Raw genomic sequence first — 60,948 nt, 5'->3', positions numbered from 1 at the left:
CCGTAGAAAAAGGGTTATTGTTGTCACTTAGGCAAGGGCATTTCAGGTATTTCGAATTTCACTAAGTAAAAGCTAGCTCTAAACAAACAAGGCTGTCAGTCTGCTTGTCAGGCCCGGCCCTGGGGGGGCGAGCGGGGCGGCTGCCCAAGGCCTCCAAATCTCAGGAGCCTATTACTCTATTAGGGTTTTTTTAATCTATATTTTTTATTTTTTTTCCTTTAGCCACTCGCCTTGCGTAGTTGCGTGTGCCCTTCCCCTTGTCGCTGCGCCTGCGCGCCTGCCGCTGCCGCCTGCAACGCGCCCGCGCTGATCCGCTCGCCCGCTCCGCTGACGCGCACGGGCCCACGCCTCGCCGACTCGCCCGACAGCACCGCGTGACCGCGACCGCGAGTGGCGAGCCACCTGTATCTACGAGACTGTGAGTCTGCGACTGGCCGACTGCGACAGTGTCTGCGCCTGTATCTGCGACTGCGACAGACTGTCTGCAGAGCATCGTGTCTGCGTGTGCTCTCATGATCTCGTCGAATCGTTGATCGACGTTGTTTGCTTGTTGTTTGTGCTCTCGGCCTCTCGTCGATCGAGCCCTGCAGCCCCTGTCACGCACGGCACAGAGTCGTCGTCCGCCGACCGACGCCAGACACTGAGAGCCTGAGACGTGGACGCCCAGACCGAGAACGCCAGATGCCAATCGCCACTGTACAAATTACAATCACATATTCACATCATCTAGTTTCTGTTTTGAGATGAATTTGTTTTGGGTGTTTGTAAATTGTGAATCCAATAGTTCGTTTGTCCGTGATCAATTTTCAAAGTATGCATATCAATTGTTAATTTGTTTTAATTTTCAGCGGGAAGATGTCGAGACGGTGGCTCGTCTAGTTGTCTTAGTCGACGAATTGGTGATTGGGGACAACGGTGAGATGGCAACTTGGCCTAATCGTTGAGATAATAACTCGTCTTAATCGTCTAGTTGGTGATCCTTGTAGTATTTCAACCACTAATGTATTTTCTTTTTAATTTTCAGCATGTTCTTGAATTATGTCTTCTAGAAAGTATGCATCTGGCAGCGAAAAAAGGAAAAAAAAAAAAAGAAACGAGTAGATGAGTTGGTGGAATCACAAAAAAGAGCCATTGACAAATTTTTTAAGAGTAATACGAGCAGTTCAAAGAACCTAGATGAGTTGGCGATAGCTGTTATGGAGGAACAACCTAATAAGAATTCAGAAGATCAATGCCCTACAGAAGAAAATATTGATACCAATGGGGATGATAACAATGTGAGTGATCATGAGCATATATTTAATTCATCTGCTAGTGTTGATGAACAACCGTTTTTTTCTATGGATATCTATGATCCACGAATTTGGAGTACTCTTGATAATAAAGCTAGGGACGTATTAGTTGAGAAGGGACCTATAAGAGAAGAAAATCTTAAATTCTTTTTAGATGGTAACTCAAGGTATTTTTCGTATACTAATTATTCTAGAATAATGAGCAATGGAGAGGTACATGACAGAAAATGGTTGGTTTATTCTAAGCATGTTGACAAAGTGTTTTGCTTCTGTTGTAAGATTTTCAAATCTAACAATAGCAAGAGTTCATTAGGAGATAATGGATTTAGAGATTGGAGGCATCTCAGTGAAAGGCTCAAAGAACATGAAACTAGTGTCGAGCATATTACTAGCATGAGGTCTTAGAATGAATTAAGTACTAGATTGAGCAAAAATGAAACAATTGACAAAGATTTGCAACAGGAAATCACAAAGAAGAAAGAATGGTTGAAGCAAGTTTCGTTTCGAATAGTTGCCATTGTTAAATATCTTGGTAAACGAAATTTGGCTTTTAGAGGATCTAGTGAGCAGCTTTACAATGATAACAATGGTAATTTCTTAGCTTGTGTTGAGATAATTGTAGAATTTGATTTGGTAATGCAAGACAACCTTAGGTGCATTCAAAATAATGAAATTCATTATCATTATCTCAATCACAAAATTCAGAATGAGTTGATTTCTCTTTTGGCTTCCAATGTTACAAATACTATTTTAAAGATTGTCAAAGAGGCCAAATATTTCTCCATTATCCTTGACTGTACCCCTGATGTGAGTCATGAAGAACAAATGACTTTGATAGTTCGATGTGTTAATATGTCTAAGAGGAAAACAAAAATTGAAGAGTACTTTCTTGGGTTTTTGAAGGTAGATGACATATCTAGTTTGGGGTTTTTTAATGTATTGTTTGAGTCTATGAAGTCATTTGGTCTTAATATTGCTGATATAAGGGGTCAAGGTTATGACAACGATTTAAATATGAAAGGAAAACACCAGGGGGTAAAAAAAGGTTGCTTGATATCAATCCAAGAGCTTTGTATATGCCATATGCTTGCCACAGTCTTAATCTCACTCTTTGTGACATGGCAAATCATGTGTTAAAGCTATTTCATTTTTCGGTATTGTGCAACGAATATATGTATTATTTTCTAGTTCTACCAAAAGATGGAAAATATTACTTGACCATGTTCCAAGTTTGACTGTGAAATCATTGAGCAATACCCGTTGGGAGAGTAGAATCAACAGTGTTAAAGCAATTAGATATCAAGCTTCTCATCTAAGGTCAGCTTTGTCCGAGTTACATCAAGCTTGTGATACCGAACCCAAGGACAAGAGTGATGCAAAAAATTTATTCGATGTTCTTGGTAGCTTTGAGTTTATACTTGGTATGGTTATTTGGTATGATATTTTATTTGCTGTAAATACTGTGAGCAAGAAGTTGCAATCATCATCCATATGCATCGACTCTGCCTTGCACCAAATTGAATGTATGGTTCAATACTTTGACAAGTATGGAAATGATGGGTATGCATCTAGTTTGAACATTGCCAAAGACCTTGCATCTGAAATGGGTGTTGAGCCATCGTTTCCAGTAAAATGTCAGGCTCTTAGAAAGAAATAATTTGATGAAATTGATTGCAATGAAGAAATACTGCAAGCCGAGAAGGCATTTGAAGTTAATTACTTTTTGGTCATGGTTCATATGGCAACAACTTTATTGAAAAATAGATTTGAAGAACTCCAAGTGTTTCAAGGTATATTCGGGTTTTTACTGAGTTCAAACGCCTTGAAGTCACTGAATAATATTGAACTAATAGATTATTGCACTAAATTTGCAAAAACTTTCTATCTGCATGGTTCATCTGATGTGGAGTTAAATGATCTAATATCTGAATTAAGGGTTATGCAATTGACTTTGCCGGATAGAACAATGTCTGCTATGGAAAAGTGGACTGGTATCCTAATGTTTCTATTACTTATCGAATCTTATTTACTGTACCTGTGACTGTGGCATCGGCTGAAAAAAGCTTTTCAAAGTTAAAGTGATTGAAGAACTATTTGAGGTCAGTAATGTCTCAAGAAAGGCTAACTGGTTTGGCGACCTTATGCATTGAGAAAAATTTACTAGATGAGATTGATATTGATACTATCATTAGTGACTTCATTTCTGTAAATGTTAGAAGAAATTGTTTCGGATGATCTCCATAGGTAAAGTTACAATCATATGTAATTTTACTTTGTAAGCTTAGCTACATTCATTGTGTCTAACATGTATAATCATATTCTTATATTTGTTTTAGATTTATGATAAGCTGGTTTCTGTTTTCAAGTTGAGTGATAGAGTCGTGATTGCTAATCTTGGTGCTGATATATACAGAGACTTGATTGAGAAGTATGTCTTTATTTTTCCCTATCATATAGTCATATGTCTCGTATACATCTTGTTTTCTCTGTTTATATTATTGTGTACTGGGGTATGCTATTTTTTTTTCATATAATACATACAACTGCTATTTATTTAATATAATAAATAACACTATTGCTTTGAGTTACTGTAATATGTAAATATTTCAAAATTTATATTTAATAGGATCCCTTTTTAATCCCATCTTAAATCACCAAAATATTAGAACAGGCCCTGCTGCTCGTTTAGCTTCGGAGACCGCACGGGGGCCTAATGTTAACACTTAACAGCTTACATCGAAAGCGTAATCTCAATCTTCGAAGTGCTAGATTTTCTCTCTCCTTGCCTCTTTGACACACATTCTCACTCCACGCCCTACCGGGTACCAGCTTGTCTAGCTCGCCAAACACCTGAACAGTTGAGCTAGCTTTCCTGCCGCCAAACAATGCCTAGCCTCCACCACTACGCCACAGTGACAGTGCTGCTCGCCATCACCACCCGCCTCCTGCTGCTCACCGCGGCGTCGACGGCAATGCCGGACCCGGCGTCGCTCGGGCCGTCGCTGCTCTTCCCGTCGGCAGGCGCCTCGCCTGCGCAGCCCGCCGCCGTGGCGTCCACCATCCCGGCATTCCCGGAGCAGTCCGAGGCCGCCGCCACCTCCGTCTGCCAGCTTTCCCCCTCGCCTCCGCTCCTCCCCGCCATCCTCGCATCTTGCAACGCCGGCGGGGGCGCGCTCCCGCCGCGGCTGCAATGCTGCCCAGCGCTCGCCGCTTGGCTGTACGCGGCGTACGCGCCCACGGTGCTCTCGGGCCGCGGCGTCGGAGGCGCGGGTCATTCGGTGGCCTCGGCGGCGGAGGCCGCCGCCGTGGTTGACCTGCCGGTGCTCCCGGACGACGCGGAGGAGTGCGCGGGGGCGGCGGACCGCGCGCTACGTGCGGCGGGGGCGTCGCTTCCGCAGCCTCAAGGCAACAGTGGCACCAGCGCGAGCAACGGGACGGCGGCGTGTGACGTGGCGTTCTGCTACTGCGGGGTGAGGCTGCGGCAGCCGGCGTGCGCGGAGCCCGCGGGCAGGGCGGCTAGGAGGCTGGAGAGGGACTGCGCGCAGCCGGGGCTCGCCGGCTGCTCCAGGTGCCTCCGGGCGCTCAACAAGGTGAAACTCGAGATTTCTCTTTCCTTGGATGCTTGTCTGCTGCATTGGACTAGGTAGGTGTACGTGCCCTTGACAAAACTAGCTGCATTTTCTAATGGTAAGGTCGTGCTAGTGTTCACGCGACCGAAAACAGAATACCGCTCAGTTGATGTTTCCAGCGAATCGGACAGATCTGCTGCTTTCTCCTGCATCAGCGTGACGAGACGCCCTACACCTCACCTCCCCTGTCTCCGACCACTCCCCGCTGTCAGATATGCTCTCCCAACCTCCACCACGCTAACTCCGTGATGCCCCGCCTCGACCTAGCCCATCGGCTATCCTCAGCCTCCTATGGCCGGCCGCATCCCATATCCACCTACCCCACTTAGCATGTCTACGTCTTTAAGCCCGACAACCATGGAACACATCTTCAACCCCTGAAACCCCTCCTCCCTAACAATGGTAGCCGGATGTGAGCGTCGATTCTAATATTTCACGATTTTAATTGCCTGAAGTTTAGGGGGCTGGCATTCTCAACCCTGATTGCTTAATATGCATGAATCATTTCATGGCACTCCTTTTCTCTTAAAAAAAGAGAAGCTGTTCTTTTTCATTTTTAGATGTCAAAGTGTGATATTTAGCATTTCGAAATGATTCAGATGGCATTTAATAGAAAGCTTATTTAGTATCATGACCTAGAAATCTCTACTGATTGATCTAAAGCGTAGCTAGTTGAGAAACAAGACAAACTTGAGCTGTCAAATTCTACTGAACAAAAACCTGGAACGTATATCCATGAGAATGGACAAATAGGCGGTCCCTGCATTCATTGATACCAAACAAAGGATGGGGAAAACATCACGGAGAGTTCACAAGATCCCTACTCCCTAGTATGCAACTAGTAGAATGCTAACAAATAACACGCATGAGTACCGGTACCCCACGTAAAGAAACAAGTAAATTGCTGTCGTAGTGACATGTACTGCAACTCTCTGGGAGAACTTGTTTCTGCAGGTCTGGAAGAGTTTATTTCGTGTTTTTGAACGAAGTATAGGGTGATGACATGAAAAATGTGAAGAAGTACGTATTCTGTGCAGCATAATGCTACTCATGGAGTAGTGATATGCTCTACTCTACAAAAGTTACCTCCATTATTTTGTTCCTTATTTTTCAGAGTAAAAATTCTAGTCCTGAACCCTGACCTGTCGTAGGCTCAGTAATTCTCCCGGGAAGTTCTACTGATGGGTACTGCAAGCAATTCCTGAATACTTTCAATGATTTTGATATGTATGAATGGGCTTGTTGACAGATGCTTGTTAATTTGGTACTAAACTCTGAAACTTGCACGGTGTGAAAATAGATGAAGAGTAACTGGATGGTAATTAACTAAGTTAACACTGTACAGTAGTAGTATTAGTCCAAAAGACTTGGTGGTGCACGTGAACTGCTTTCGCTGATTCGTCTGAAACGCCCTGGGATGCTGAGATTTCTAGCGAGAAATCCGGGCCTGATGGATGTGTAGGACCTGGAGCATGATTTGCTCCAGAGCACCATGCCTCTCTCCCCTTCACCACTTTCACTTTGGTCGTTCGCTTTACCATTTGGGCTCAGGACTCGATATCGAGCCCTTGCTTGCCTTTCCTTCCGTCTCATCCTCCTCTTTTCTTCACCTAAAAAGCCTTACAATCACAGGTCGCCACTAACCCTTCGGTACAGGACCGAATCATCAAATGCTTTCCTAGTAATATTTTTTTAGGTATGCTTTGCTAGTAATCTGTGAGCTCGAAGACCGGGAAGAAAAAAGATGCCAAGCTCATCTCATTATCTCAAGGGAAGGACGCTTTGTTATGTTCTTGAGGCAGTGTTGCACCATGCGTCACATGAGCTTTGAAAGTTTCGAGAAATGTGATGTGAGTGACATCATGTCGCGTGAGTCCGCGTGCGCCAATTGTTGCGAGAGTGAGGGCACGAGGATGGCCATGGCCCCTCGTCTCGTCCTTTTTCTCCACCGGAATCTCTGTCATGTTCTAAACAAATCGCTGTGAATTTCTTACTGAAATCACTGTACTTTTCTTGCGTTGCAGCTGGGCGCCAACGCCGGCGGGAAGAACAACGCCACGTCGCCGGCGAAGGCGAAGCAGCAGGGGCGTGACTGCCAGCTCATGGGGCTCACGTGGCTGCTGCAGCGGAACGCCACGCGGAACCGCGCCGCGGCCACGGCGGTGATCCAGGCACTGATGGCGGCCGACGAGGCCGGCGCAGGCCACCCCGCCACCTGCTCGCTCCCCGTCGACGAACTTCCTGTTGCCGTCCGCTCGACGCAGATCAATGGCGCCGCCTCCTACCCCGCCGTTGGCTGGCTCCTTCTCGTCCTGCTTGGCGCTTCAGTTGGCTTCTTGTCGCAATGCTTCTGATGACGCGAAATTAATGTGTCGCATGGTCTCTTTGTTATTTAGATATTTGCGCTGTTGGTGTTAGTTCAGCAAAGATTGAGAATTAAAGATGTTGCTTTGATGGTAGAGTGGTGGACTTTATTGTTGTAATTATGTGTTTCATCCTTCATCTAATTTCCATGGTTAGTGATAAGTGACAGAGCTAGAACCAAATTCTAAAATTATTAACTTCTTTTTTCTCCTCCGCTATCTCTCTCTTCCCCACCCCTCTTCCTTCCAACTCTACCCCTTCATTTTAGTGGAGCTGTAGCCAGTTGGAGGGTTGGAGCCCCCGTGCTGGATCTGCCGCTGGCCATAGTCGTTGTTTCAGTGGCGTGCATGCATCTCCATTAGGACCATTACGTTATAGTACATCTAAAACAATATGAATTATCCAATTTCTCCTATCCGATGATTTAGATTGACTAATACTCTTCCTCCAACTATTATTATGAGTATACTTGAGAGTACTATGAGTATTATAAGGATAGTACCGGAAAAAAATCATAATTGACTATGCATCTAATAGATCAAAGCATTAGTTTGGTAGGAACCGTTTATTTTTTTCCACGACCATTTCTTCTTCTTACCATTTCTCTAGGGTTTGGAGTGTAGCGGCAGGAGAGGTGGCGGAGCTAGAACCAAATTCTAAAATTATTAACTTCTTTTTTCTCCTCCGCTACCTCTCCCTCTTCTTCCCCACCCCCTCTTCCTTCCACCTCTACCCCTTCATTTTAGTGGAGCTGCAGCCAGTTGGAGGGTTGGAGCCCACGTGCTGGATCTGCCGTTGTCCATAGTCGTTGTTTTAGTGGCGTGCATGCATCTCCATTAGGACCATTAAGTTATAGTACATCCAAAACAATATGTATTATCCAATTTCTCCTATCCGATGATTTAGATTGACTAATACTCTTCCTCCAACTATTATGAGTATACTTGAGAGTACTATGAGTATTATAAAGATAGTATTGAGAAAAAAAATCATAGTTGACTATGCATCTAATAGGTCAAAGCATTAGTTTGGTAGGAACTGTTTATTTTTTTTCCACGACCGTTTCTTCTCCTTGCCATTTCTCTAGGGTTTAGAGTATAGCGAAAGAAGAGGTAGCGGTGGGTTGTTGTGCCTCGGCAGATCAAGGTGGGGGTGTCAAGATAGGTCTAAGGAAAGCCCGATCCTTTATTATATATTGAGTCAGAAATAAATCCTAACATATTAAGACTTATGTTAGCACAACAAAATATCATCAACTTAACGTAAGAGTTTGTTATTACAAGAAAGACATTTGAGGGTCAAAAATCAATAAAACTCTGTACCTAGTGTGATCTTTTATTCCAAGCATCTCCACGTGTAGTCAACGAAGAGCATCATCTTAGAACGCACCATCTTCAGGATAATCTTCAAATTGTTTTTCGATTGAGTATTATGGTTATACTAAGTGTGAGTATGTCTCGTACTCTGCAAGTTATGATAAAATTATAAATAAAGGCATTCAACAAAAATAAAGCTAACAGGGATTTATTTACATAAAGGCATAATTTGAATAAAATCAATTAATGAAAATGAGTAATTAAATTAATGAACTATAATAAATAAACCACCTCAAGAATTTCTCCTCTTCACTTAACCAATTTTCCAACCACCTCAACCATAGTTCCCACTACCAAGGTTCACCATCTTAAACATGATTTTCGCAACCATGAACGACCAGCAAAAAATAATTAGTGTAACCATTCTAATCATGTGTGGTATTCCTTATCGCTCATAACCATATGTACGGCTGATTAATTAGTTTTACACTCTAGAGAGGTTGTATATTTTATCCACAAGTCCTGATTTTCTATTTTGCCCGTATTAGCTATACACTTACACACTTCCGAGATGTGCGGCTAGGAATCACTACAAGGCTGTTGCAAACACTACTACATAAAATGTTATCACTACCGGTTCAAAATTGATATCACTGTTGGTTTTTGAACCGACAGTGAATTAGCGGCAGTGATAATCTATGATTATCACTGTCAGCTTATGAATCAGATGTGACAACCCTACTATCACTGTCGGTTCAAGACATGAACTGGTAGTGATAATAATATGCTCTACCGTAACTTTTTAGCATAGGGACCTGTCTTAAGTTTGATGTCAAACTTAAGACATACACCCTATGTTGAAATGTTTGAAGTATAATATTTTATACCTAAATCTAAAAATAGAAATAGATGTTGCGAAGCTGCTATACCAATAGCTCTTTAGACGTTCCACGTCAAAGAACTCCTGATACAATAGCTCCTTATCTATTACATCGACAGTAACCCCCAAGATCCATTACGGATGGGGCAGACTGAGTGGTTTGTTGTAGTACATCGTGGTCACTGCGTGACAAGTGGTCGTGGTCGAGTCTGGTTGCGCCACTTGGATCCCAGGTGAACACATGTTTTCTATAGGGAGTGGTCGTTGATGTAGCATGCTTTTGCGGTCAACTCGGCAAACTGCATCCCAATGGGAGGTTAAATGACCAGAGAGAGAGATAGAGAGAGAATGTGGGAGAGAGAACATTAATTGCAACCGGACCCGAGGGAATTTTGTTTACCCACGTGTGACCTTTCGAATTTTGAGCGGACAGGACCCCACAGTAGTTGAGATACCGCGACAACCCTTTAAATTGGAGCGCCTATGGTTCCCCATGAACCTTTCGTCACCCCCCTAACCTTTGTCTCTATCTCTGTTCTTGCCCTCATAGCATCTTCAACGTCGTCCGATGGCACGCACCGGCTGCGAGCCTACCTTCCCAAAGTCCAAGTGCTATGTGGTAAGGTTGCGGCAGATGCATGATGCTGGCCTGCTCACCCATCGCTTGACCTCGGGGTACCGCTCCAGGGAGAGCGTGCTTGCTCCCCGCCTGGGGGAGACCATCATGTTCATCTCGTTCTTCTTGGCCAACCTCATGCCGCCCTTCTCCAAGTTCTTCACTACTATCATATCCTTCTACGACATCTACCACCTTCACCTCAACCCTAACTCCATTCTTATGTTGAGCATATTCGCTCATTTTTGTGGGAACTTCATCGAGGTCGAGCCATGCCTCGACCTCTTCCTGTTCTTCTACACTTGCCGGTCGGTGATCGGGCCGGCCACCAGAAGTTGCGGGTTCCACCTCCACAAACTCCTATATTGAGGTTGGCCTCAAGTCTTTGTGATCAAGGTTGAGGGAGGAGTGGTTCTACTTTGCGGCAGATAACTCCTTTGGAAACCTCCGAGTGCCAAGTGCACTGGCTTAGGTCATGGACAACTTGGGTAGTTCGCCCATGACTACCCCAGAGCTACTGACCCTAGTCAAGAGGGTTGGCCAGCTTCGATAGGCTAGGCTGATAGGGTCGGACGTCATTCGTGACTTCATCAAGCACCGGTTGTGCCCCCTACGGAGGCGAGAACACCTAGCGTTTCTGTATTCTGGGTTGAATGATATCACCTGTGAGAGCTTCACAAGTAACACGGTCGTTGTTTCCTTGGTGTCACCTCTTTAGATAGGAGTGTGACTTTTTGGGATGGGATGGTTTTGGTCCTGGTACAAGGAGTGCCAGATGGTGTGGTTTTCGTCATAGTACAGGGAGTACTGGACGGTTGTAGTATGCAGGGTGGGGAACCTTGTATGCTAGATGATGGATTGTTTGGGTTACATTCATTTAATACCTGTTTAATGCTTTTGAGTCCAAATGTGTTTTCATTACTCGCATTTACGCAAATATTACCTTGTGTCAGCCTATTCTTGATATAAGCCTGCATGTCATTATTTTCCCACACTTGCTGAGTACTTTATGTGCTCACCCTTGCTTTCTCCTACAAAAACATATGTTGCTTAGTGGAAGACTTTGAGGATTTCCAAGACGACGACCTGGTGTTCTAAGGAGCATGTCTTCCAGTCGGTGCCTATGGAGTATTGGTCGCCAATATTTTCATCCCGCTGCCGTCGTTTAGATACTATCGTTTAGGTTAATTTTGAGGTTGCTTAGGTGAAGTCTTTTATTGTAAGAAGTGAACATTTAATTAAATAAAGTATTGCTTTTGTTACTTCACCTATGACGTCCTTATGCGTGTTAAACTTTCTGGGCACACATAAGCCGCACTGGTAGTGGCAATGTCCAGGCTACTCCGGGCTAAACATCAACCACGAGCGGAGGTCTTGCGTGCAATGCCAATCAGCAGAGAAGCAATGAGCCTCACCCTAAACCAGCCAGAGGTGACTAGACTACTCACAATCGATTTGCCCTAAGCTAGCCAGGGGCGACTAGATCGCTGCTCACCGTGCCTCCACGCAATGGGAGAAGAGACCAATGGAGGATTCGACTTTCGCAGGATCATTCAAACGCGCCCGTGGGACATCGACCACCCACGTCTCTACAGATATGACCTACTCACCAGGTCAACTCAGTGGCTTCTCTAGGATGAGAGTTGTGCTCACCACTCTGACCACATGGTAAGTCCTTTCTGGTTAGGCATAGATAATTCGAGTTCTTTCATGACTCCGCCATTTGTTTTCACTATAAGTTGTAACACCCTAATTTTTTTTCCATTTTTAAAAATTCTCAAAAATTTGCTAAAGTTTGAAATGAGTTTAAATAATTTAAAAGAGAGAAAATCCTATTTCATATGAAAGAATGTATAATTGACATAGGATATAAATGATTATTTTGCATTCATGCTGAATTAGGCAAATAGGATTTTTATTTGGTTTTTGATGAAATTTATTTGAAGAGTTTTTGCCTTGATTTTGAATTTGAAGTTGGATTTGAATTTAGAGAGAAAAGAAAAAGATTAAAATCTTTCGCGGGCTGCTTTTCCTTTTTCCCGGCCCGGCTCCTCTTCGGCCTCAGCCCAGCAGCCGCCTTGGCCTCCTCTCCCACCTGGGCCGCATCCCTGCCTCGGCCCATTCGCACGCGCCAGCCCACGCGCCGAAGACGCTGCGCCGAGCCGCCCTCACCTGAGCGGCTGACATGCGGGCCCCGCATGTCAGGCCCTTCTTCCTCCTTCGGTCGGATTCTGACTCGAACACAAACACGCGCTGGCCGCCGCCTCCCGATTCGAATCTGAGCCGTCCCGAGCCCTAAAGCTTCTAGATTTTCGCCAAATCAAAGCCCGGGATCTCCTCTATCTCTAACCGGCCTTATCCCTAAAGATTTCATGTTTAAACGAGGAAACCGAGCTCGGATTTAGCCCCTCCGCCGTCGTGTCCTAGTCGAACGCGCTGCGCCGACGCCCTGGATGTCCCGAGCGGCCTATATAAGTAGAACCCCCTCCCCGAACTCATCTCATCCGAAATCGTCGAGACCCGAGCCCTAGTCATCGAGTTCGAAGCTTGCCGAGCCGCCATTGCTGCCGCTTCAACCGAGCTCGCCGCCGCGCCGTTCCAGAGCAACACAGAGCAGCCGAGGCCACCATCACGCGCGCCTGCCCCTATTGAAGCTTTCCCCACCGTTGCCTTGGTCCCTGCGCCGCCGGAGAGCCCTTCCCAACGAGATCCCGAGGCCTCCGCCGCCCCTTCCGTCGCCGCCCGCCTTCCCGTGCCGTGTCGCTTCCGGTAAGCCTCAAAACGGACTCCCTGCGCTTCCCCGAACCTTTTCCACTGCTCGTCATCGACGATTGAAGCCGGCGATGACCTTTTTCCCTTGCTCCGATGAGTTGCCGCCATGCCCGAGCTCGGCTCCGCCGAGAACCACCCTGCCGACCGTCCCCTTTAAGCTCAGCCGTCGGATCCGAAACCCATGGCCCAGATTAGATCCATCTATACCCCTTCGCTAACCAACCCGAGGCTGCCACGTGTTGCCACTTAACCCAGTCAGCCGCCATGCCATGTCATCCAGCCCCCTCAGCCGCCACCTAGCCATCTCTGCTGATGTGTCGCCCTGTCACCATGCCACGTCAGCCAGAACAGCCCAGTGAGTAATTCAAGCCTTTTTCAGTATAAAAATAAATCTGATAATTCCTTTAATTGGTAATTTTGCAATTTAGCCCCTGAAATTTTCTAAAATAACAAAAAGAGCCTTGTCTTTTTGTTGTTAGGTCCCTATATTTTTCATAATTACATTTAGGCCCCTCTATTTTTACAAAAAGGTCCCTGAACTTTCTGTTTAATTCAATATAAGCCATTTCCTTTTTCCAGATTTAACCCTAGACTTGTTTTAGCCCTAACTTTTTCATCGTAGCTTCGATTTAAGCGATTCTTGCGCCGATGGATTCGTTTTTCAGTGCTCTTTCTTTTTAACTAGTTTTTATCTTGTTGTTCTTTTGTTTTGTGCTCTGTTCTTAGTGTATCTTGTTTGTTTGTTTGTCGATTATTGTGCGATTAGCCGACAACGTCCTGGATCAATTTGAGGAACATCAAGACCAGAAGCAAGAATACACTGAGCAGCAGCAAGGAGAAGGCAAGTGTCCTTGATCATATTGAACCTATGTTTTAAATGTTTTGTTTTACAAAATTGCATGCAATATCTGTCAACATGATGGGTAGTCACCTATATTAGGTTTTTCCCTAGATTTTCCCTTATCATCCCTTGGAATCTAGATGGTTTATGGTTAGGTGTCTTGTATGAGTAGATTGCTTAGCCATGCTTTTGGGATGTTGAAAAGTGTCATAATCTTGACTAATAAAAATATGCAATAATGATGGTTAATATGTCGATGGTCTAGCAATATGGAACCTTAGGCCTTGAGCAAAGTAGTTTTGATGGTGGCCATGGTTATGATGTTGGTTTATCGTTTGCTCAAGTAACCTAAGTAAGGACCGGTTCATGGAGCGACAACCCAAGAAGTAACGTACCAACCACGAGGCTGATAGGGGTAAGGCGTGACATACTGATTAGAGTCTGTCCAGTGTGTGTTGGGTCAGCATAAAAAGGGGCTTCTAGGTAGGAGCTTAGCTTGCGTAAAGCCTGACGGTGAAACCTAGTGGGCAGACACATACTAGATTAGTCTCTGGTTAGTGGAAAGTGTCATACAATGATTCTTGGTGGCACACAACTGGCGTGTGTTAAGTGTTTCGATAACACGGCAACATGGAATTCACTAACTCTTGGGGAAAGCTGGACAACTTCTGCAAAGTGTAAAACTGTTATAACAGCCGTGCTCACGAATATGAGAGACTTGGATCCTCACATGATTAGATGGGATGGTTTTGGTCCTGGTACAAAGAGTGCCAGATGGTGTGGTTTTCGTCATAGTACAGGGAGTACTGGACGGTTGTAGTATGCAGGGTGGGGAACCTTGTATGCTAGATGATGGATTGTTTGGGTTACATTCATTTAATACTTGTTTAATGCTTTTGAGTCCAAATGTGTTTTCATTACTCGCATTTACGCAAATATTACCTTGTGTCAGCCTATTCTTGATATAAGCCTGCATGTCATTATTTTCCCACACTTGCTGAGTACTTTATGTGCTCACCCTTGCTTTCTCCTACAAAAACATATGCTACTCAGTGGAAGACTTTAAGGATTTCCAAGATGATGACCTGGTGTTCTAAGGAGCGTGTCTTCCAGTCGGTGCCTGTGGAGTATTGGTCGCCAATATTTTCGTTCCGCTGCTGTCGTTTAGATGTTGTCATTTAGGTTAATTTTGATGTTGCTTAGGTGAAGTCTTTTATTATAAGAAGTGAACATTTAATTAAATAAAGTATTACTTTTGTTACTTCACCTATGACGTCCTTGTGTGTGTTAAACTTCCTAGGCACATATAAGCCACACTTGGTTTTGGCTGTTAAAACCAGGTGTGACAGAGGTGGTATCAGAGCCATACTGACTGTAGGATCGCAAGCCTAGCTAGAATGGTCGTCCTAAGGAATTACCTAGTCGTCTAATCCCATCCATGCCTTTCCATAGTTCTCAAACTTGTCTCTTGCTATCCATAAGACTATTTCTTATATCCTATCTCTTCCTTTTTAGATGGTTCGCCAGCTACTTACTGCCCGTAAGTCAACCAGACGACGTCCACCCATTCTACCACGTGTGCCAACTGAAGAGGAGATTGATGACCCCACCTTCCGGAATATGGATCCCGTTCCTGACGTTTATGAAAGTGATGGCCTTCATGCAGGACACCTTCCGCACCTTCTTTGGGGGATACTTTCTGGACTTGGACATACTCAGAAGCCAGTATACAGGGGAGTGAAGAGACAATACCCTGGATATGTGGAATGGAAGGTTGAAGTCACTATTTATGATTACGAGCGAAGTCAAGATGAGGGTATGGAAGTTCGAAGAGTGGTGGGCATTCACTCAGCAATGGTCCCAAGAGCAACCTTCACCGCTGGTGTTCAAGATGCAGCTCGTCAAGCGATATCCCGTGTTCATGATCAATACAATAGCAAGATGGACAACTCTCCTTATGCATACTGTCCCCGCAGAACTCGTGGAAGTAACGAACCGTTCATAAAGAGCTCCTTTGGAGAAAACCCCAAGCTACGAGAGCAAGTTGCCCTTACTATGGCCTTGGAGGATGAGCTCAACTGTGCTTTATGGGAGTTGGGAGAAGTTCGCCAACACCTTGCCTTCGTCTCCGCTTCTCTTGAGGATGAACAAGATGCCAACCTAGAAGGATCTGAAGATGACGAAGAAGACTTGTCTATCCACTCGCCCCCGTGCAAGAGGATCTGCTTCAACACCCTCGCCACCTTTGAGGATGGATCAGTTGATTCATCCCCCTCAGGGTCTCGCACTAGAGAGGAGTCCCAGTAGTGTGATCTTTACATAGGTAGTCTTATCTTTGTTAGAACCTAGCGTCGATGTAATCGTTAAGAGTAATAATAATGTTAGTGTGAGCTTTGTTATGGTGCTAAGTGTGCAAGTTGGAGTTTTTGCTTGAGTGCTGATGTGAGCTGTTGAATGCTTTGGCACCTTGTCCACAGACGCATCTTTATTTCTATATAATATAATATAGAAGGGTTTCTCTAGTTAAACTATTCCAGACTTGCTCATCTACTTCTGTTCCCTTCTTCAACCCTAACCAGATGGTTAACACAAGGAGGAGCATTAACACTCAAGAGGAGAACAACAACAACCAGAATCCACCCTCGCCCCCTCCATCAACCTTGGAGCAATAGATGGCTATGCAGACTTAAATCTTGCAAGCTTTAGCTCAAACTATGGTGCATATGCAACAACAACAGCCAAACCATGTTCCTCAACTGCATCAACCGTCAAGACTTGGAGAATTCAAACGAACTCAACCCCCAGTCTTCAATCATGTAGTGGAACCAATGGACGCAGATGATTGGCTGAAGGATATAGAGAGGAAGCTACATGTTGCTCAGTGCAACGATAGGGAGATGGTTCTCTATGCCTCACATCAACTCACTGGTCAAGCCCTAGACTGGTGGGAAGCATACTGCACTGCACATGAAAACCCTGCATCTATCACATGGATGGAGTTTAAATTTAGTTTCCGCACCCATCACCTGTCCTCTGGAGATGTTCGTCTGAAGAAGGAGTTCATGAACTTGAAGCAAGGACCAATGACTGTGAGGGAGTACCTAACCAAGTTTACTCAGCTGTCCAGATATGCACCCAATGAAGTGGGCACAGAGGAGAAGAAACATGAACATTTTCTGGAAGGCCTGAATGACGCCATAGAATATGCATTGCTTCCCCAAGAGTTTCCCCATTTCCAAGCATTGGTAAACAAAGCCCTAATGATTGAGCACAAGCGCTGCTAGCTGGAGGAGAAGAAGAGGAAGATGTCATTCCAGGAACAAGGAAGCAACGCACGATCCCGTGGAGCAACACAGATGTCTCCGCAAGGCCTTATGTTTCATTCCAACGTTTAGTACTAGACTCAGTCGCAAACCCCCGTTTAGCGCTCCAACTATCAGACGCCCCGATCAACCCCACCAGCTACCCCTCAAACCAAGGACAGTCCAGCAACTCCAGGCCCGAACAAATGATGTTTCTATTGTGAAGAGGAAGGGCACTATGTGAATAAATGCCCTAAAAAGATGCAGGATCTGGCCCGAACCAACAACACACCAAGGACAACTCCAGTTCCAGCCCAATCACGCAATGGAAGTCAGAACCCCAGTCAGAATAATCGTGGACAACAGAACTATGTTCATGGGAAAGTCAACCATGTCACAGCAGAAGAGGCTATTGATGCTCAAGATGTGGTGTACGGTATGTTCCTCGTTAACTCCCGACCTGCATCTGTTTTGTTTGATTCTGGAGCTTCGCATTCTTTTATGACCATTCAGTATGTTGCAAAACATGGATTGCCTATGGTTATGATGAAGAATAATATGTTTATTAGCTCGCCTGGAGGGAATTTGAAGGCAAAATATATATGTCTTAGGATGAGGCTTAGCATAAGGGGGGTAGAATTCCCCGTGAATCTTATAGTCTTGGAAACCAATGGCATAGATGTAATCCTTGGAATGGATTGGTTAGCCAAGTTCAACGGAATTATAGAATGTGCCAGAAGGGCAGTTCACCTAACCAATAGAGAAGGTATCAAGGTTGAGTTCGTAGCCACTGTACCAGCAGCAGAGGATCGGTCTCTCAATTCGCTTGAAGGAACAACCATTGAGCAGATCAAGATAGTTTGTGAGTTTCCCGATGTCTTCCCCAACGAATTGCCAGGTATGCCATCTGATCGAGAAGTCGAGTTTGTCATTGAGTTGGTACCTGGTACGACCCCTATAGCAAAAAGGCCATATAGGATGTCGGCTAACGACCTAGTCGAGTTAAAGAAGCAAATTCAAGAGCAGTTAAGCAAAGGTTTTATTAGACCAAGTGCATCACCTTGGGGAGCCCCAGTTCTTTTCGTGGATAAGAAGGATGGTAGCCGAAGAATGTGTGTAGATTACAGAGCACTTAATGAGGTAACCATTAAGAACAAGTACCCGTTGCCCCGAATTGAGGATTTGTTTGATCAGATGAGAGGAGCCCGAGTGTTCTCCAAGATTGATCTAAGACCAGGATACTATCAGATGAAGATTCGACCGTCAGATGTACCAAATACTGCTTTTAGTACCCGATATGGGCTATACGTGTATACTGTTATGTTATTTGGATTAACCAATGCCCCAGCCTATTTCATGAATCTCATGAACAAGGTATTCATGGATTATTTGGACAAGTTTGTGGTGGTGTTCATTGATGATATTCTAATTTTCTCTAGAAGCAAAGAAGAACACGAAGGACATTTGAGAATTGTGCTACGGACACTCAGAGAACATCAGCTGTATGCCAAGCTTAGCAAGTGTGATTTTTGGTTAGACCAAGTCGCGTTCCTTGGCCATATCTTAACCGCTGGAGGTGTAGCGGTAGATCCCAGTAAAGTAAAGGATGTATTGAATTGGTTACCACCGACCAACGTGTCAGAAATCAGGAGTTTTCTTGGATTAGCAGGGTACTATCGCTGCTTTATAGAAGGGTTCTCTAGGATAGCTCGACCTCTTACCTCTTTGCTTCAGAAGAATGTGATGTTTAAATGGAGTCCTGCTTGTTAGGCAAGTTTTGAAGAATTGAACAAGAGATTGACTATGGCCCCAGTACTAGTTTTACCTAATATTAGCAAGAATTTTGACATCTACTGTGATGCTTCGCGACAAGGACTTGGATGTGTTCTTATGCAAGAAGGTCGAGTCGTGGCCTATGCGTCAAGACAATTAAGGAAGAATGAGGAGCACTACCCTACACATGATTTAGAATTAGCAGCTGTGGTTCATGCCTTGAAGATTTGGAGGCATTACCTCATTGGAAAACGATGTGAAATATACACGGATCATAAGAGTTTGAAGTATATTTTCACTCAACCAGATCTAAACCTTCGTCAGCGCAGATGGTTGGAGTTAGTTAACGATTACGATGTGGGGATTCACTATCACCCAGGAAAAGCAAATGTTGTGACCGACGCCTTGAGACGGAAAGGTTACAGCAATTCGATGATGGTTCAAGATAGTCAACCTGGGTTATGGAAAGAGTTTGAAAAGCTCAACCTTGGATTTGTGGCAGACATGGAAACAACCACCATGGAATTAGATTGTACCCTTGAACAAGAAATTCGGAAAAGTCAACTAGAGGACGAGAAGCTCAAAGAAATTAGACAGCTTATTAAGGAGGATAGAGCTCCAGGTTTCATGGAGGACAGTCAAGGTACAATATGGTTCAAAAAGAGAGTTTGCGTACCTAACCGAGAGGATATTAAAAAGATGATTCTGAGAGAAGCTCACGAATCAGCATATTTCATTCATCCTGGGAGTACCAAGATGTATCATGATCTTAAGGATCGTTACTGGTGGTATGGAATGAAAAGAGAAGTTGCAGAATACGTAGCTCTATGTGATACCTGTCAAAAAGTCAAAGCAGAACATCAGAGACCAGCAGGTTTATTGCAACCCTTGAAGATACCTGAGTGGAAATGGGAAGAGATTGGTATGGATTTCATTGTTGGATTGCCCCGTACCCAGAATGGATATGATTCTATTTGGGTGGTAATTGATCGTTTGACAAAGGTCGCCCATTTTATTCCAGTAAAGACTACATATAGTGGAGCTAAACTAGCAGAGTTGTATATGTCAAGAATAGTATGTTTGCATGGAGTACCAAAGAAGATTGTTTCGGATAGAGGAACTTAGTTTATCTCTAAGTTTTGGCAGAAGCTACATGAGTCTATGGACACAAAGTTGAATTTTAGTTCTGCCTATCATCCTCAAACAGATGGTCAAACAGAAAGGATAAATCAAATATTGGAAGTTATGCTGAGAGCGTGTGCTCTGAAGTATGGAAAGAGTTGGGATAAAAGTTTGCCTTATGCCGAGTTCTCGTATAACAACAGCTATCAGACAAGCCTCCAAATGTCTCCGTTTGAAGCCTTGTATGGAAGGAAATGTAGAACACCGCTGTTCTGGAATGAGACGGCAGAAAAACAAGTCCAGGTGATTCGAGAAAATCTGAGGATTGCACAATCCAGACAGAAAAGTTATGCTGATAATAGGTGAAGAGAATTGGTTTTCGAAATTGGAGATTTCGTCTACCTTAAGGTTTCGCCTATAAGGGGTCTTCGTAGATTTAAGGTTAAATGAAAGTTATCACCAAGATTCATTGGACCCTTTAAGATATTGGATAAGAGGGGAGAGGTGGCTTATCAGTTGGAATTACCGCCTCAGCTATCAGATGTGCACGATGTTTTCCATGTTTCTCAGTTGAAGAAGTGTCTTCGAGTACCGGAAGAACAATTACCCATGGAGGAACCGGATGTTCAAGAAGATCTCTCCTATGTAGAATATCCTGAGAAGATTCTTGAGAGATCAGAAAGAGTAACCAGAACCAAGGTAATACCAATGTGCAAAGTGCAATGGAGCCACCACTCGGAAGATGAAGCAACTTGGGAAAGGGAAGAAGATCTGAAAGCGGAGTTTCCTCATCTCTTCTCTGCTCCAGGTGAATCTCGAGGGCGAGATTCATTCCAAGGGGGGTAGGTTTGCTAAAGTTTCCTAAAGTTTAAAATGAGTTTAAATAATTTAAAAGAGAGAAAATCCTATTTTTAAGAAAGAATGTAGAATTGACATAGGATATAAATGATTATTTTGCATTCATGCTGAATTAGGCAAATAGGATTTTTATTTGGTTTTTGATGAAATTTATTTGAAGAGTTTTTGCCTTGATTTTGAATTTGAAGTTGAATTTGAATTTAGAGAGAAAAGAAAAAGATTAAAATCTTTCGCGGGTTGCTTTTCCTTTTTCCCGGCCCGGCTCCTCTTCGGCCTCAGCCCAGTAGCCGCCCTGGCCTCCTCTCCCACCTGGGTCGCATTCCTGCCTCGGCCCATTCGCGTGCGCCAGCCCACGCGCCGAAGACGCCGCGCCGAGCCGCCCTCACCTGAGCCGCCGACATGCAGGCCCCGCATGTCAGGCCCTTCTTCCTCCTTCGGTCGGATTCCGACTCGAACACAAACACGCGCCGGCCGTCGCCTCCCGATTCGAATCTGAGCCATCCCGAGCCCTAGAGCATCTAGATTTTCGCCAAATCAAAGCCCGGGATCTCCTCTATCTCTAACCGGCCTTATCCCTAAAGATTTCACGTTTAAACGAGGAAACCGAGCTCGGATTTAGCCCCTCCGCCGCCGTGTCCGAGTCGAACGCGTTGTGCCAACGCCCTGGATGTCCTGAGCCGCCTATATAAGTAGAACCCCCTCCCCGAACTCATCTCATCCGAAAATTGCTGAGACCCAAGCCCTAGTCGTCGAGTTCAAAGCTTGCCGAGACGCCATTGCTGCCGCTTCAACCGAGCTCGCCGCCGTGCCGTTCCAGAGCAACACAGAGCAGCCGAGGCCACCATCACGCGCGCCTACCCCTACTGAAGCTTTCCCCGCCATCGCCTTGGTCCCTGCGCCGTTGGAGAGCCCTTCCTGACGAGATCCTGAGGCCTCCGCCGCCCCTTCCGTCGCCGCCCGCCTTCCCGTGCCGCGCCGCTTCCGGTAAGCCTCAAAACGGACTCCCCGCGCTTCCCCGAACCTTTTCCGCCGCTCGTCGTCGATGATTGAAGTCGGCGACGACCTTTTTCCCCTGCTCCGGTGAGTCACCGCCGTGCCCGAGCTCGGCTCCGCCGAGAACCACCCTGCCGACCGTCCCATTTAAGCTTAGCCGTCGGATTCGAAACCCACGGCCCAGATTAGATCCATCTATACCCCTTTCGCTAACCAACCCGAGGCTGCCACGTGTTGCCACTTAACCCAGTCAGCCGCCATGCCATGTCATCCAGCCCCCTCAGCCACCACCTAGCCCTCTCTGCTGATGTGTCGCCCTGTCACCATGCCACGTCAGCCAGAGCAGCCCAGTGAGTAATTCAAGCCTTTTTCAGTATAAAAATAAATATGATAATTCCTTTAATTGGTAATTTTGCAATTTAGCCCCTGAAATTTTCTGAAATAACAAAAAGAGCCCTGTCTTTTTTGCAGTTAGGTCCATATACTTTTTTATAATTACATTTAGGTCCCTCTATTTTTACAAAAAGGTCCCTGAACTTTCTGTTTAATTCAATATAAGCCATTTCCTTTTTCCAGATTTAACCCTAGACTTGTTTTAGCCCTAACGTTTTCATCGTAGCTCTGATTTAAGCGATTCTTGCGCCGATGGATTCGTTTTTCAGTGCTCTTTCTTTTTAACCAGTTTTTATCTCGTTGTTCTTTTGTTTTGTGCTATGTTCTTAGTGTATCTTGTTTGTTTGTTTGTCAGTTATTGTGCGATTAGCCGACAACGTCCCGAATCAATTTGAGGAACATCAAGACCAGGAGCAAGAATACACTGAGCAGCAGCAAGGAGAAGGCAAGTGTCCTTGATCATATTGAACCTATGTTTTAAATGTTTTGTTTTACAAAATTGCATGCAATGTCTGTCAACATGATGGGTAAATCTATGTTAGGGTTTTCCCTAGATTTTCGCTTATCATCCCTTGGAACCTAGATGGTTTATGGTTAGGTGTCTTGTATGAGTAGATTGTTTAGCCATGCTTTTGGGATGTTGAAAAGTGTCATAATCTTGACTAATGAACATATGCAATAATGATGGTTAATATGTTGATGGTCTAGCAACATGGAACCTTAGGCCTTGAGCAAAGTAGTTCTGATGGTGGTCATGGTTATGATATTGGTTTAGCGTTTGCTCAAGTAACCTAAGTAAGGACCGGTTCGTGGAGCGACAACCCAAGAAGTAACATACCAACCACGAGGCTGATATGGGTAAGGCATGATATACTGATTAGAGTCTGTCCAGTGTGTGTTGGGTCAGCATAAAAAGGGGCTTCTGGGTAGGAGCTTAGCTTGCGTAAAGCCTGGCGGTGAAATCTTGTGGGCAGACACATACTGGATTAGTCTCTGGTTAGTGGAAAGTGTCATACAGTGATTCTTGGCGGCACACAACTGGCGTGTGTTAAGTGTTTCGCGAACACGGTAACATTGAATTCACTGACTCGTGGGGAAAGCTGGACATCCTCTGCAGAGTGTAAAACTGTTATAACAGCCGTGCTCACAGATATGAGAGACTTGGATTCTCACATGATTAGATGGGATGGTTTTGGTCCTGGTACAAGGACTTCCAGATGGTGTGGTTTTGATCATAGTACAGGGAGTACTGGACGGTTGTAGTATGCAGGGAGGGGAACCTTGTATGCTAGATGATGGATTGTTTGGGTTACATTCATTTAATACTTGTTTAATGCTTTTGAGTCCAAATGTGTTTTCATTACTCGCATTTACGCAAATATTACCTTGTGTCAGCCTATTCTTGATATAAGCCTGCATGTCATTATTTTTCCACACTTGCTGAGTACTTTATGTGCTCACCCTTGCTTTCTCCTACAAAAACATATGCTGCTCAGTGGAAGACTTTGAGGATTTCCAAGACGACGACCTGGTGTTCTAAGGAGCATGTCTTCCAGTCGGTGCATGTGGAGTATTGGTCGCCAATGTTTTCATCCCGCTGCCGTCGTTTAGATACTATCGTTTAGGTTAATTTTGAGGTTGCTTAGGTGAAGTCTTTTATTGTAAGAAGTGAACGTTTAATTAAATAAAGTATTGCTTTTGTTACTTCACCTATGACGTCCTTATGCGTGTTAAACTTTCTGGGCACACATAAGATGCACTGGTAGTGGTGATGTCCAGGCTACTCCGGGCTAAACATCAACCACGAGCGGAGGTCTTGCGTGCAATGCCAATCAACAGAGAAGCAATGAGCCTCACCCTAAACCAGCCAGGGGTGACTAGACTACTCACAATCGATTGTTGACCCTAGGCGGAGACCCTACGAGTGGCACCATTTCACAATGGACTTGCATTTATATAAATCTTTCCTGTGTTCATGTGGTGAGTAGGCTCTGATTGCTTGTTATTTCTAGTGGGAACCAAGGCTTTTCATGCCACTCGCTAGCTAGGTTCGTGGTGCCTAGGACAACCCTTAGCATGACAAGCCCTTCGTCAACAACAAGCGCTCAACCCAAATTAGGACTTGTGGTCTCATAGTCGTTATCCCTTCGCTGCTACTAACCCTGACACTATACAAGTGGTAGTTTTCATTCCTTCCCAACCGATTTGGTACTCACCATATGAGCAAACAAGAAAAATAAACTAGCAGCATAAAAAGGAATCCTAAACCTGTTTCTAGCCCTCGACTGTTTGGTCGGTAGAAAAGCTGCTGACCAGGCGGACTAACCTCCGAATCGGAAAAACTTACAAGCTGACGGAAGACCATTCTTGTCTGGGAGATCCTGCAAAACAGAGTTTCTGGTCTTTGAATCAAAAAACTTACGAGCTGAGGGTAGTCCATTCTTTTTCTGGAGATCCTGCAAAATAGAGAAAAATAGGCTCATGCTCAACCTGACTTACACATAGAACTTGTGCATTAGGTATATGTTCCATGAATTGTGCAATTTACGGCCGTCCTCCATAGCCAGTTAGACAACACAAGGTGGGGTAACTTCAACAATTGTGTAGGGCCCTTCCCACTTGACAGAGAGCTTGTTTTGACATGCCTTATTCTAGATTTTCCTTAGGACGAGGTCACCAACAACTATGGTCCACTCCTGCACCTTGCAGTCATGGTAGTGCCTAAGGTTCTGTTGGTATCGGGCTGCACGAAATAGAGTGCGACCACGTAACTCTTTGATCATGTTTATGTCATCCTTCCGTCGAGCCACCTGGTCATCGTTCGAGTAGCTGTTTACTTGAGGAGACTAGAGGGTGATCTCGGAGGGGAGCATTGCTTCGGCGCCAAAGACCAGAAGAATGGAGTTTCAGCCATGGCTCTGTTGGGGGTCGTTCACAACGACCAGAGTATTGTGGGGAGTTCGTCCACCCAGCGTCTCGAATAGCTCTATAGCAATCAATGACTTAGGTTTAGACGCCTTGCATATCATCCCATTTGCCCTTTTGACCTATCCACTCTGGGGGTGCGCCTCTGACGTGTAATATACTTTGGTCCCAATCTCTTCATAATAGTCTCTAAAAGCACTACTAGTGAATTGAGTCCTGTTGTCCGTAATTATACTATTTGGACTGCAAACCACACTACCAGCCCTTGTATGAACTTGATTGCAAACCGCACTTCCTCATGGGCTTGGCTTCGATTCACTTAGTGAATTTGTTGACTACCACGAACAGAAATTCCAAACTGTCAAGGGCCTTAGGGAATGGTTCCACAATATCAAGCCCCCAAACAGTGAAAGGCCAAGAGAGCGGTATGGTTTGCAGTGCTTGGTAGGTTGGTCTGTCGGCCATGGTACTAACACGGCTCATAATGTTTCAGCAGCTCACAAGCATCCTAGAGGGCTGTGGGCCAATAGAATCCTTGTTGGAACATTTTTCCGATTAGAGTGCGGTATGAAGCATGGTACCACATATGCCTCCGTGGACGCACTTCAGTAAAAGGCGTTGCTCCCCTTGCGGTAGAGGCATCCCTCTACTAGGGAGTATCTGTAGGCTTGCCATGTGACCTTTTCTGCTGATGCATCATCGTCAATGATCGCTTGATTCTAAAGGCATGCCAAGATTTGATCGATCAAAATCGTGATTGAATCAAGCTGGGTGACCACATGGTGGTCACCTAAGGACAACACCAAAGGAGGTATTGACTCCAAAGGTCTTACCTCAGGTGCTCCATTTCGAAGTGGAGCATCCCCTTCATGTTAGCCCGAGATAATGGTGGATGTCCGTGCACGAGAAGACGCTATATGGGCCAGCTCATCGGTGAGGAAGTTGTCCTTGCAGAGGACATGCTTAACCTCAAAACCAATAAAGTGTTGCTCCAACCTTCTCACTTCAGCGAGGTATGCTACCATTGTTGGGTCAGAGCATTGGAACTCCTTTTACACTTTGTTTATGACTAGTAGCGAGTCCCCTTTCACTAGGAGGTATTTTATACCAAGAGCGGAGGCTGCCCTCATTCCTGAAAAGATACCCTCGTATTTTGCAACATTGTTAGTGGCATGAAAACATAATTGAATGACGTACCTGAGGGTGTCACCGGTAGGTGAGGTCAAGACCACTCCATCCTCTGCTCCCTTTAGTGTGAATGACCTCTTGAAGTGCTTGGTCCAGTGCTCTTCCACCTCTGGTTGTTGTTCCTGCTCAGGCTCAAAGGATGACCACTCGGCCACAAAATCGACCAACGCCTAGGACACGATAGCTGTTCAGTGGACGAATATAATATCGAACTCCCTAAGCTCTACTGCCCACTTCATTGTTCTTCCTGTTGCATCCCTACTATGGAGGATTTTCCTAATTGGGAGCGAGGAGATTACCTTGATTTTGTAGGCCAGGAAGTAGTGACTGAGCTTGTAAGAGACCAACAATATGGTGTACAACAGCTTCTGTGCCTATGGGTACCGAGCCTTCGTGTAGTGTAGGACTTCATTGACGTAGTACACTAGTCGCTGAAGACCTTCACGCTCGACGATTAGGACCATGCTTGCGACCTATGGGGTAGCTGCAAACTAGAGCAGGAGCTCCTCGTTTGGTTGGGGAGTGGTTAGTACAGGCGGGGAAGAGATGTACCTTTTGAGATCTTTGAAGGCCGTCTCCACTTCTAGCGTCCATAGGAAGTGGTCACTTTTCTTCAGGAGCTTGAAAAGGGGCAGCCCCTTCTCTCCCATCCTTAAGATGAACCTACTCAAAGCTACCACACACCTAGTTAGTTTCTGGACCTCCTTTAACCTGGTTAGGGACCCCATCTGGTCGATGGCTCTGATCTTGTCAGGGTTTTCTTCTATTCTCCGACTAGACATAAGGAAACCGAGCAAGTTCCCTGATGGGACTCTGAACATGCACTTCTCCAGTTTTATCTTCATGTAGTACTTTTGAAGGTTGTCAAATGTTTCCTATAAGTCCACGACCAGGTCGTCCTTGGTCCTGCTTTTCACGACCACATTATTAACATACGCCTTGACATTTCTACTGAGTTGTGGTTGAAGGATGAGCTGAATGCATCGTTAGTAAGTGGCACAAACATTTTTCAAACCAAAAGGCATTTTTCATAGCAATAGACTCCGAAGGGCATTACAAAAGCAATTTTCTCCTCATCTACCATATTCATGCTAATCTGATGGTACCCTGATTGGGCATCTAAGAAACTTAGTAGATCGCTACCAGCAGTCGAGTCCACAATCTAATCGATCTGGGGGCAGAGGGAACATATCCTTAGGGCACACCTTGTTGAGGTCGGTGAAGTCGACGCACATCCTCCACTTACCATTGGGTTTCTGGACCATGACTGTGTTAGATAGCCACTCCAGATACTGCACCTATCGGATGAAGCTTGCTTCCAGAAGTTTGTTGATCTCCTCACGAAGTGCTTTCTTTCGGTCGGGTGCGAACTAACGCACCTTTTGCTTTACTGGTTACACGTCATGTCACACTGATAATTTATACTCAATTACGTCCCTATAGACTCCGGAAATATCAGATGGTTTCCAAGAAAAGACATTGGTATTTGCCCAAAGGAAAGTGATGAGCATGAGTTCCTATTTGGGATCCAGACTGGCCCCTATCTGGACCGTACTGGATGGGTCATCGTCATCTAGGCAAGCTTCCTTGAGCCGATCATCAGGATTGACGACAACGTGGATCTTCACAGGACGACCACTGGGTCAAGTGTTCTTGGGCTGTGACTCGGGAGTCAGCTCGACTATGTCGAGCTTCCTCTTGTTGTAGTGCAGGGCCGTCTTTAGACTGCACAAAGTAGTGATGGCTCCTTTGGGACTAGGGATCTTGATCGCCTAGTATGCATAGTGGGCAACGACCATAAACTAGGCCATCATTGGTCACCCTTGGATCACTTTGTAAGCAGTCCCAAAGTTTGCCACATCGAATAGGACCTTATCGATCCTGAAGTTGTTCGGCGAACCGAAGGTGACGAGCAGCTCGATCTGCCCTAACAGTTTGGCTGAGGAGCTGGGGGTGATCCTGAAAAAGGGAGGAGATGGTTACAATGCACTCCTCAAAATTTGCAGGGCATCCAACCCATCAGCAAGGAGGAGGTTGATGGAGCTCCCTCCATCGACTAGTACGCGCCTCATTCAGATGTTGTGCACTGTGGGCTTGACCACGATGGGGTAGCATCTAGGGCGCTTGAGGTATGTAGGGTGGTCCTCCTGGCTGAAGGTGAGAGGTACGTTCGACCACTTCATACGTGGACTTGGACCCGACATGGTTGTGCATACCTCGTGGACCACCGATTTGTACTCCATATTAGAGGAATACATCATGGAACCCCTAAAGATATGGTGGATGATGTGCTCGGGTTGCTAGAAACCCAAAGCCGGCTGGTCGGATTGGCACCATCCTGACCATAATCATCATGCCTAGGTTTGTAACCCCAACCTTCTTGTCGATGATGCCTCAGACGACCTTGCATTTGGTTAGGTCATATGCATCAGTACGATGGATCAAGCAGTAGCCTTTGCCCTTCATTTCGTCTTTCTTCTTAAACCATCAGCGCGGTTGGCCAACCTGCTCGACCTCCATGATGTTGGGCGGTCCAGCCTTGTGCTTGTTCTTCATCCTCTCCTTCCGGACAAGCCCCATTGGAAGAGGCGGGTTGGTTGGAGGTCAGCTGCGCATCATTCTTATCTAGCACTCTCGGGCCTCAGCGGACTGCATGCACTTGTCTGTGAGCTCGGAGAGCTTGATGGTGCTCCGAACTTCCTTGGTGGCTAGCCTTTTGACCACCTTCTAGTCTATGATCCCCATCTGGAACGCTATGACTACGAACTCACCTGTGATCTTTGGATTTGTATTCGACATTCAGTGAAATGCTAGATGTAGTCTCACAACGACTCGCCCTATCGCTGCTTGACCTGGTAGATTCCATCTTCAACCCCTGGTTGGGTGTAGGTTCCCTAGAAGTTAGTGATGAACTGGTCACATAAGTCTTCCCAGGAATGAACCCACCTGTGGGGGAGGTTCATGAGCCATGACCGCGGCGAACAGGTCAGGGTGGTCAAAAAATAGTTCAACATGACCTTCCTGTCACCTCCCGCGGCTTGCACCATGGTGGTGTAGATCTGTAGGAACTCCTCCAGGTTGGTCAAGCCGACATATTTTTTGGCTAGGACTGCCTAGAACTTGTCCGGCCAGCGCACCGCTCACAACCAAGCAGAGAAAGTGTTACACCCTATCCTATAATGGTCTGGCACTGGGTGGTCTCTACCAAGATGACGAGATCGCATATCCAGGGGTCTACCGATGAACTCTTCGGTACTACCACTGATGGGTGGCTAAGAAGTAATCGTGCAATTTGCAGGTTCTACATGGGGTCATGGCCTCATAGTCGAGCTACTGACTGCGGAGTTATGAGACATCATGAGGTGGGGTGGGGGGAGCCCTTAGCACACGTGTTCTGCATGCAGTGCGATGGCCTTGAAGATGACACAACCAAGGTCTCAACCTCGGATGGGCACTCCTCTGGGTTGTGTTGTAGTTGGTGGGGCAATATAGGACCACCTCCGTGCTTGGCACCGGGCTAGTTTCCCTCTTGGACTACGGCCTAGGGCTCACCTCCGGTGTCCGTGACATAGGCGTCTCTGTTGCTCCCGACTGCATGGGCCACCATGCAAACTTCACGTTTAGTCTTAGAATCTTCTGACTCCGTCTCAATATCCCATGCTTGGAGCACACTGGGCTCACCTAGGTTGCATCCCATGAAAAAAACCTCATGAAAACCGAGGTCCTCGTAATGGGACTCTATGGCTATCATGGATCTAGCCATGGGTAGCCCAACCATAGTCTTCAAATCTGAAGAAACACAAAAAAGACGCCCCTACCTGACCAATTGTCGGAGGATTATCCATGACAATGAATCCTGGATGTACCAGACGATGGGCACGTTGATATGCATTTCTTGGGGTTGGATCTAATGGACTCAAGAACACGATGATTTTATTCAGGTTTAGGCCTCTAGTGGGATAATAGTCCTACGTCCTGTGTATTTTTTTATGGATTAGATGAACTTGTTATAGAATATGTCCCATGTCTCCTCTCGGACTCCCCTCCTCCCTTTATATAGTAGGGAAAAAAGTAATATATATATATATATAAATAGACCGTGCCAAACGCTGTGACAGACCTACCCCTGATGAAGCTAAATACACCCAGTTCATCATGACATCGGATAGGCATACCCGCTCTGCTCTGGTCATCCTGCACATCCTATCCCATCATCGAATGCTGTCACACTCACCGGCGAGACCAACCTATAGCACTAAATGCTATAGGATGAGTCACTCCACCATTACACCTGCCCATGATCTCGCTTGCTGAAAGGGAGTGCTTGGGGAAGGAAAACAATTGAGTGGTTAGCACTAAATGCGTCCTGACAGGTTATGTGAATACCTCCCCTACGACCAGCAAGGGCTCATCGCAGGGTTTTCATCTGCGACCAGGGGGCTGGTCGCACAAGCCCTGACCCGGTCGCATGATGATTTCATGGTCTCTAAAATATCTACTACCGACTGACATTTAGCAGTATGGGGCCTGCTTTGTGGGGCACCCACTTATTTATTGCACCAACACCTAGCTTTATAGATGCCCCGGCTGATCACTGCCTTGCTTACACTCCCTCCACGGGCACCACCTTGCTTGCGCCCTCCGTGCTGTGCCCATTCTGCTCCGCCGCCGCCGCCCTTGGCCCTCTCACTCTGATGCTCGGGTCCCCACCGGGGCTAGGGCTGGGGGCCGTTCTGTACCCGGTATCCATTTCGGAGCTGGTTCGGGTTTAAGTAATTGGGTTCAGGTCGGGTGTGTTCTAGCAAAATCCGACTGGGGCACACTCATTACCACCCTGGACTGCCAGTTATTTTTGAATTGATAGTGAAGAGGGGGCGTGAATGACACTTTTTGTAGTAGTGAAAATTCCTCCCAACACGTGTCTACCCACTAAGTTTTCACCACTATGTGAATAATACCTCAACAATAGAAGCCCCTCTTGCGCCATACAGATGAAAGGAAATTACCATTCCGTTCACTGTTCCACCAACTAGTCTACACTATATTGGAAAAACACTAATTAGTTAGTCATGACGTACCCATAATTTGACTTGTGGTTGTACTGTAAAGCTTAGTACAATCACACCATGAACCGGTTCTCAACCAATTTGAGCAAGACTACCATCAACCTGCATTATGCAACCTACATCATCCTCGCTCAAATTTCTAGTCTATGTTGCTAAAACCATTATTACAATTTTATCTCAAGTTGCGTAATACCATTACCATATTTTATTGGACAATTATATTTACCAAAACCCCCAAAGTAAGGCTAAACAATAAACCCTTTTCATTGTACGAGGATGTTTTGGAAATTTTGGAACACTGGTGTTTGGTAAAAATCTATATATTTACATATATATATGTGTGTGTGTGTGTATATATATGCAGGAAGGAACAATCAAACAAAGTTAGAAATAAAAAAAGAGAGAAAATACTGTATAATAATATGCATGGATGTTCTTCTCTCAGCCCATACACACATATTTTCCAATGGCCCATAGGTCTCCTTACGCACGATCTCGGCGGCCCGTGTGCATCACCCAGCCCACGCGCCAGCTTCAAGCCGGCCCCCCTCCGGTCTTTCTTTTCTTCTTCTTAGGGTCACAGTCCCATGGGCCTCCTTCTTTTCCCCTCTCTCTCTAGTCAATGCCAGCTCTGGTCCAGCTCCAAGCCAATGCCAGCCCAAAGCCCGTGTTCGCTCCATATCTCTCTCTCTCTCTCCCTCCTACCTCCGCTCCTCTCCCCAGTCGAGTGTTAGCTGGCGTCGCATCTCTCTCTTCCCCAGCCGATCTCTCTCTCCCTCCCTCCTCTCTATCTCCAAAAATCCATACGGGATCAAGCCTCTACCCGAATATCCAACCAATCCAGAATCTCAACGAATTTGATTTATCCCTCCGTTGCTTGCTGCCTATATATATGAAGGGGAGATTGATCTGCGGGCAGGACAATGGAGAAGGGGATGTTGGGTCCTAAATCTTCAGGTACTGTGAATTTCCAGACAAGGGCATTTTCGGTGCAGCAACAGTTTCAGCAAATAAGTCGGCAGCCGGCGTAACGGTTCAGTGACTTCCTCTTGGAACTAAGGCGAGGCAATCCTGGACGTCGATCGGTCTTTGGACAGCTTTCGTCAAACATTTCCTTTAACCGTGTTTAGTCTGAGTGGAACTCTTTTTACCACGTGATTATTAACTTTAAGCTTGTACTAAAACTAATTACAATTATGTTTGTAATGGCTAGAGTGGGCAGTATATAAGCCCTGATTGTTTATGGAAGAACAAGAAATTGGGCGAGATCATCCGATCAATTTCATTGTGAGATTCTGTATATTTGGGATCTGACAATAAGTATCAGAGCCAAGCTATCCTCGGCAGTAATATCGAGCAAAAAATCTGATCCAAGTGAAGGTTGCGTCGTGGCTATTTGTTCATAAAATCCTTGGAGTTCACACCAGATTTTTCAGCAGTGATGACATCGGGAGACGACATTCTGGCTTGGGTTGATCTGTTAATACTCTCATAAAATCCCTTGGTCGATCGCTCATCTCAGGCGGCGGTATATCTTGTGGGGCTTGAAGCTAGGGTTGTTGAATTTGGGCTGTCCTCACATGCCAAGGTCAGATCGTCTGGGAAGATGGGATCTAGTGGAGATGAAGGATGGGCGCAAGAGATGGATGATCTGAGAAGGGAGGTGGCTGAGTTGAAGCTTTTCAAGGCAGATCTCACCGAGATTAAGAGCTTGTTATTAAGCCAGAATGAGTTAGAAGTTGGTGCTAGCAGACACAATATGGGAATTTCAAGTTATACTCATGTTGGTGATCTAGTGTTTCAGGTGAGTAATGGCATCCCACACACACCTATTGCACATTTTGCACCAATAGCTTATTCAGTACCTCAATAACCTGCCATTATCAGTCATATGCCCTCATCAGGTGCTACCAATTTACCTGTTATGCTGCTCCTCCAGCGCCAACTGTTAGACCACTAGGTGAAATTAGGTACTGTTGTCTTCCTCAGTATAATCCCTATGGGTTGGGTGGTCCTCCTTTCAGAAATGGAGTAGGAGTTCCTAGAAATATCATACAACTTGTGCGAATTCAGCTGATGGGTGAAAATAGATGGCAGCTATCACATGCATATGACGTGGCCATTTTAAAGGGACCTAGATTGGACATACCATTGTTTGAAGGAGAGAATCCCACATGATGGTTGAGGCATTGTGAACGTTTCTTTGAGCTCACTGGCACACCTTATGAGCAATGGGTTAATATTGCCACTGCTCACTTGGCTAGGAAGGCTGAAAATTGGTTTGCCAGTTTAGGGGTCCCTCGGAAACCAAGTGGATATATACCTTGGTTTATATGTGATGAGTTATTGATATAGTTTAAGTTGAGTTGAATTTGGTTTGCACGAGTATGTCTATGTATTACAATGAATAATTATGATTATGACTAACTAAAGATGAAGAGAAATAGAGTTGGTGAAACTTGTGCGCTTGTCTTATAATGTGTAGGTAGATGGCGGGATGATCGTAGCTAAGTGGGGTGCTTGGTGCCGGACTATCAAGAAGGTTGGGCGAAGTCAAGGGTGATCTTAGTTGTATAGGTGGAGAGCAAGCAAATCTTGAGAAGGTGAATAAAGACGGTGTGTTCACAATGTCAAGCAAAAGGGATGCCGGTGTAAGTGATAAAGTGGCACGAGGGATCAGGAGTGGGATTGTTGGTGATCGAGATTGCAAGATAGAGTACACGTGTCATCATCAGGAAGGTTACTTGGGATGCAAGAAATCTAGGTTACTTGGGATGCAAGAAATCTAGGTTACTTGGAAGACAAGCAATCTAAGAAACTTGAGATGCAAGAAAGCTCCTAAGGCCTATAAATATGAGAGGAAGGCTGTGAGAGTCTTCTTGATCCATCCATTTGAGAGTTGAGTTCTAGGGTGGCAACGGGTCTACCCCCATCAGGTTTTGCTAGAACACACCCAAGTCGAAACCCGATTACTCAAACCCATCACGGCTCCAAAATGGATACTGGGTGCAAAATGGCCCTCCATCTCAGCCCTAGTGAGGACCCGAGACCCAGCTGGGACTTGAGCGTCGGAGCGACAGGGCCGAGGGTGGAGGAGGCAGCGGAGCAGCGCAGGCACGACGGTGGATGGCGTGAAGGCAAGGCGGTGGTCAGCCGGGGCGTCTATAAAGCTAGGTACCTTCTATAGTTTCGGGAAGGGAGCACAACAGTCGCAAGGCATGCACAACGCTGACAAAAGATCACAGTTATGGCCACTATGAGTGACGGTTTGCACCTTTGGTTGTGGGAATTGAAGGAGGGTGGTGTGAGTGACCTATTTTTCCTATTTTTGGGCGTAGGTGCACTGGAATGTGCATTTATGCGAGCTTGGCTGGGTGTCCATGGTGGTTCGAGAGAGGAAAGAACCATGCAAGGAGGTAGGAGAAGGACAGGTACGACACACATGGCTCGGGCTGCTAGTTGATTGTGTGTGGCCTAGGAAAAAGATAACCAGGGTATTTAAACTTCCTACACATGGCCCAAGGGAAAAAAATGAGAGAGCAGTCCTACCTGATCGCGGCCCAGGTGGGGCGGAGGATGGGCCAGGCTAACAAGGGCTAAGGAGGGGTGCGACTGGAGAAGGTTTCTGGGCTTGCGGGATCAAACACAACCCCATCGAGTTACAAGTTTTTGTGAGCTATGCACTTGTAATGGTTTTATATGAAATCTAGGGTTCAGATCCATCCATTGGAGCTATGATCAAAACAATTTTTTGAAGGTGTCCGGTGTGATTTATTCTTGTTTCTCTCAGTTGTTGCTTCCATTTTATTTGAGGCGTGTTGGGTGAAAGATTAGATAGGCCATCCAAGAATTTGGTGAGGCTCGTATTCACCCTCTATAGTCACCTTTCTCGGTACTACAATTGGTAATAGAGCTGAGTTTGATCACTAGTTGACCTTAATTGGCTTTGTGATCCCTAGGTGACAATGGAGAGAAATGGAAAATACTGTTCTTTTAGTGTTGTGACTATTCGTATTGGAAAGTGTGCATGGAAGCTTATATCTTAAGCCAAGGAATTGCTATATGGGAAATTGTTGACTCCAACTATGAAATTTCTACTGCTCGAACATCTTAGGTCTAGATTGATCAATATAAGGCCAACAACATGGCTAGCAATATCTTGTTTACCAGTCTGAGTCGTAGCGAGTTTGATAGGGTTGAACACCTTCAAACTATTAGAGAGATTTGGCCCACACTTAGTGTTTTTTATGAGGGCATAAACCAGATTAAGGCCAGGCATTAGAGCACTTACAATATGAGTATCAGATATTTGTCCAGGGTCTCGAAGGGTCTTTAGATGTCATGTTTATGAGGTTCAATGGGATTGTGAGCAATCTTAGAGTCATTGGGGTTTTGCCTTATTCTAATCATGAGAGGGCAATTAAGCTTCTTTATGCTCTTGACCGTAGCATTGGGAGGTGATGATCTCTAGAATTGAGGAGAACTCTATCTATGATACCCTACTATGATGAGCTATTTAGCAAGCTTAAGTGAGATAGCCAAGGCAGCTATGATAGGTCTTGAAAATCCCATGTCTAAGAACATAGCATTGGTTTTAGGATCTAATAGTGGTAGTCAGGTGAAAGGTGGTTTTTCTTGTTCTAATCATTCACTTGGTGGTTTTTCTTCGTCTTCTTTGGGCTCTATTACAGAAGAGCAAGTGGATGGACTTGATGATGAAGATCTGGCATTGATCGTGAAGAAATTTATTCGCTTCTACAACAACCATCAAGATTGGATGAGAGGTGGTCCTCGTGCTTGCTATGAGTGTGGTGAAATTACTAATTCCAATGTGAAATGCTCTAAGCTCAAGAAGAAGGGAGACCGCAACCACGACTATGATAAGCACTTAAAGAATAAGAAGTCTATCTATAAGAACCACGACAAGATGGCCAAGAAGGTGAACAAGGTGGCTTCATGAGCCTTGGTGGCAATGCTCAACTACATCGACACTTCCTCATGTGAGGATGAGAGCTTGTAAGAGGAGGGGCATGTCGTGAAGAATAAGAAGTAGAACTAGGACTTTATCGGCTTATGCTTCATGGTGGGTGAGAACGACGACCTCGAGCCTGATTCACATGAGGTACAACCATCTTATGATAAACTTTTTGTTCAGGTAGATCGTTTAACTGATGCTCTGGTTCATAAAGATAGGTTGGTTGTAGTGTGGCTAGAGAGGTTAAGGAACTCAAGTCTAAGCTAGAGTATTTAGTGTTTGAGCTTGAGTTGCTTAGGTCTAGTGCTAAGCATGAGGAAGAGGAGTGTGAAAGTTGTGTTGCAGTCATGACTGAGCTTTCTGAGCTTCAGACTTTGCATGCTCAAGTTGCCAGTCACTTTGAGACTGCTGAGAAGAAGATTCTTGAGGAGGAGTCTAGACTCACACTTTTATGTGCTTGTAAAAATTGCCCTTTGCTCAAAAATAATGTTGAAATGAAAGTCAAGTACATTGAGGAGTTAGAGTCTATAGTGGGGAGTGCTGGGTGTTGTAAGGATGTGCAGCTGAATTGTTCAACCTGCATTGTCTTTAAGGACAAACTCAGCTGGATAAGAGAGTAAGTTTAGAAGCTCATGGCTGAAAATGAGTACCTCCTTTCTCTTATGGAGAAGTGCTTAGAAGGCAAGGGCCAGATGGATTTGATTTTGGCCAAGACCAAGATTTGTACAGATAAGGTAGGATTAGCTCTAAGTTTGGCTTTTGAGAGAATGTTAGTCAACAGGCTTGGTAAAACTGTATTCACCACATCTAGTACCCTTGAGAATGAAAAATCCAAGATCAATGTCACACAGCTTGTGCCAGAAAAGAAAAATCCCATGCCACAACCTATGAAAAGAGAGCTTCCACAAACACAAACCAGGAGAGCTCCTCAGCTTGAGTGAAAAGCCCCTATGAGAGATTCTAGAGTGACCAGCAGGCTAGTTCCTAAGAGACGCTATCTTTGCACTTACTGCCAGAGAGAGGATCATGTAGTTGAATTCTGTTTTCATCGTAGGAGAGATGAACAACATGAGTGGGAGTGGAGGACTTAGTACATGTACCATCCTTCTTTTGGTGTACATGGGACTTCTCCTCGTCCTCACTCATGGGTTTCGGACACTTTTCAGTTTCCTTCTAGAGGTGGTGCCCGACGTAGACCATACCACATAGTACATATGATTTTGGTCTGCATGTCAGAGGTTTTGAGTCACAACATTTTGGCAGCCCATGCTTTCCTCATTGTGGTACCTGCCCTGAGCATGCTAGGTCTCATTTACATATACATGTTTTTACTTTTTCTCCTTGAGTGACTCAGTACTGTTTACTCAGGCTCTTCTTACTTTGTGTAGGTGGCAGGTGGAGGCCTGAAGAACAAGTGGCTTATTGACTCCGGTTGTTCATGCCATATAACAGAGGATGCATCATGGTTCTCCAGCCTCACCCCGATGAAGCAGCATGAGTACATCATATTTGGGGATGATAGAAAGGGAATAATAAAAACCAAAGGTACAATAAAGGTAAGTGAGAGTTTTACTCTCAAAGATGTGGCTTTGGTGGAGCATCTGGGGTACAATTTGCTTTCTGTATCTCAGCTGTTAGATGAGGACTTGGAAGTGTGCTTCAAGCATGATGCTTCTCGATTTCTAGATTCCTCAAACATTTTAGTTTGTCAAATTTCTTGAGTTGGGAGAGCTTGGAGTGTGTCATCCCTATGGCATTGTGTGCAGGGCGGGGAGGGTGGTTATTTTTGAAAATTCTTTTCTTCCGCTTAGAGGGAAGAATTCTCTTTCAATCATTTGTTTTGATTTTTTTAAAGATGATCGGTTTGAGGGGGACTTCTTGAATATTAAAAACAATAAAAATGTAATGAGCATTGTACTTCATACATGTATGACATTTGAAGCCATGTGTATGCTACAAGGCTGTTGCACTTTCATATCTATACATGTATCATTGTAGTTGTAGTCCTAACTTTTTAATCGGAATGAAAACTTGAATTAAATATTGTTATGGTCAAACTTTCTTGACTGCTTTGATTTTTTCTAAAAGTTCTAAATGTGAATTATCAAAGTTATGTGCTAAATTCTAAAAAATAGTTGATAGGCAAAGATCAAGGAAATATGCATTGTCACACTTCTTTTTTTACAAGACTACTTATCAACGAAATTGGAAGAAGTTGTGTATGACCGAAGCCATTGATCTTCGGCTTCTAGTTATATTTTTGACGTAGGCTTGGCATGGTTGAAAAGGAAAGATGATGGTGCATATAATTTCTTGCAAATAAATTACATCTTATATGTTTTCAAGCAATGAATCAAATTTTTTTTCAAGCACAATGAAGTGTTAAAGTTTCAATTTTTCTAAGAATGAAGTAGTTGAGTTTGGGAGACCATACCTTGCAAATAAGTTGTTAAGTATACTTGATGTGTTGTGCTTACACTACATTTTTTACATGTGTAGACAAGTTGGTGTAATTATTTTTGATAGTATGGCTTGATCGAGTTTTTGCTTCATATATGGATGATTTATGATGCTCATTATAAAAAAGAAAAAATGACAATAACAAAGGAGAGATAAAAAAGTGTCTTTTGAATTCTTGATGAGTCAATTGTCAAGGGGGGGGGGGGGGGGGTAAGTTTTTGGGCTTTGGATTCGGGCTTTTGCAAATCCATATTATGCTAAGTGATCATGTTCTTGCTTTTCTATGATTTTTGATCACATAGTTTTACCATCATGTATGCTCCCAACGGACTTATCAAGGGGGAGATCGAGAATCCAAATGGATTGTTTATATGTGATGAGTCATTAACATAGTTTAAGTTGAGTTGAATTTGGTTTCCATGAGCATGCCTATGTATTACAATGCATGATTATGATTATGACAAACCGGAGATGGAGAGAAATGGAGTTACAGAAACTTGTGTGCTTGTCTTTTGATCTGTAGGTGATGGATATAACTTGGTCGACGGTGTGATGATTGGGGCTCAGCAGGGTACTTGGTGCTGGGCAATCAAGAAGGTCAGACAGAGTCAAGGGTGATCCTCGCTATACATATGGAGAGCAAGCAAAGCTAGAGAAGGTGGATGGAGATGACATGTTGACAAATTCAAGCGAAAGAGATGCAGGTGCAAGTGATAAGGCAACCCGAGGGATCGGTTCTAGGAGAGACTTGCTGGCGGTCGAGATCGTAAGACAGAGTACACACGTCATCATCAGGAAGGTTACTTGAGATGCAAGAAATCTAGGTTACTTAGGATGCAAGAAATCTAGGTTACATGGGATGCAAGAAATCTATGTTACTTAGGAGGCAAGCAATATAGGTTACTTTTAGGATGCAAGAAATTTAGGTTACCTGGGAGGCAAACAATCTAGGAAACTTGGGATGCAAGAAAGCTCCCAAAGCATATAAATATGAGGGGAGGGCTATGAGAGTATTATTGAGCCATCCATTTGAGAGTTGAGTTTTAGTGTTTTAAAAGAGAAAGAGAGGAATGCTTAGCCTATGGTTTACATGAGAGTTGTGTATCAAAACCACTTTCTAATTAGTCAAAAATAGGGAGTTCCTTTGCAAGTAATGAATATTGTGTTACATGGCTCCGTGTGTTCATTTCCCGTGTGTTCATTTCCTTCTAGTTTCCCTCCCATGGCTCCCTTACATGATCGCAAGTTCTTTTGTTTTTGTGTGATTTTTGTTTTTGTTGGAGAGCTGATTTTTTTTCCATTATGTTAAATTTATTCTTCTTTTTCTAGAGGGATAATAATCATCTATAAGTTGGTCATGAACCAATCCTTACTTCTAGATTCATCAATTTGGAGAGTTTCTTCACTCGGTGCCTAGTTCTTGGATTTGAGTGTTTCCTCATCAAGTTGCAAGTTTTTTTGAGCGATATGACACTTGAAATGGTTTTATATGAAATATAGGGTTCAGATCAATCCATTGTAGCTATGATCAAAATAATTTTGTTTAGAGATGTTCGGTGTGATTTATTCTTGTTTCTCTCAGTTTCTTGCTTCCGTTTTTATTTGAGACACATTGGGTGAAAGATTAGGATAGGTCATCCAAGAATTTGGTGAGGCTCCTATTCACCCCTCTCTAGACGCCTTTCTCGGTCCAACAAATTAATTGGGAACAATTTAATAGGATTGTATGGCTAATCTCAAGAGAGCCACCCTTATATTCAAGAAACCTTTTTCTTGAGTTCTTTTTTGGGAGGTTTGAAGAATCACATCCAGCACCAAGTTACATGTCATCAACCACACAATGTTTTAGAAGCATTTTGGTATGCCAAACACATTGAACAGGTAGACTATTACAAGGAAAATACTCCTATCAGTAAACCCAACATTTGCTCAAACAAGTAGAGCAAGCCTGCTGGGATAAGAGAAAAGCCTCACATTCTTGAGAGATAAGTACAAGGGAGAAAGGGAAATGTTGGTACTGCCATGAACCATGGAACCTTCAGCATAAGTGCAAGGTGAAGGACATGATACATGCCATCTTGCTAGCAAGAGATCAGGAAAATGCTTCTTTGGAGGGAAGTGAAGATAGCAATGAAATAGAGTATAAGACTATTCCACACAGCCTAGTACCGTCAGTGGAGCCTAAGATATCTGAAGAATTGGAACGCATAATTTTGATTTCATCACATGTTATGTCTAGAACTACGGGGCCAAACACTTTAACTGTAATTGCTTATGTCAATGGAAAAAAGGCTGTGGCATTGATAGATAGTGGGAGTACTAATTCATTCCTGAATGCTGAATTTGCTATCCTTTTGAACTATCCTTTGTAATATGTTCCTTCTAAAAAAAAGTCATTGTAGCTGGTGGACAAGAGATAAATACTAATGCTATAGTGGAACAAGTGCCATATATGATTCAAGACACCCAATTCGAGGGCTCTTTCAGATTATTGAATTTGGGGTGCTATGACATGATCTTAGGTGTAGACTGGATTTTTAATTACAACCTAGTTGTCATGGACTTGCAGCAGAGGTATATCACTATTACCATGGGAGAGAAGGTGATTAGGCCGGAAGATCATACCGTGCTTATGAAACATTTCATCATCCAAACTAGCAAACTAGAGCATATGGTTAGTAAAGGAGCTATGGGTTGTATCTTACAGATTCACCAAATACAGTCTGATAATGATGCTCAAGAGCAACAACAGTCCAATGATTTGGAAGGGGTATTGTTAGAGTTTGGAGAGGTTTTAAAGAGCCAAACACATTTCCACAACAGAGGGGATATGATCATGGAATCTTGTTGAAGGAAGGCAGTGAGCCTCCCAACTTGAGACCTTATAGAATTTCACACTACAAGAGAGAAGCAATGGAACATTTGATCAAACAACTGCTGGAAAATAAAGAAATTAGGCCTAGCATCAGTCTTTTCTCTTCACCAACTATGTTAGTAAGAAAATAAAGGATGGTGCTTGGAGATTGTGTGTTGACTATAGAAAATTGAATTCAATAACTGTCAAGAACAAATTTCCAATGCCTGCCATAGAAGACTTATTAGATCTATTACATGGAGCTACTATATTCAGCAAAATTGATCTATGATCGGGGTACCACAATAGAAGGGTGCAGGAAGAAGATATTATCAATACTGCATTTGGAACTCATTTTGGTCACTATGCATTGTGATGCCCTTTGGATTGACTAATGCACCTGTCTCTTTCCAATCACTCATGAACAAGATTTTGCACCATTTTTGGGAAAGTTTATAGTTGTGTTTTTTGATGACATTTAATATTCAGCAAGACCACCAAGGAGCATGTAGACCATATGAGGTTAGCTTTGTAGATCTTAGAGCAAAATAAACTATTTTGTAAAAGGAGTAAATGTTTGTTTGGGATTCAACAAGTAGAGTATTTGGGCCATGTTATAAATCAAGGAGTCTCTACTGACCTAAAGAAGGTTGCTGACATACAACTTTGGCCCATACCTAGTGAAATCACTTAAGGGGATTTTTAGGCCTAACATGTTAACATTTTGTTTAGGGTACAATATTATCTTTAGGCCTCTATTTGACTTACTTAAGAAGGACTCATTTCATTGGAAGGAAGAGCATACCAAGGTACTTGATCAGCTCAAAAACATCATGACCAATCCCTACACTAGCTCTACCCAATTTTTCCATGCCCTTCATACTGGAGACTGATGCCAGTAACTCAGGGTTGAGCTATTCTAATGCAAGAGGGAAAACCCATTGCATTCTTCAGCAAAACATTGGGTCCAAGAGCAAGAGCTCAGTCCACCTATGATACAGAAGCTATGGCTATCTTAGAGGCTTTAACAAAATGGAGACATTATCTATTGGGTGGAAAGGTGATCATTAGAGCAGATCAAAACAACCTGAAATATATCACTTCCCAGAAGCTGCTCAAATTGTTGCTGCTCAAATGGTAGGAGTTTGATTTTATAGTGGAGTGCAAGAAGGGAAGAGAAAATTTGGTGGTAGATGCACTATCTAGGAGATCTGGGTTAATTAAAGCCACTGATTTACAGTGTAATGCTACCTACTATTCAGAACCAAGATGGATTGAGGATGTTCAACTCTCTAATCAAGAAGATACCTAGTGACAAGAATTATTGAAGGTAACTCAAACTAATCTTGACCTGTGCAAACATTATGTGTATAAATCTGGAATATTATACTACAAGGGTAGATTATATGTTGGAGAAAATGGCAACTTGAGAGCCCAATTGGTAGCCATTTTCCATGCTTCAAACTTTGGGGGACACTCTAGAATGAGGGCCACTTATCATAGAATAACAAAGGTGTTCTATTGGCCCAGATTGAAGAAAGAAGTGGTGCTTTATATTTCTAAGTGCCTTATATGTCAAGTCACTAAGGCAGAGGATATAGCTAGTCAAGGATTACTTGATCCACTAGAAGTGACAAGGCATGGCAACAGTTAACCATGGATTTTATAGACGGTTTACTAAAATCCAAGGGAAGGACACTATCTTAGTAGTGGTTGACAGGTTTAGCAAGTGTCACACCCGGTTTTAATAGACAAAACCAAGTACGGCTTATGTGTGACCAGAAAGTTTAACACACATAAAGACGTCATAAGTGAAGTAACAAAAGCAATACTTTAACTTATAATCGTTCACTTTCATAGACGTCGGGAACGGGGTCCATACTCCGAAAAGTGGGGGTCATCAATCTCCTCTTTGGTTGGAACACATTGAAGAATGGGTGTCCTTCGGTTGACTTGCGGGTAGTAAGCAGCCGACGAACCATCTAAAAAGGAAGAGATGGAATATAAGAAATAACCTTATGGATAGCAAGAGACAAGTATGAGAACTAATGGAAAGGCTCTAGTAGGTTTAGACGAACTAGGAAAAACCTTAAGATGACCATTCTATCTAGGCTTGTAGTCCTATAGTCAGTATGGCTCTGATACCACCTCTGTCACATCTGTTTTTAACGGACAAAACCAAGTGCAGCTTATGTGTGCCCAGAAAGTTTAACAAACATGAGGATGTCATAGGTGAAGTAACAAAAGCAATACTTTAACTTAGAATCGTTCACTTTTTACAATAAAGACTTCACCTAAACAACTTCAAAAGCTAAACGACAGCAGCGGGACAAAAGAATCAGTGACCAAGCACTCCAGAGGTACCAACCAGAAGACACGCTCTTAGAACGCCAGTTCGTCATCTTGGAAATCTCCAAATTCTTCCACTGAGCAGCATATATTTTGTAGGAGATAGCAAGGGTGAGCACAGAGAGTACTCAACAAGTGTGGGAAAGTAATGATATGCAGTCTTATATCAAGAATAGGCTAACTCATGGTTTGTTTGCATAAATGTGAGTAATGAAAACATATTTGAACTCAAAAAGCATTAAACAATTATTAAGTAAATGTAACCCAAATAGTCGATCACCCACCATACAAGGCTCCCCACTTTGCATACCACAACCGTCTAGTAATCTTTGTACTATAACCAAAACCATGACCAGACCCGTAACCACAACCCACTAATCATGTGAGGATCTAAGTCTCTCATAACCGTGAGCACGACTGTTATAACATTTTTACACTTTGCAGAGGTTGTCCAGCTTTCCCCACGAGTCAGTGAATCCCATGTTGCCGTGTTCGCGAAACACTAACACACGCCAGTGGTGTGCCACCAAAAAATCACTGAATGATATTTTCCACTAACCAAAGACTAATCCAGTATGAGTCTACCCACTAGGTTTCACCACCAGGACTTACGCGAGTTAAAATCCTACCCAGAAGCCCCCTTTTGTGCTAACACAACACACACTGGATAGACTCTAACTAGTATGTCACCTCTACCCATATCAGTCTCGTGGTTAGTACGTTACTTCTTGGGTTGTCGCTCCATGAACAGGTCCTTACTTAGGTTACTTGAGAAAACACTAAACTAACATCATAATATGAACAAGGGTTCCCGATCTTCCGAAAGGTTCTGGTAACTCTCGATTTGGTGGAAATGAGACACAAGTCGATCCGGCTTCCGAACAACACGATCCGAAACCCCGCAATCGCAGCACCACGTCTCCTCTGGTTATCAACCGGCGTTGCACGGTTGACCTCGCCAAGAAGGCTAAAATCCTTGCCTGCGAATCGAAGAACACAAGTAAGAACAAGGAAGAATGCAACCAAATTGCAGATGAATGATTAATCTCACGAGTTGGGGTCTCACAAACCGACGAAACGGCGAAACTGTTCTTGACAGAATAATCTAAGCAAAACCCAACCCTAATTAGGGCGGCGGCTACTGTATATAAAGGATTAGGGTCAGCCAAGGACCACTGGACGTGTCCCTAATGGACTCCAACACGATACATGGCCCAACGGACCAAAAACGGTGACGCAGCACCGGGACAGATTCTGGACGCTGACTTGTTTCGACGTTTCCCGTTGACTCAGAAGGAATTTGGACCTCAAACCAACGCCATTGGTTTCCTTATGAAATTATCTTTCCAACCATATATGAATCGTCGAAAACGGAGTCCGGATGCATCCTGGACGTCCATTTTACTGCTCGCTGGTCCTGGAGGTCGAGGCTGATTCGGACTCGAGTTGGACTGGACCTCCTGCTGTTGTTGGACGTCCTAGCTGCTCCTCCACGCCTCCAAGCCTTCCTCTATGTGTCTCCTTGTCCTCTTCATGATTCCTAACCAACACATAATCATTAGGTAGTAATCTATTCTCAAAATTATATAAAGAGTTGCTTAGGAACGAGCTCACCTCTAAATTTAATTGTCGTGCGCGAGCTCTTGTGATTGGACCTTGAAAGTTCAATGGAGGATCATTGTATGTATCCGAGGGAGTGATGTCCTCATCATCCTCCCCCTCTTGAATTGGAGTCGTCCTCGACTCAAGCTCATCATCGGCTCCCAAGTAAGGTTTCAAATCTGCAATGTTAAAAGAAGGACTAACCCCGAACTCGGGTGGCAACTCAAGTTTATATGTATTATCATTTATTTTCTCAATTATCTTATAAGGTCCAGCAGCTCTTGGCATTAATTTAGACTTACGCAGCTCTGGAAACCTATCTTTTCTTAAATGTAACCACACTAAATCACCTGGTTCAAGTTTGACTTCTTTCCTACCTTCACTACCAGCAATTCTATACTTTTCATTCATCTTTTCGATATTTATTTTAGTTGTTTCATGCAACTTACGAATAAAATCAGCACGTGCACTAGCATCACTATGTGTTCTTTCAGTGGTAGGTAAAGGCAAAAGATCAATAGGAGCGCGAGGGGTAAAACCATACACTACCTGAAAAGGACTTACCTTGGTGGTAGAATGTGTTGCCCGATTATAAGCAAACTCCACGTGGGGCAAACATTCTTCCCACATCTTCAAATTTTTCTTCAAAATAGCTCTCAACATGGTACCCAAAGTGCGGTTCACTACCTCCGTTTGGCCATCAGTTTGTGGGTGGCAAGTAGTAGAAAACAATAGTTTTGTACCCAACTTATTCCATAGAGTGCGCCAAAAGTGACTCAAAAATTTAGCGTCGCGATCTGAAACAATAGTAGAAGGCATACTATGCAAGCGAACAATCTTTTTGAAAAAGAGGTCAGCAATATAAACGGCATCATCACTTTTATGACAAGGTATAAAATGTGCCATCTTAGAAAAACGATCCACAACAACAAAAATGCTATCCCTCCCTCTCTTAGTCCTAGGCAATCCCAAAACAAAGTCCATCGAAATATCTGCCCAAGGAATAGAAGGAACAGGAAGAGGCATATACAAACCATGTGGATTCAAGCGAGACTTAGCCTTTTGACATGTGGTACAGCGTGCCACGAACCGCTCAACATCTCTCCTCATCTTTGGCCAAAAGAAATGTGTGGCCAACATAGCCTCCGTCTTCTTAGCACCAAAATATCCCATCAATCCTCCTCCATGTGTTTCCTGCAACAACAAAAGACGAACGGAACCAACTGGAATGCATAGACGGTTAGCTCTAAACACAAATCCATCATTGATCACAAACTTGTTCCATGTACGTCCCTCTTTACAGTTCAGCAATACATCTTTAAAATCAGGATCAAGCACATATTGTTCTTTTATTGAGTCAAGTCCAAAAATTCTATAATCAAGTTGGGACAACAAAGCATATCGTCTAGACAAAGCATCAGCAATTATATTATCCTTCCCTTTCTTGTGTTTGATAACATAAGGAAAAGATTCAATAAATTCAACCCACTTAGCATGTCTACGATTCAGATTATTTTGAGAACGAAGATACTTAAGTGATTCATGATCTGAATGTATAACAAATTCTTTAGGCCACAAATAATGACGCCACGTCTCTAAAGAACGTACAAGTGCATACAATTCCTTATCATACGTAGAGTAATTAAGAACAGGGCCATGCAATTTTTCGCTAAAGTATGCAACGGGCTTACCTTCTTGCATCAAAACACCTCCAATGCCAACTCCACTAGCATCACATTCTAGCTCAAAGGTCTTACCAAAATTTGGAAGTTGCAGCAATGGCGCGTGCGTAAGCTTGTCCTTCAAAGTGTCAAAGGATTCCTCTTGTGCCTTACCCCAATGGAACACCACACCTTTCTTTGTCAACTCGTGTAAGGGGGCAGCAATGGCGCTGAAATCCTTCACGAAACGACGATAAAAACCTGCAAGTCCAAGAAAACTTCTCACCTGTTTGATGTTTTGGGGCACCGGCCAACTCTTTATGGCTTCAATTTTCATCTCATCCACCTCAATTCCCTGTGGAGTAATAACATAGCCAAGAAAAGAGACTCGATCCGTGCAAAAGATGCACTTCTCAAGGTTACCAAATAAACGTGCATCACGTAAAGCATTAAAAACAGCACGTAAGTGATCCATATGTTCATCCAAAGACTTGCTATAAATCAATATGTCATCAAAGTAAACCACCACAAATCGTCCAATAAAAGTTCTTAAAACCTCATTCATCAAACGCATGAAAGTGCTAGGTGCATTAGTTAAACCAAAAGGCATTACTAACCACTCATATAATCCGAATTTAGTTTTGAAAGCTGTTTTCCATTCATCTCCAAGTTTCATTCTAATTTGGTGGTAACCACTACGCAAGTCGATCTTTGTAAAAATTACAGAGCCACACAACTCATCAAGCATATCATCAAGTCTAGGAATAGGATGGCGATATCGAATAGTAATGTTATTGATGGCTCTACAATCAACACACATACGCCAAGTACCATCTTTCTTAGGAACCAAAATCACAGGAACAGCACAAGGACTAAGGCTCTCACGTACATACCCGCGGTCCAAAAGCTCTTGGACTTGCCGCTGAATTTCCTTAGTCTCCTCGGGATTGGCTCGATACGCAGCACGATTTGGCAATGTTGCTCCCGGGATCAAATCGATTTGATGCTCTATCCCTCTCATAGGTGGCAGTCCTGGGGGTATCTCAGCTGGGAAAACATCCTCATACTCCTGCAAAAGGTTAGTGACAGCAGGAGGTATCGAACTAATAACATCATCAAGCGAATACAAAACTCGTTTGCAAACCAAGGTGTAGCAAATATCATTATTAGAAATTTCAGCAAGGTCACTTTTTAGTGCAAGCATAACACCACCCTTCAATTTTATGCCCTGTACCTTAGAACTAGGTGCAGACTTATCCTTTTTAGGTGGGTAAAGAGAATTAGCAACTTGCTGATTTTCAGATTTAGTATCACGCAAATTAGCAGCTCGTTCTTTATCAGCTTGTACAATTTCAGCAGGGGTCATAGGAACCAAAGTAATTTTCTTTCCTTTATGCATAAAAGTATATGTATTACTTCTACCATGGTGTATAGCATCATTATCAAATTCCCAAGGTCGACCCAATAAAAGTGAGCAAGCTTCCATAGGTACCACATCACAGTCAACATAATCAGCATAGGAACCAATGGAAAAAGAAACTCTGCAAGTTTGTGTTACCTTAGCTTTTCCAGCATCATTAAACCACTGAAGATTATATGGATGGGGGTGTTGGCGTGTGGTCAAGCCAAGCTTCTTGACCAAATCTGAACTCACCAAATTATTACAACTACCTCCATCGATGATGACACGTGCTCGCCGATTTTGGATGACGAAGAAAATCTGGAACAAGTTATGGCGTTGCAGCTTCTCTGGTTGTTGTACCTTTGTGCTGAGCGCCCGCTGCACAATGATGCTCCTATAGGTCGCTGTGTCATCACTGCCCAAGATTTCGTTGCTCTCCTCAACAACTGGTTCTTCTTCTTCTTCAATGTCAGAGGCGCTGATGTACCCATCTTCCGTTGCAATGTATGCCCGCTGACTTGGGCAATCCTTCTGCACATGACCGAAACCATGGCAGCGACGGCATTGAATGCCAGAGGTGCATCCCATTGATGCAACAGAGGAAGCACTCTTGGAAGGTCCCTGCAAAACAGAATTTTTACCTGAGCCCGAAGGTCGTGTAGTGACAGGATTTGGTGCCGTAGCTGCTTGTTGCTTGCTCGCTGGTGAGGGAGCCCTGTAAGTGGATGGTTTGGACAGCCCAAATGATGGTCCTGTGCGCGGCGTGTATGTGGTGCTGGCCTTGTACTTGCCCTGCTGCTCACGCCCCTGCAACTCCTTCTCTGCAAGCATAGCAAACTGAAACAACTGGTTGACATTGTTAAATTCTTTATAATCAATAATATCCTGGATTTCACGTCTCAAACCCGAATAAAATCGACAAATAGAATCTTCGTTTCCCTCTACTATGCCACAACGCATCAAGCCCTTTTGAAGCTCACCATAATAATCCTGCACAGATTTATCTCCCTGTTCTAAGCGCATCAATTTCTTACGCAAGTCTCTATGATAAGATGGGGGAACAAATCTATCACGCATAGCAACCTTAAGCTCTTCCCATGTACGAGGTGTGGCACCATCTGCAGCTAAACCAGTCCACCAAATAATAGCAAAATCTTTAAACTCACTAGTGGCTTGTCTAACTCTATGTTGTTCAGGTACTTGATGGGCACTAAATTTTTGCTCTACTGTCATCTCCCAATCAAGATATCCCTCAACATCATAATGTCCCGAAAAAGAAGGTATAGTAAATTTAACCTTAGCATAAGGATCTTCAGGAGCTCGATTATACATACCTCGATGGTGGTGGTGATGTGGAACGCCACCCATACCTGTGGTGTTAGTGCGAAGACGACGCCGTAATCTGTTTTGCAATGTCGCCGCTGGATCAACATTAACATCGTCATCATACAACTCATCACCGGTGTTGCTTCCATTCACATCTTCGTTGTGCACAGGACGGTTTTCCAAAGCATTTACCCTGTCGGTGAGCTCGGATAACCGTTTGTCCACCCGCTCAACCGCGTTTGCGAGTTTCATCTCAATTATCGCTTCAGTGACAGCCTTGATGACTGTCTCCCTCATCTCCTTCTGAGCATTGTCTACAACAGCTTGTAGCTGCTCTTGGCTGACACACTCCTTGAAGTCCTTTAGCGTTTTATCTCCTTCAACTGACATTGTGGAAACAAACACAACAACAAACAGTGAAGGTTATCCCTAATAATCGTACTACAAAGATGGAGTGGTGCCTCTCAATCAAGATCAGCAAAGGTAGACACCTTACCAAGCTCTTACCAGGGTTCTTACCAGCAAAGCAAAGGATACCTGGAAGGCGTGCGAGCGATTGCAGGGATGCAAACCAGTGCTGTTCAGAAGAATCTGTGGGGCTTGGAAGGCACACAAAGAGAACAAATATGTATATGTGGAACACAAATCAGAAACAGATAGTAATGTTGAATTATAGTCCCAAGTACTTGTTCTCGTTGCTGGCCTAAAGTGTTGCAAGTACCAAGTATGTGTGTTAAACAAGGTGGAGAAACAAGTATGATGGATAGCAAGAGCAACAGAAACAAAGAACTAAACAGCACACGCTAACACAGCTCACTTTGCCCTTCTCTATGTGCTCCTCAAGATATTGTTCCTCTTTTGCCCCTCTCTTTTTTCTATTTTTTTGGGCTGTCGTTGTTTTTTTGGGAAATTTGACTTTTTCTTTTTATTTTTTTGATATTTTTTTTTTCACTTAGGAGCACACAAGAGGGAACCACAGAAAATTTGAGCTTAAACAAGTGAAAGACGTGACCTGTAGAATTTTCTGAAGTTCAGCCGTAAAATGAGAAAAATATTTGGAAATTGAAAACTCAAACTTCGGAGGCGAATTTGGGAATTCTGATTTCGTCGAACCCAGCGAAGCAGGGGACGAACGGATCCGAAACGCTGTTTCGATGCGAAAAACTCTATGACTTTTCTGAAAACGGAGTTCGTATGCGAAAGTTATGCCCGATTTGAGAAACGACTCCGAATTAGAGGACGAAACGGGAAGAAAGTGGGGAAAATATGCGACGGAGGCTAGGGTTTGATGGAAACGGTGGGGGAAAACACACGAACTGGACTCTAACACGACCTAACCAGCAACAAGACCTTGACCAGGACACAAACTCAACACGACGAACTCTGAAACTGAAATATGCAAAAGCTAAAGACGCGGAAGGGTTGTAGGACAGGAAAAAAAAAACGATATGGCAGTGGACTATGGAACGAAGGCGAAAACACTCGAAACTAAGGGTAGATATGAACCTGACGGTATACCTGAAGCTCTGAATACCACTTAATATGAACAAGGGTTCCCGATCTTCCGAAAGGTTCTGGTAACTCTCGATTTGGTGGAAACGAGACACAAGTCGATCCGGCTTCCGAACAACACGATCCGAAACCCCGCAATCGCAGCACCACGTCTCCTCTGGTTATCAACCGGCGTTGCACGGTTGACCTCGCCAAGAAGGCTAAAATCCTTGCCTGCGAATCGAAGAACACAAGCAAGAACAAGGAAGAATGCAACCAAATTGCAGATGAATGATTAATCTCACGAGTTGGGGTCTCACAAACCGACGAAACGGCGAAACTGTTCTTGACAGAATAATCTAAGCAAAACCCAACCCTAATTAGGGCGGCGGCTACTGTATATAAAGGATTAGGGTCGGCCAAGGACCCCTGGACGTGTCCCTAATGGACTCCAACACGATACATGGCCCAACGGACCAAAAACGGTGACGCAACACCGGGACAGATTCTGGACGCTGACTTGTTTCGACGTTTCCCGTTGACTCAGAAGGAATTTGGACCTCAAACCAACGCCATTGGTTTCCTTATGAAATTATCTTTCCAACCATATGTGAATCGTCGAAAACGGAGTCCGGATGCATCCTGGACGTCCGTTTTACTGCTCGCTGGTCCTGGAGGTCGAGGCTGATTCGGACTCGAGTTGGACTGGACCTCCTGCTGTTGTTGGACGTCCTAGCTGCTCCTCCACGCCTCCAAGCCTTCCTCTATGTGTCTCCTTGTCCTCTCCATGATTCCTAACCAACACATAATCATTAGGTAGTAATCTATTCTCAAAATTATATAAAGAGTTGCTTAGGAACGAGCTCACCTCTAAATTTAATTGTCGTGCGCGAGCTCTTGTGATTGGACCTTGAAAGTTCAATGGAGGATCATTGTATGTATCCGAGGGAGTGATGTCCTCATCACATCATAACCTTGACAACCATCAAAACCACTTTGCTCAAGGCCTAAGGTTCCATGTTGCTACACCATTAACAAGTTAACCACAATTGTTGCATATGTTCATTAGTCAAGATTATGGCACTTCCCAGTACCCCAAAAGCATGGCTAAGTATTCTACTCCACAAAAATACCTAACCAAAAACCATCTAGGTTCTAAGGGATGATAAAGAAAAATCTAAGGAAAACCCTAATATAGGTGACTACCCGTCATATTGATAGATATTGCATGCAATTTTTGTAAAAAAAAATTTAAAAACATAGGTTTAAGATGATCAAGGACACTTGCCTTCTCCTTGCTACTGCAAAGTGTATTCTTGCTCCTGGTCTTGATGTTCCTCAAATTGATCCGGGGCGTTGTCGACTAATCGCACAATTACCGGTAAAGCACACAAACAAAATACACTAAGAATAAACACAAAACAAAAGAACAACAACATAAAACCTACCTAGAAAGATAGAGCTCTGAAAAATGAATCTAACAACGCAAGAATCGCTTAAAACGGAGCTTAAAATGGAGCTACGACGAAAAAGATATGTTAAAAACAAGATTAGGGTTTATCTTGAAAAATAAAAGGACTTGTTTGTAAATAACAGAAAGTCTAGGGACCTTTTTATAAAAATAGAAGGACCTATATGTAATTTTAGAAAAGTTTAGGGACCTAAGTGTAAGAAGATAGGGCTCTTGTTGTAATTATAGAAAAGTTCAGGGGCTAGATTGTAAAGTTACCAATTTCAAGGAATTCTAGAATTATTTTTATACTGAAAAACCTTGAGTTAATGCCTAGGCGCTGACTGGGCTTGACTAGGCATGACACATTAGCAATGAGGGCTAGGTGGCAGCTGAGGTGGCTAGGTGAGGTGGCGTGGCTACTGACTGGTTTAAGGCAGATGTAGCATTTAGGCCCCTAGGTAAGAGGTAAGAATTTCGGTGATTAATGACAACCGTATCATTGTGACTAATGTATACATTTTGAACAGTATCAAAGAAAAAGAAAAACTTAATTGACAATGATGTCTTGATACTCTTGCCCTTTAAGCTCTTATATGGACGATCAAAAGACTGGTACATGAAGGTTAAGGATCTTCTAGTTCTAAGTGTCACAAGGAGATGAAGGACACTTAGAGTAGTATAGGTTCTATTTCTTTCTTAGTCTTTTGATCATACTATAAAGAGGGGTTAAGAGTTGTAGCTTGACCTAAGTGAGTCTAGACATAGTTGATGCACACTTGTGAAGTTCTATAGCTAGGTTGGTCATACAAGCTTTTGGTTCAGTATCCAAGAAGTTAGAACTCAAGATTGTTTGAATTAGATAAATTCAACGAAAATTCAACTCACTGGATGATCCTCTGTATAAAGAGTGTACTCACCGGAGCAATTTCCTAAGAGTTCTGAGTTGTAAAATTGTTGAAGACCACGCCGGATGGTCCGGCGTTTGAGTGGTGAGATCACCGGAGAAATATTTGCAGTGAAGTCTCGGCTTAGGTCTACACGCCGGATGGTCCGGCGTTGTGAAGAGTAAACGCCGGATGAATTTATACAAAGAGGTTGCAAACTTTCGTCTGGCCGATTTCAATGCGCCGGATGATCCGGCGTTAGTCCGGATGAAACACCGGAGCTTTAATGGCTAATGGAACAGTTAACGGCTATTCTATCAGGGGTATTAGCACCGGATATTCCGATGTGAACCGAGTTATTCACACCGGACCTTCCGGCGTTAAGAAAACTTTCGGGTTGTTAGGCAACGGCTAATTCTTGATCCTTAGCCTATAAATACCCACTCATTTGGTCTCAAAAATGGCTCTTGCGACCCTGTAGCAGCTCATACACTTGGTGTGTCATTTAGAAGCAAGAGAGAGCACTTGTGTTTAATCTCAAGTTCTTAGTTGAAGATTAAGGACATCTTTAGTGCTTGGAGAGTAACAAGTGTGCATCTAGCTGTTGTCTAGGCCTTGTCTTTGTCAAGTGAAGCTTGAAGCTTGTTACTCTTGGTGGTTGGCAACACCTAGACGGTCTTGGTGATCGGAGGTATTCTCGGTGAGCTCTTGGAGGATTTGTGGGAGCCCCGGGAAGAGATGATGTACTTGGTTTGATGCCCGCTAATCCGGAGATGGAGAAGGGGCAATCAAGAGGGAGCACTTGAGTCTTGGTGACTCAAGGGGGAGCTACATCCTTGGTGGATGCTCCAACGAGGACTAGGGGGAAGTGCCAACTTCTCGAAACTTCGGGAAAAAATTGGTGTTCTCTTCTCTAACTATTTACATTCCCGCATTTTACTTTGAGTATTTTGGTTCTTGCAAGTCTTTCTTTTTACCGTTCTCTCTCTTAGTTATCTTGCTTGTTTAGTTGTCTTGTCCTAGTTTAAATCACGTAGTTGCATTCTCTTATATCTAGGCTAAGGTTGTTATTTGTTTTAGAAAGCGGTAAAAATTTAAATTAGCGCCCAATTCGCCCCCCTCTTGGGCCATTCGATCCTTTCAATTGGTATCAGAGCCTCGTGCTCTTGATAGGCTTAAAATCCTAGAGAAATGGCCCCGGAGAGCGGAAGTAGCGTGCCAAGATTCGAGGGAAAGAACTTTGCCTATTGGAAAGTTCGCATGGCGAGCTATCTTGAGGCTATTTCCCCCGAGTGTTGGCAAGCCACCTCTGTTGGTTTTGATCAACCTTTTACCGAACAAGAAGTTAGGTGGAATGCTAAGGCAAAGAATGCTATATTTGAAGGAATTAGTGAAGAAGTTTTCTCTAGAGTTAGAAGCAAAGAATTCGCTCATGACATTTGGACCGCTCTTTGTGAAATTCATGAGGGTTCTAGGAGAATTCGTGAGGAAAGATATCATGTGCTTATGAATGCTCTTAATCAATTAAAGATGTTTTTAAATGAATTATGCAATGACATGTATTCTCGTATGAACATGCGTGTGGAACAAATCAATTCCCTTGAACTCACCCAATTGTCCGATGGAGACATTATTCGTAGGATCTTGATGGTGCTTCCCAAGCCACAATACAACATTGTCATCTCTCTTCTTTATGAAAGGGACATCAATGACATGACCATCACCGATGCCGTGGGAAAGATATGTGCTCATGAGATGTTCTTGTTTGGAGATCATGAGTCATCATCCAAGAAAAACCTTGCTCTCAAAGCAAAGATGGTTGACAACAAGAAGAAGAAGATGAAGCTTCCATCATCAAGTGAAAACGATGAAGATGATGATAATGATAAAGATGATGATGATGACTCCGACACCGAGCTTGCTTTTCTCATGAAAAGAACCACAAGGATGGTCTCTAAGTTTCAAAAGAAGGGCTACAACTATGATCCCAAGAAGAACAAATCTCGCTCAAAGAAATTTGACAAGTTCGGTGGCGGAGACAAGAAGAAGTGCTACAATTGTGGTAACCTTGGTCACATATCATATGATTGCCCTCATCCCGACAAGAGAAACAAGAACAAGTCCAAGAAGTTTGATGCAAGTGAGTATGAGGACAAGCACAAGAAGAAGGATCAAGACAAGAGGAAGAAGAAGCTCTTCAACAAGAAGGGTGGAGGACGTAAGTCCTACATTGTTGGTGAATGGGTCTCCGGTGAAAGCTCAAGTGATGATTCAAGTGATAATGATGACAATAACTTCGCGGGTCTCGCCATCGTCAATGATGATCCACCTCTACCTCCACCACCTATGTGCCTCATGGCAAAAGGTAACAAAAAGATGAGTAGTGAGGAAGATGATAGTAGTGACGATGATGGTCTTTCTCCTAATGATCTATCTAAGCTAATGAATGACTATGCTACTATTATCAAAAGGCAAAAGGCTAAAATCAAGTCTCTTGAAAATGCTAATTCCATGCTTAGTTCTAGTCATGATGAGTTGCTTGCTAAATACAATAATTTGCTTAAGAAACATGATGAAATTGTTGCATCTAGCAAGTCTCTTGAGGCTAGTAACTACAAGCTAAAACTTGAGCATAATAGCTTAATGTACAAACACCAAGAACTTGAGTATGCTTATGATGCCATTGATCGTAGCTTGAATGAATTGGTTGATATTGATGTAGTTAAGGTCAATGCATCTACCTCTTGTGATGATCTTCTTGATATACCATGTGATGTTACATCATCCTCTAAGACTAACCATGCAAGGGAGCAAGAGCTTGAAAGTGAGATTGCAAGTCTCAAGTCTTGTGTGGCCCGGTTGACTAAGGGGGAGTACAAGCACAAGGAAATTCTCATGAAGAATGCTTTATACTACAACAAGAAAGGACTTGGATGCTTCCATAACCCGGTAAAAAGGGGAATGAAGACACCGGAGACCAAGAATTGTTTCATCAAGGAAGTTGGTTCATATTGTCAACATTGTCAAGTCATCCGGACACCACACGAGGGAGTGTTCAATTCCTACTAAACCCCTTCCTATTTTGCCTTCTAAATACAAGTCCACGTTTAATGATCATCATTTTCTATTGCATAAGCTTAAAAGTGGTAAAATCATGGCAAAATTCATTGGAACTCAATCTAAGGGCAAACTTCCTAGGCAACTTTGGGTGCCTAAATCTCTTGTGTCTCACATGAAAGGTACCAAACTTGGTTGGGTACCTAAACAAAAAGCTTGATCCCATGTGTGTAGGTGAACTACAAAGCGGGTGAAAAATATTGGGTGCTTGATAGCGGATGTACACAACATATGACCGGCAATGTAACGATGTTCACCTCTCTAGAAGATGAAGTGGGTGATCATGATAAAGTCACCTTTGGTGATAACTCTAAGGCAAATGTGGTAGGTTTGGGTAAGGTGGCTATCTCAAAAGATCTCTCTATTTCTAATGTTCTTTTAGTAGAGTCACTTAGCTTCAATTTGCTTTTCGTAGCTCAACTATGTGATTTAGGCTTCCCATGCTTATTTAGTGATTTTGATGTTGTCATAACTAGCAAGAAGCATAATGACATAATATTCAAAGGTTTTAGACATGGGCATATCTATCTTGTGAATTTTTCCTCTAATGAAGCTAGCTTGACTACGTGCCTCTTCACCAAGAAATCTATGGGTTGGCTTTGGCATCGTCGGCTTGCACACATTGGGATGAACCAACTCAAGAAGGTATTCAAGAATGGAATGGTGGTTGGTTTGAAGGACGTGGTTTTCGAAAAAGACAAGTTGTGTAGTGCTTGCCAAGCGGGAAAACAAGTTGCAAGTTCTCATCCATACAAGTCCATGATGTCTACATCAAGACCCTTGGAACTTCTACACATGGACCTCTTTGGACCAACTACCTATAAAAGTCTTGGTGGTAATCTATATTGTATTATCATTGTTGATGATTATACAAGATACACTTGGACTTTCTTTTTAGATGACAAGGGCAAGACCGTTGGGATCTTCAAGAAGTTCGCAAAAAGGGCTCAAAATGAGTTTGAGTCCACACTTGTGAAGATCCGGAGTGACAATGGCACGGAGTTCAAGAACACTCAAATTGAAGATTTTTGTGATGATAGAGGCATCAAGCATGAGTTTTCATCCACCTACACTCCTCAACAAAATGGCGTAGTGGAGAGGAACAACAAGACCTTGATCACGCTTGCAAGAGCAATGTTGGATGAGTATGGTACGCCGGAGAAGTTTTGGGCAAAAGCAATTAATACGGCGTGTCATGCATCTAATCGAGTCTACCTCCACCGACTATTGAAAAAGACGCCATACGAGCTTCTCATTGGGAGAAAACCCAATGTCTCCTACTTCCGGGTGTTCGGGTGTAAGTGCTTCATCTACAAGAAAAAGAAACGCCTAGGCAAGTTTGAAAAACGTTGTGATGTTGGTTTTCTTGTTGGCTATGCATCAAACTCCAAAGCATATCGAGTATTCAACAATGCCACCGGTTTTGTTGAAGAAACTTGTGATGTGGAGTTTGATGAATCTAATGGCTCCCAAGGAGAAGATATTTCTTGTGATGATGTAGGTGATGAACCCTTGAGAGATGCAATGAAGAATATGGCAATTGGGGATATCAAGCCTAAGGAGGATGGTGAAGATGTACCCTCTACTTCAATTCCGCACACCTCATTGGCACCCCAAGTTGATAAAGATGAAGACAAGGATGATCAACCACTTCCTTCACATGACGTCTATATCTCTCAAGAGAAAGCTCAAGCTCAAGCTCAAGATGTTGGACCACCACAAGATACACCTCAACAACCACAAGTAAAGCATACACACATTTCCAAGGATCACCCAATTGACTTGATCATTGGGAGTCCATCTAGGGGAGTACAAACTTGCTCTCATCAGTGTGCTTCATTTTGTGAACATTACTTATTTGTCTCTTGTTTAGAACCCACACATGTAGATGAGGCTCTCATGGATCCGGATTGGGTATTGGCAATGTAAGAAGAACTTAACAACTTCACCCACAATGAGGTATGGATACTTGAAGAGAGGCCTCAAGACAAGAATGTGATTGGAACCAAGTGGGTCTTCCGCAACAAGCAAGATGAACATGGTGTGGTGGTACGCTTGGTGGTATGCAACAAGGCAAGACTTGTCGCACAAGGTTTTGCACAAGTTGAAGGTTTGGATTTTGGCGAAACATTCGCTCCCGTGGCAAGGCTTGAAGCCATCCGTATCCTTCTTGCATTTGCTTCACATCATAACATTAAACTTTATCAAATGGATGTGAAAAGTGCATTCTTAAATGGCCTTATTAATGAACTCGTATATGTTGAACAACCCCCCAGTTTCGAAGATCCTAGATATCCTAATCATGTTTATAGGTTGGTCAAGGCGCTTTATGGACTCAAGCAAGCCCCACGAGCTTGGTATGAACGCCTACGTGACTTCCTCATCAACCAAGGATTCAAGATCGGGAGGGTGGACACCACATTGATCACAAAGATCATCGACAATGAGTTTTTCTTGTGTCAAATTTATGTTGATGATATAATATTTGGTTCAACTAACAAAGAGTTTTGCAAGGAATTTGGTGACATGATGTCTAGGGAATTTGAGATGTCGATGATTGGCAAACTAAATTACTTTCTTGGATTCAAAATCAAGCAATTGAAGGAAGGGACATTCATCCATCAAGAGAAGTACACGAGGGATATCCTCAAGAAGTTTAAGATGGATGAGTGCAAGCCAATCAAGACCCCCATGCCTACAAATGGACATCTCGACTTGAATGAAATGGGTAAATCAATTGACCAAAAACTCTATCGCTCTATGATTGGGTCACTCCTTTACCTTACCGCATCTAGACCCGATATTATATTTAGTGTATGCATGTGCGCTCATTTTCAAGCTAATCCTAAGGAATCACATCTTAGCGCGGTAAAAAGAATCCTTAGATACCTAAAGCATACACCTAGCATAGGCTTGTGGTACCCGAAAGGCGCTAGTTTCGTACTCCTGGGATACTCGGATTCGGACTTTGCCGGATGCCGTGTGGATCACAAGAGTACTTCGGGTGGGTGCCACTTGCTAGGGCGATCCCTAGTCTCTTGGAGTTCTAAGAAGCAAAACTTAGTAGCCTTGTACACAGCGGAAGCGGAATACATTGCCGCCGGAGCATGTTGTGCTCAAATCCTCTATATGAAGCAAACCTTGTTAGACTTTGGTGTTCATCTAGAGAAGGTTTCACTCCTTTGTGATAATGAGAGTGCCGTAAAAATTGTTAACAATCCCGTTCAACACTCTCGCACAAAGCACATTGATATTCGTCACCACTTCCTAAGAGACCATGTGGCTAATAATGATATCTCTCTTAGTAGTGTTCGATCGGAAGATCAATTGGCGGATATCTTCACTAAACCTCTAGATGAAGCTACTTTTAGTAGATTGCAAAATGAACTAAATGTGATCGATTCTTCTAATGTCATGTGATGCCTTGTCATATAGATGCATTCATAATAGGAGCTTGTCTAACCTTCTCAAGATAGTGGTGAATGCGGGTTTTGCTTGAGATGGTGGTTCTCTAGTTTTTCTCAAGGCATGTTGTTGGGTTCACCATGAAGAAGCTTGAGAAGGAAAGTAATATGACAAGATAGATTAATTTTACGCTTCGCATTCACATGTCATACAATATGCACTCATGTTTACTTTCATGGATGTATCTTGCATTGCATAAGCATTGGCGGTAGAGAGATCACAAAGGAGAATATCACTCTTTGAGATGGTTGTTCATTCTTGATGTGTACATACAACTCTATAAGTGTGCTTAAATTGATATAAGTGCTAAATGCCAATTGAGTCATGCCCTATCGAATTTAAAGCCTTAATCTTTAAGTTCATAGGAAATGTGACTCAAACATTTCTTTTGGAATTTTCTCCCTCTTTCTCTGGTTCTTAGTTGCCTATTTCAAAAATTATATATGGTAAAGCCTTTTGGCGAATATTTGCAAATGAGTGTTTGAGAGGGTAAAGATTTCACTCAAACTGGTCCAAATATGTGTTTTTGTTGAGTGGTTGTTTGAAATTTGGACTCAGTGAGAGATTTTAGTTCAGCGC

General features: G+C 43.6%; 1 protein-coding gene across 1 annotated transcript; it reads left to right on the top strand.

Annotated features, from left to right (window-relative positions):
- Positions 1-3,996: 3,996 nt before the first annotated feature.
- LOC133925871 (uncharacterized GPI-anchored protein At4g28100-like) lies at positions 3,997-7,429 on the top strand. The gene is made up of 2 exons (XM_062371613.1): positions 3,997-4,882; positions 6,946-7,429. Exons 1-2 carry the CDS (start codon positions 4,178-4,180, stop codon positions 7,273-7,275), a joined length of 1,035 nt encoding a protein of 344 aa, XP_062227597.1. The 5' UTR covers positions 3,997-4,177; the 3' UTR covers positions 7,276-7,429.
- Positions 7,430-60,948: the final 53,519 nt, after the last annotated feature.

This window comes from Phragmites australis, chromosome 8, assembly GCF_958298935.1.
Source record: "Phragmites australis chromosome 8, lpPhrAust1.1, whole genome shotgun sequence".
Taxonomy (NCBI): domain Eukaryota; kingdom Viridiplantae; phylum Streptophyta; class Magnoliopsida; order Poales; family Poaceae; genus Phragmites; species Phragmites australis.
The sequence above is the reverse complement of the archived record's forward strand: the minus strand, read 5'-3'. Positions and strand labels throughout refer to the sequence as shown.

Excerpts from the sequence above, each read along its gene's own strand:
- LOC133925871 (XM_062371613.1), top strand. The coding sequence starts at position 4,178 with ATGCCTAGCCTCCACCACTACGCCACAGTGACAGTGCTGCTCGCCATC. Across the intron at positions 4,883-6,945 it reads GCCTCCGGGCGCTCAACAAG|CTGGGCGCCAACGCCGGCGG; the intron begins GTGAAACTCGAG and ends CTTGCGTTGCAG.